The sequence below is a fragment of the Cyrtonyx montezumae genome, unplaced genomic scaffold, assembly GCF_038088225.1.
Source record: "Cyrtonyx montezumae isolate F1298 unplaced genomic scaffold, pur_monq_1.0 scaffold_2, whole genome shotgun sequence".
NCBI classification, from domain to species: Eukaryota; Metazoa; Chordata; class Aves; order Galliformes; family Odontophoridae; genus Cyrtonyx; species Cyrtonyx montezumae.
The window spans coordinates 34,622,790-34,688,361 of NW_027071936.1; the positions used below are offsets into that span (position 1 = coordinate 34,622,790).

At 37.5% G+C, this 65,572-nt stretch overlaps 1 long non-coding RNA gene across 1 annotated transcript; it reads left to right on the forward strand.

Annotated features, from left to right (window-relative positions):
* Positions 1 to 28,808: 28,808 nt before the first annotated feature.
* Positions 28,809 to 56,731, forward strand: LOC136048457 (uncharacterized). Its single transcript, XR_010622178.1, has 3 exons — positions 28,809 to 28,866; positions 42,109 to 42,178; positions 56,407 to 56,731. It is a non-coding gene; the product is annotated as an uncharacterized LOC136048457 (long non-coding RNA).
* The last annotated feature ends 8,841 nt before the right edge of the window (positions 56,732 to 65,572 follow it).

Here is a 65,572-nt window from a genome sequence, read left to right on the forward strand (position 1 = left end):
CTCTTTGCAATACTAGGCAAAGTAACTACAGATAGGCCAATAATCATATACAGAAAGAATTGAACTCACCTAACCAGTGAAAGAGATCTCTAGCTATGTAGCACTCCTCCTCAGGAAGCAGCCTAGGTCCAAGTGATACTCTCCCTTCTGTGGCTGGCCCCTATATCAGATGTGTTACATTACACTGTGGCTCCACCCTGGGTCCAATCATGGTCACCTGGGGAGCACAGGTGAAAACAATTTCTGTGCTCCCTGGGCCAGCCACACCCCCCCACCAGGTGTTCAATCAGTTAACTGCAGAAAGTTAACTGCAGAAAAAGCTGGTAAAATTGAAACATGAATAGGGGAATTATGTAAAATTGAGAAATTGCACAAGATATTAAAATCAAGAGAATGTGAAGTTCAGAAAGTGCCTATAAAAGATTATTGCTATGCAATTTAGCTGTTGGAATTGAAGTCATAGCCTTTAGATTGTTCAAACGGAAGAACAGCCAACAAATACCAAGTTGCTATCAGTTAAGAGAAAAAAAAAACTTCTCCAAGAGTTCTCAGGTAACACTAAGAACATAATTCAAGTGAAATAAGCTTGCTGAAGAAGGTACAAACAATATAATTTCAAATTTGTCACAGAATGCACATTTTAGCCTGCAGACTATTTTAAAGTAGAAATTTTTGAAGGAAAAAAAGCCTAGCTAGTGTTTGGAAACCCAGTCAGAGTTTCCAAACCAAGCAAGAGGAACAGCAAATATTCATCTTTAATATTTGAGGTTATTCCACACAGAATCATTAAGGCTGGATATGACCACTGAGATCATCTAGTCCAACACCAGTACTGCCCACTAAACCAGAAGTCACTGAAGTACATTGAAGTACAAGATTCAGAGATAGAATTGCTCTGTGCCTCACAGAAACCAGCAACAAGCTGCCACATGTATGGCTTGCCTTCTAAACTAGAAATTGACCAAGGAAAAAAGAAACACATAAAACCAAAGTAACTCTTACTTAGGATTCCCAATTTTCAGAAACACACCAAATACTCAAGCAGGAATTCATACAGTATCATACCTAAAAACCTGCCTAGTAGTGTCCAAGTCAGTTTCTACCTAACACCCCAGGAGTTGATGAGAGGCCAAATAATGTTTTCCTCCTTAAGCGTCATTATGTTTTTCTGATTCCCAAAGTTCATGTTCCAGTTTAGGGACATTCATATAGAATTTATTCTAGCTTTCTACTCATTTAAAATAAAAATTAAAAAATGATAATAATAATCAAAAAAATCCACAAGTCTCTAATGCTGAATACTACTATCATGCACAGTCCTTCCCAGGGTCTAATCTGCTCCACTTATTTTTGTGTGAAGGGATATTCCTGACCAAACAACAGTCAAATCAGTAGGAATTTAGTGACAGCTGCTCTGAGAACAGGAATCCTAGCGTAAAGCCCTACTAGCAAGGACAGAATAATCAGCCCAATAATTCCCATTACCAGGTCTTACTGGGAAGAGCAGCAAAGTAGTAATTACCAACAAGTGTTAACTCTTTTCAGGTGTCCTCCTTCCATCATCCCTGTGACAGCTTACAGAGTTCTTTCACAATACAAGATTATGTTTGTGTTTGTGGTTTTTTTTAATTGTTAGGTTTAAATCTACCTTTGAAAGCAAACAGAAGAGAATCATATAAAACAGAAAATCCTTATTTTCTACTCCTACTAACCTTCCTCTTCTTCTTTCCCCTTCAGCCTCTGTTTTTGAAAATTAAGGACATTATGGCATTCCCAATTAGTGCAGCAATGGTACAGAACAAGGATTAAGAGTATTTGTGAGTTGTCGTGAAAGATCATATCTTGATTGTCTTTAGGTCCACAGAGACATATTTAAGAGTCCCTGGAAACCAAGAAAATGGCCTTCAGACCATAGCACAGGATGATCCCTTCTTTTCCATTCTGAGAATGTAGGAGACACAGGTGTTTGTTCTCCCATTGCTATTGTGGTACTGTGAGCATGTTAGCCATGGATGTCAATGCTTTACTAGTATATTAGCTTGATGGTCACAAACACCACCATCATTACTAAAAAATGAGGAACTGTTACACTAATATTTTGCAATTCATTCTCAAAAGACAAGCACAAATTAAAAACATAAAACATTCCAAGGCAGTTAGTATTAAATATGAGATACTATGAAAGTAATTCAAAGGCGTGTGTTATTTATGTGTGTTATTTAAACACACATATATCTGTGGCATTTGTTCATTAGAGCACTGTTACTAAAACAAACCTCCTTTATTTGCTTTCACTAAAGAACCAGTGAAAATTAAAATTTACCTGTGGTTAAATATTACCTAAACTAAATCTTACTGTCTTCCTAGCTTTATCATCTCTTCCCAAAACAATCTGGATTCCTTTTAAGTGTCAGCTGCCTCCAGATTGAGTAGCATTGTATGTCTCAGCAACCAACAATTACTTTGCTTCCCTTAGCTGCAGCAAGATGCTTCTTGCTTACGTTTCAAAAGGGTGTAGTAGAAGTCTTGACAGATCAGATGTAACACAAGGGAGATTGCAGTTTTGCCCTCTCAAGACCCTCTACCACAAAGAAATCCCCATCACTCCATCTGCCACAATCCTGCCAAGTAATGGGATTAACGCTTCAGGATGACTAGAGGGGAGGCAGGGAAAGTTTGCTGATGTCAGTGTAGACTGAGGTGAGTTGCTGCAATCACGGTGTCAACCCTTCCAGGCGTGCATTTGAGATAGCACACTGAATCCCATAGGAACCAAAAATCTCTGCTATTAACTTTTACCCAGAATAAAAAACATTTCAACAAGAAGAAAGCTTATTTTGGGGAGCCCAAATAACAGATACTGCTTCAAAGTAGTTTTATCCATGCAGTGAACGGATGGATATTCAGCACAATCTGTATACATTTCAAGGACTGCAAACTACACTTCTTGAAATGAAGGAAATTGAGGATAAATACTTTCATCATCCCCCATGGCCAATTATATTAAGTGTGTTACAGCTTCAATCTTGATACAACTGGATGTTTTGCCCCTTCTGGTAAAGAAAAAGAAAAAAAAAATCTTACAACATACTTCCCACAGATATTACAATACTTGGTTTCAATAAACTGCTTGTTATTGAATTCAACTGCTTTGTTAGGTTTCTTAGTAAGCTATTCTTATTTTCTGGTTGACAGCATTTCTACATAACTATTGTGTGCTCATAAGTTGAATGAATGAAAAATCATATGTATAAAAGAAGTATAAACGATTGAAAACATTTGAATTTCAATAGTAATTCATTAAAACTATAATATATATGTATTTTCTTCTAGGTTCATTTCTGCCTCATCTTGTGACCATTTAACTTCAAGGAAAAATAACAGCCAAGAGTGGCAGTGACCAGCAATAGCACCACATCAGCCCCCAACACACTACTGCTATAGGGCAACCTGCACCAGGGGAGGAGCCTGCCCAGTGACCCTGCACAAGGGAAGAGGATGTGGGGTTCTGCCCTGTTTCAGACAGCCAATACCAACTTATAGAGATGAAAGATAACTTATGTAGATTATTTTCTAAAAGGATGTTTAATGCACTGTCTGAAAGACTCAACATTTGCTATTTCTTTTGGTGACAAAAGGATAATATCTGAAAGCGAAAAGTCCTGTTTGATTTGACATCAGATTTTGTTCAAGCAAGTGCTATCCAGTATTTTCACATCACAACTTCTCTTAGCTTAACTAGATCAAAAGGAAGTTTGGAGACAGGGGCGTAAAATCTGAACTGTACTGTCAGATTTGTAACCGTTTCTCAGAAGCAACTTATCTTGCTACCGCTGGAAGTGTCTTAATACCCTGGTCAGCTTTAAGAGTACTAAAAAGTCCAAAAATAAATGCAGAAGAGACATAGGTAAAGAGCAATCAAACCACACACATCTGGTCCTCCGCTAGGGTTTGTAAAGCAAGCTGGGAAATAACTGCCACAAAGGAAACAGTAGACTGCAGAATGTTTTCAACCTTTCCAAAAAACCAAGATAATGAAGAGACAAAGTTGTTCAATTTTTCATTACCATTTCAAACGTAGAGGGTTTTTTTAGGTTTTCTGTTTTGTTCTGTTTTTGTTTTGATAGAACGGGAAGCACAAGCCAGCATATATTTTTAGTTCATTTTTTCACCTGCTTCATTCTTTCCATGATTTGTCTTTATAGGAGGAATAAAACAATACTTAATTCCAAAAATAAACTACAGTTCTGCTTAGATTTAGTTTTTGTGCTTGCTCTGCACTTGTCTAATTTGTAAATCTGTTACTGAACAAGGTACAGATATGGATTAAAACAAACAAACAAAAAAAACCACCTGAGATCATGTGCTGATTCAGTTTTACGTTTCCTGAAAGCAGGAGCACAATATCAGAGCTCTGCCTGCACAGCAGAAGCCGATCTCCTTCACCTCCTACCACTGTTCTATGACTAATAAATACCCCAGTAGCTACAAAATTACTTGCAACAAAAATCCCTGCACATTCCAGGCCAGCAATGCTGTTTCTAAAGCACTTCAGAATCTGAGATAACATCATATTCGTGGAGAAAGAGTACACAAAATCCAGGTTTAAGCTGTAGCTCTACTTCTCTCCCACACTGCATAAATACTTTTATTCATTTACCTTTTGCTGTTATCAGTTCCTTTAAGATAATTAATAGAAGCTTTTGTTTTCCTGATAAAGAATGGGAAGAGATTTGGAAGAATGAAGTTTAAAAGAACTGATAAACTATTTTCTAGCACAGTAAAATGTGGCAGTTTTGTAAAACTTGTATTTTAACCTCGTGGAGCAATTCAGATAAACTTGTTCAATACAATTGGACTGAAATGTTTGTAAGCCTTTTTAATCACCTGTAGCACAACTCAGTGAAAAATCTTTTTCCATCAGACTAGCACTCCCTATATGATTATTCAAAGTCTTTCAACAAAATTCTTCATTTTCATGTATTTTATCTAATCGTGTCCACTTGAAGAAGCTTTTATTTTCTGATAGTTTCTGCAAGCTTTTTCTACATCTTTTTTATTTGATCCAGACGGAAATCAGGTAATACAGCTAAGAGCTTCAAGGACAAAACTGTACAGACTTCTTCTATGTCAACTTTCTGCTTTTGTCTTCATACTTCTGTCGGAGGAGAGGCAGGACACTTTTTCCACCTTGTTGAAGTGTATTGTTTATTCATTCTATTTCTTTTCACTAATTCCATATTTAATAAAAATATGAAAACAGTATTTCACCTTATTTAGAGCTTATGGTCAGATCACCCTCTTCTTCCTGGACTTACTAGTGGGTGTTAAGTAGTAGTTTCCACAAGCTACTTCTTTTCAAGGCTTTCTCCACTGTAAATGTGCATTCAAGCACTACATTTGCTTTTAAATCAGAGAAAGTACCATGGCTTTCTGAGTATCTTTTGCAGTCTGACCATGCTGTACTTAAAAATCTTTTTATGAAAATCTTTTGAAAATCTTTTTGGAAACTGAAGTTCTCAAGGATGTTCTCTGAAATACAGAGGTCCATTCACAGATATTTCAGACAAAATGAAAGTAAACTAATAAAAAGGATAGAGAAAGACAGACAAAAGCAAGGTCTTCAGGAAAAGCGATGAAGCTATAAAAGATCAGACAAGTTGTTAGGCTAGTCACTTCAAATAACCCCTCCAGATGTTTATTATATAATAATGACCTTCACTACAGCTCCATCACAATTTCTTACCTGATATGCACAAAAATACACCGAGATACACAGTATTAAGTCGTACAAAATCACACAGGTTATCTGCTTTTGTTTTGCTCTTTTTTACCAACATAGTAGCTCTGATGTGCTACTGGAGTATTCAAAATACTTATGCCATAGCTTACAAAAGAAGTGTAGTATAGCCCTATCTTCTGATTTTTTTTTCCCCATTTGAGTCTGAAGTTAATGCAGTTTGAAGACTTCTAATTTCTCCAGGCTATAAAAGTAAATTACTGTAACCACGCTGTGAGAATGATAAAAAGCTGGGCAAGGTTAAGCTCTAGGAAGATCTGAAGAGACCATATTTGAGACAAAAGTTTCAGACATTGGAAAGAAGCATCCAAGATGTGAACAAGCAGACAGTAACAGAGAAAAGTTAATTTTCTAGAACTTTCTTCTACCTACAGCATTAAGGTTTCTTTCTGAAGTCTTATGTCCTATGTGGCATAATTCTTGTTCCAAATCACATATCCCCACTCCCAACTCCAATGGCTTCTACTCATCAGATATTCCCTTTTCCACACACACACAAGCTTTTTGCAATTGTAGAGGGCAAATCTGATACCTGTAGCGTTAACAGCTTCCACAGATCACTTCCCTGTTTTCCAAAATTTTGCATTCCTGCCAAGTCCTGCACTGCAAGCTCTGTAACTGAACCTCAAGAAAAATTTCTGCAGGACTGCATAATTCCTAAAAATCACACTTAAAAAAACACACAAAAACACTTTTTTTTTGTAATGTTGTCCACAGATCCTTGCTGAACTCATTTCCCATCTAATAGTGCTTTACTCCTTGTGAATCTTTGCCGCTTTCGTACTGAAACTGTAGCGTCTTCGGTGTATAAACTGCATTTTTTTTCTCTGTATATAACACTACATTAAGAAAGGTATGCATTTTTCCTTTAAAAAAACTAAATTGTCAGTGAAGTTCCCTGATTTTTTATTATTTGTATTAGAAAATAACAACTATCAGTAACGTGAAGACGTCATCTAAAATAAATCTGAAACTTTTGTTGTAAAGATATGATGACAAAAGTGAGTTTTGTCAACCCCTTCTAACTGAAGTCAGTGAGGGATAACCTAACATTCATAAACAGGATTGAGTATTAAAAGTAGCTCGAGAGCCCCAGCAAAACTTAAGGCCCCAATGCAGCCAAGCCAGGAATAGCACATGCACATAATGCAGGGAGCTGCCAGTACCTCAGGAAAAAATAAATAAATAAATAAATTTGTCATCTTTGTCCTTATGACACCAAGACTGCTCATGAAGATTGTTACCATGACGGTTGCAGCCCCACAAAACCATCTCCTGAGCAGACAGACACAGGAGACAAGAAATGACATCAACTCAAGGCTCCCAAAGGAATTAACAAAAGCATGTGGAGCAACAGAAGCACAGGGAGCACTGATTTAGAGCTCTGTCACAATCAAAGTAAAGTTAATCGTCATGTTGTTGCCTGACAACAGTGACTTGAAATCTCAGGGGAGCATGCAGACTCTGCTGCTTTGTACAAATATCCTGATGGCTTACTGCCCATGCACTGCACCAGTATCTCAGAAATTACTCAAGCATATTTTCTATGCACCTTATATAGGTTACAATGCTGAGGTGTTGATATTTTGCTGTTGCTTGGCCTTGGGAGGAAGAGGTAGGCAACTGCATCTTTAAAAACCTACCCAACCAGATGGAGCATCACACTGTATAGGAATTCACATCATGCCATGCTGAGCATTTGCATCCAAGACACAAAGCTTTTCTCATTTAGAGAAAAAGAGCTGAGGGCAAAAGCTGAATAAAAGCTTATTGTCTGGATTACAGAAATGAAGAACCTTGACACAGCAGTTCTCATCTGCCATGTGAAAGACAAAAGTATAGTCTGCATTTCTATTCAAACATATCTAAATCAGACAAGACAAACATGTGACACCTCAGCAAGGAGACACGCACCTGCTGTCACCCAGAACAGAATCTCAAGATGCTGGCAGGCAAACAGGTACATTGGTATGCACTGTTTCACAGCCAGTGACAATTTGGAGGAGTGGCCCCAAACCCGTATAAGACTGCCTAGTAGAAATGTTTTAGTGGTGTTTTAATTTTAAGCAAGGAAATTACATATGAAGTCGGCATAATATCAGCACTAGCCTGCTGAAATCTGAGACCTGAAAACATATTTAAAGAAAATTATGTAGAGGAGGTGAAGTGTTCAAAATTCAGTTCAATTTATATGGTTATAAAACTTTAAGTACCTTGATTAAAAATAGCCTGTTGTAAATTAAATACCACTTATTTTCCTGTGTTGAAACAAAACCAGTCATTGAAGTGTCTTTTCTTTATTAAAATATTGTTGTTGCATCATTTATTACAATCATCCTATTGATTCATAGATACATTAGATTGGAAAGGACCTACAAGATCATCTAGTCCAACCATCCTTCTATCACCATCCCTACCCACTGAACTACTAAATCAAATCCCTTAGCACCTCATCTAAACGCTTCTTGAACAGCGCTAGGGATGGTGCCTCAACCACCTCCCTAGGCAGGCCATTCCAGTGCCTGACCACTCTTTCAGAAAAGAAATGCTTCCTCAAATCTAATCTAAATCTTCCCTGGCGCAACTTGTGGCCATTCCTTCTCGTCCTATCATTATTTATCAGGGAGAAGAGGCCCACCCCCTCCTCACCACAACCTCCCTTCAGGAAGTGGTAGAGTGCAATAAGGTCTCCTCTGAGCCTCCTCTTCTCCAGACTAAACAATCCCAGCTCCCTCAGCCGCTCCTCATAAGACTTCTGCTCCAGACCCCTCACCAGTTTTGTTGCCCTTCTCTGAACACGCTCCAGGGCCTCAATGTCCTTCTTGTAGTGAGGGGCCCAAAACTGAACACAGTACTCGAGGTCCGGCCGTACCAGAGCTGAGTACAGGGGGATGATCACCTCCCTGCTCCTGCTGGCTACACTATTTCTAATACAGGCCAGGATGCCGTTGGCCTTCTTGGCCACCTGGGCACACTGCTGGCTCATGTTGAGCCGAGCATCAACCAACACCCCCAGGTCCTTTTCCTCTCTACATTCTTCAAGCCATTCTGCCCCAAGCCTATAGCATTCATGGGGTTATTGTGGCCAAAGTGCAGGACCCGGCACTTGGCCTTATTGAACCTCATCCCATTGAGCTCAGCCCAGCTGTTCAGCCTATCCAAATCCCTCTGAAGGGCCTCCCTACCCTCAGGCAGTTTGACACATCCTCCCAACTTGGTGTCATCTGCAAACTTACTGAGGGTACACTCAATCCCCTCGTCTAGGTCATTCATAAAGATATTAAACAAGATGAGCCCCAATACCAACCCTTGGGGAAGTTACCACTTCAGACAGGTGTACTCCATACTAATCCAAAAAATTTGGGGTACAGAGTACTGCCCCACTCAGCAAGATTGAATCAGTATCTTGCATTAAAAAAACTGAAAAGATGGATGCATCTTCTGCAACTTAAAGAGTAATTAACTAACTCACACTGGGCCTTATGCTCTTTTTTTGTTTTGTAGAAGTCACTGATGATCATCCATTATTCATGAATGTATTAAGAATCAAATTCTACCTGCTTTAGAATATCTTCATTATTTCAGGTTTAATCTGCTCACAGAGACATTAATTTGCACAACAAAACTTGAACTGCAGTTTGGTTTTTAGAAAAGCAATAAAATATTTGATAGATATTCGTTGGAAAAGTCATGTTTCAATAAAGTCATTTCCTTTTATGTCCTGTACAAGACACTGTCATTAGTGCAGCCAACAAATTAACAAGTAAAACACAGGCAGAATGTGCTGTGTATCCAGCACCCGGATCAGTAATATTTCAAACTTACGGGAATGTAGAATAGCAACTTATCTCTGCTGGGATAGTTTCTGGGTAAAAGCCCATGCAAGATCTCAAGTATTTGAGAAGCAAATGGAACATGAACTGAACACCCAAAGTGAATTCAAATTTGAGAGCAGCTGCCGACTTAGGCTGATGAAAGTTACGTAAATAGAAGTTGCTCTTAGAATACCATTAGAGAATTATTATTATTATTCCCCCATCTACTAACATGTCAACATAAAATATCCAATTGTTTGAATTGCTTTAGCATTAAAAAACTGACAGAGAAATTCTCTGCATTTTTTATTTGTACAGCACTTTTTTTTCCCCAAGTCCTTATACATTAACATATGTAATAATGTAATAAATATAGTTCTAATGAACATCAAATAGCCAATATATCTTTTCCACAGTATAAAACACCCCATGAGATTAAATGAAGTGAAAGGCTTGATTATGAAGAGGAAATATTAGGATTACTTTTACCAGAGAAGACAAACTTGATTTGAACAGTGACTAACTTTTAAAAATGCACACTCGCTAAAGTTCTTTCTTTCTACAGAAGGAAAATATTTTCTTTTACACAATTAAGAATTATTTTTTATTTCTACATCTGTTGAGTGCAGCTAGAAGTATAATTTAAGAATTTTAAAAGAATTTCTGCATTACTATAAAAAAATTGTTGATACTAATATCTTTGATGTATTAAGATAAAATGAGAACTAGTATTGCTATAAAACCTGACTCCACAAATATGTCCTCAAAAAACATACAAAATACAAGTTTGGCTAAATGTATCCTTTGCCCATTTTGAACATTTATTCTTAACTCATCAGGTGCATTTCATCTGCTAAGGCATCTTATAATTTGAAGCTTTCATTTGATAATTATTTCCAACTCCACTATTAAATCTAATAAAGCAGACTGATTATTTTTTCAGCAGGTACTACTTATTTCATCAAGGTGATATAAGCTACAGGATAGCAAAATCAGGACATTCCTAGTCAAGGTTTGAAGAAAGTCATTCTCAAAGGCAATGTCTATGAAGAAGACGCAGTCCAAAACCTCAAAACACAGCTGGATTTCCATTTGTGCTTTTAACCATCTAGTGATAGAAGTCACAGAAACAGTTAACAACGACAAAAACCTGGCAACACCAAAATCACAGCTTTTAGCAATACAATTGACAATACAAAAACAACTTCCAGGAAAGAATAAGCAATGGAATATAGCTTCCTCCTGAAAACTGAAGAAGCATGGGAACTTCAGTAAATCACATGCTGCTAACAGCTTCACAGATTTTTATAGCAAAAACATGTTAACTGGAGTTTTAAGCATGTAAAATGGAGACTGGTAGAACAGCATATCTGAATAGCAAAGGAAAGAATATCATCATACTTCCTATAACGAGTTATGATTTCTCATTATACAAATGTGCCTTGAAGAGTCACATTACCACAGGGTTATTACACCCAATAACTACTGACCCCTGGGTCACAAATTAAAATCAACCAGATCTACAACTCTATTTAAATTATAATACACCTCTCATTTCATGGAGGAATCTCATCATGAAGATCATAATTGCAAATTGCCCACCATACACATTAGGCAGAAGTTGGATTTATTTTAAATTAAAAAGTAGCATTTCTTCTACCCCATCAGCATACCATAAGGGTGATTAAAACATTCTGGGAAGCTCTAGTTTTAGTTTGTCTTCAACTTTCCTGTTATAGAAAAATAAGTTGCTAATTTGAATTAAAATTCTTGATGCATTTTAACATTATATTCCAGGAAAAAAAAAATACAAAACAAAATGGAAGCAAAGTTATATTTATCATTGCTATCATAAAATATCAGAAAAAAATATTTAAGAGCCTACTGTTAAAAATGGATTTGAAAAATCTATAATAAAAGATTAAGATGGGTTTGTTAAAGCATGTGCTTCGGGATAAATACTATACACAAGGTAAGATGTTCCAAAGCAGCTTGCATATTTATAGCACTGTAACTTCTTATTTGATCCCTCTAGCATATGCCACACAGTGTAGGTGACAATAGCTGAGTGCAAACTTAGGTTAGGTAACCTGCTTAGATGTGCCTATTCATTTCCTCTCATAACTTTGCATGTTTTCACTGGAAAACAAAGCCAGAGCACCCACTATGTAACCAGAGCATTGGAACTCCTGCAGATAAGACAGCAAGAACTTGCTGCTTAGGTTAAAAGCAGGGATGCTGTAATGAAGCATAACAACTGTGGTTCTGACACATCCAAGTCAGATGATTCCAATGGGGAGTCCAAGAGCAAACCATATCAAGCAGATTTATGTACTGACAATTTGTTTTATTTCTGCTTTTCCTCAACTTTACCAGGAGACTCTTAATTCAAGAAAGGATTTATTCAATAAAGATTAATTTGACTATTTGTCTTTAGAGTTTGTTTTATGCAGCTTCTGTGTACCTCTATATTTAATCGTGCACAATACTCTGAACACTGCTAGCCACTAGACATAGCAATAATACAGCATCCATCTTTTTGTCCCACAGGAAATTAGAATGTTTGACTAACTTTATGTACAAAGATCACTTAAGCCACTGAAACAGTCCACAATAGCTGAAGAGTAATGGCTAGAACTTGAGACTAGGGATAAAAAATTGAAAGAATGTTGTCCTTGTTTATAACCCAGAAGATTTGCTAAAGGACAAAACTCAACTATGGATGTGCAATTCAAAAAAAAAAAAAAGCATAAAAACAAGCAGTAAAAATAAAAGATGAAATTAAAGCAGCGTAGCCTAGACTGAGTCTCAAAACATTTGAAGCAACTATCAACTTCTGTAGACTCTATGTTTTATTTTTAAAAGATCCAGGGAGAGACATTCTGCTAACAAAGAAATTCAACAGAGCAAAGCACATTTTTTTTTACATTTAAATATACAGGAAACTTTTCTCATCTATATTTAACCAATAGAGAAAAGTATTTATGAAACAGCAGTTCTAACCTTTAGTGTATTCTACTTATCTTATTTAAACCAGAATCTCAAGGAAGAATCAGATCTTTGAGTAAATACCTATGATGTAAAAATCACTAAAATATAAATAACTCCCAGATTCTGCACAAGTTATGAAATACTTGGCTAATGTTTCCTTGTTCAAGTACCTGGACAAAGTTCTGTCCTCAAACTACTGAGGTTATTCTAAATGAACGCTAACAGTGAATTATGTACTATTAAATTAATCTCCTTTTAAAAGTGTTTGTGAATTGTACAAGTACTGTCCCCAATAAACGTACAGAGTAAGATTGGGAGCAACATATTTTGATTATGGGAAGGCAGTAGATTTGACACTTAGAGCAATCAGCATTTAAAAGAAAAGGATGACAACCTACAAGAGATAAATAGAAAATCCCAGATTTCAAAGTCTTTCTACGTATCGAAAAACAGTATCTAAAATCAAACTGACATAGCACCTCAAAAGCCAACTACAGATTATAAGTTCATTACAGAAAAGTCATTACTGAAAAGCAAGACCAAATAGAACTGATCAATAGAGACAAACTAGAGCTGTACTGAAAAATGAAGTGACACTGATCATCACAATGAACAGTGGATTTGTCTTAGAATGTTTAAAGAATGAAGCTCACAGATGTTTCTGTCAATTTAGTCCTATATATTATGGGGGTAGAAAGAGGAAAAAAAAAGCAGAAGCGGTTAGCTGAAGAGATGGACCTGGACAGAATTCAAGCTATGGATAGATTGTTACACAAAACGTGCGAAGAGAAACAAGGTCCTCTCAAGGTGAAGTTAAAATATTTCATGTGGAAGAAAATTGGGAGCCTATAAGGGAATATAAAGAGAAGGTAAAAATGGTCAAAGCCAGCAGTAGTAAACAATCTGGCACTATTTTCCAGTCATACATGAATTTGTAACAAAAATAGGGACATTACATTTTGAAAGTCTGCTCAGGGAGCAATACTGCAGAGCACACATCTTAAAGACAGTTTGCAGAAAGAATATGTAATGGTTAAAGGTACCTGCACAGACTAAGTTAAAGCAATACAAGAATAGTTGACAACTAAGGTTATACACGCCTGAATGACAAACAGCTCACAAGAGGAGGAAGCTAGAGACAATATTCCTTAGAAGAAGAGAGCAGAGGCAGAGTAATTTGCTTTAGTTATTCTGAGCTTGAACTAATAGCAAAGGGATTGCTATCAGGATAGATCAAGATTTTAGTTCAGACAGAAGACAATTCTGAAAGGGAACTATATCTGATGGGTTTTTGCATGATGCCAAATATGTGCAGAACAGAAATATTGTATGTTTTTCAAGACAACATTTCTAACTACTGCTAGGATTATTTCAGAAATGTCATTAAATAAACTCATCAGTATTTGCAAGGAGTATGATCCAATCCTACCTTGAGTGGCAGCCAAAGGTCAGCAACGTGCTTTAAAGAACATATTCACAACATTTATCCGAGGATTTCCCAGAGCTGTGATTATGACTCCTTTCATAGGAAGCTACACCTGCCTATGAGACATCGTATTCAAAGAGATTTACAGAACCTTAGTATTGCATCTTCCTTCCACAGTTCTCCCAGACTTAGCCCTGGCTATGATAGAAATTAGGAAGCAAGGGTACAGACATCTCACTTCTAGGCCCTCTGCATAAAGCACTCTTCCCAAAACTACTGCATACCAAAGCATTAGATCTTTTTTTCTTGATATTCCAATTCAATAAGTGCCCAGCATTCTACAAGCTGTGGTAGGCTAGTAATTTCATCTGAAAAACAACATTTTGCTTGAGTTCTTAAAGTTCTGTTAACCTCAAGCTGTTTTTATGTGGACAAAGTAGCACAATTACTGTTCCAATGGCAAAGATTCTCAGTGCATTTACAAAAGCTCAAAAGCAACAAGATAACCCCAGTGCTAATAATGGAGATCTACTTATTTATTTATTTATTTCCTGCAATCTGAAACTCTTGCACAAACCTTGCTTGTAAACTTCAATGTGTTCAGTTTTTAACTTAGAAGACCTGTGAACACTGGACAAAACACACAGTGAACTGAATGAGTTGTTCAGGTCTACTTCCCCTTATATAAAAGACAAACATCTCATTTATGTCTTTACACTTTCGCTTAAAAATCATACAGATGCTCCCCTTAGCACAAGGCAAATCATATCATATACAAAAAAATACCATACACCACACTAATAACATCCTCCTCAAGTATCCATCAGGGTTGAAGTATAATATCTAAATAAATAAATAAATAAACCACACATCCTTAACTCTCTCTCATCAAGAACACCTATAAGTTCTTTCCCAGAAGATTAGTTCCAATTTGACATGAAGCATGTTTCCCCTTTTTCCTCCAAAAGTGCTGAACAACAGCAGGACCAGAGAAGATCCACGTCTTTACAGAAACATCAAGTAGGCTAGCGATGAAGGCATAATAAATCTTTTTTAATCTATTGCTTCAAACTCACACTTTTAGGGTAGCAATCTTAAATTTCAATAAGAATTGCCAGAATATTTAAAGTTACTTATTTACATAGTACATGAGCTTTACATGTTTAAGATAAATGTTTTAGTTGAACACAAAGACCAGATTTTCTATGCAAAAACTCAACATAAGTCCATAAATACAGGGTAAGTTACTTCTCCCTGCTAGGTATTATTCACAGTGAATAACTGAACCGTGGATAACTGAGGTACAGTTTCAAGAGCAGAAGATAAGAAACAGAGCTCTGATTTGCCACATTTTTGTTTTCTCTTTCTACCTCCAGCATATTATACCAATTAAAAACAACAAAAAAAAAGAACACTCAAACAACAACAACAACAACAACAAAAAACAACAAAACAAGGCAACTTCAGATTAAGATATTTTGCAGTTCTTACACAAGTCTGAAGAGACAAGTGGAACTTTAACAGTATTCTTGATAAAAAGTCCAGTCAGTAACAAGCAGACCAAATTCAATTTTATTTTCTCTACAGAACTTGCAGTAAGCTGTTTCATTACAAGGAAACTGTTCCATCAGCACACTGCTTAGAAGAGAAATAGGGCTATTCTATACAAAGATATGGATACTGCCTACTCTTCCTTATTAAAAAAAAGAATTCCGAGAAGTCATCTAACCTGCTGATCTTCTGAAAGTATTCAGCAGTATAGTCAAAATCTCCATATTAAACAGTTTGACAAGGTACAATATGAGTACAAGACATGCAGTTGAATCAAATTACACTGAAGAGTTTTAAAACTGATTTTTTGAAAATTAGTCATTCAATGAAAACCTAATAAAAGCTATTTTAATTTTCCTTTGAGATTTACACTAGTGATCTACTTTTACCTCACTACTGAAATGAAAAGAACATTTAAATGACCAGAATTATCTCCTGTGTTCTCTCAATCTCAAGCTATTGTGTTTTGATTGAACACTGGCTAAGTTGTTATTTCAGCTTTGAATAATATAGTGGGGAAAACATGCTCCCTTCACAACCAATTTGGTAGCTTTCTGTGCTGTCACAACCAGATGAATTGGACATTGCTTACTTTGACTTCAGCAAGGTTTTTGACCCTATTTCCTGTAACATTCTCATAGCTAATCTTAGTAAGCATGAGATAGATGAATGGGAAGTGAGATAGACTGACAACTGACTGACTGGCAGAGATTAAAATTTACGGAGAGTGGCACAGAGTCTACTTGGAGTTTTGTACTTAGCATTGTTCCCCAGGTGTCAGTACCTGGGTCCAGTCTTGTTCAACATCTTCAGCAGTGACGTGGATGAAGGGTTAGAGTCCACCCTCATCGGGTTTGCTGATGATACAATGCTGTAAAGTGAGACTGACATGCCAGAGGGACATGCTCCCCTTGCACTGGCTATAAAATTTTGCAGAGAGGAACTTCAGGAGGTTCAACAAGGACAAGTGCAGAGTCCTCTGCAGATCAGTACACATCAGGGCCTGGCCTGCTGGAAAAGAGCTTCGAGGAGAAGGATTTGGGTGTTATGGTGACAACAGGTTGGCCACGAGTAATCTGTCCCTGGTGTCAAGAAGGCCAGTGGCATCGCAGGGTTCATTAAAAAAGAGTGTGGTGAGCAGGTCAGGAGAGGTGATCCTCCCCCTCTATTCTCCCTGGTGAGGCCATATCTGGAGAATTGTGTGCAGTTCTGTGCTCTTCAGTTCCAGAAAGGGAACATCTGGGAAGTTCATTACTTAAATTCATTGGATTTAAGTAAATTCATTCATTCATTAAATTCATTCAATGGGGAATCTGGATAACCATTTCTTGATGATATTGTTAAGATTTATCCCTACTCTACACAGATTCTGTGAGTTGTAGAAAAATGGAATTGTAAATCATTTTCTCTTTGTGTAAGATTCCTGCAGTGTACATGTTTGAATTCAATGCACTGGTTGCATTCAAATACAATGGAATTGCTTCTTAAAGTGACAGGATTTCCGCCACTTTCCCCTGCTAGTCCAGTGACAGCCTACATATTTAATATTATATATAAAATTATATATATAAATATATAATCTCATCTGTAATAACCACATAGATTATCAGCAATATATCACAGCTTTAGTGAGAAGCGAAGTAATGCAGAGAAATCCTGATCACATTCAAGAGTTGAAGCCCACATACTTATTGATCCTTTTGTAAGATGCTCGGATGTTCTTAACACCTCTCCTAACTACCTACAGTACCCTCCTAGATAATTGTCTGTAAGCTAGTAATTTTAATATTCATCCTATGGTGTTACTGAACCTTCTAGATTTATAAAGGTAAGTAATATTGTCATCTTCTTCCTGGAAAGGAAATCAAACTTAAAATAGAGTGGTATGACTTCTCCAAGACCACCTAGTCAGTTGTAGACAAAAAGCAATAAAAATCATCAGATCTCCAAGTCTCCACAGGTCCAGTGGACTACTTTACTTGATTCTTGCAACCTATTTCATACACTAGATATACCTAAAGTATGTCTGTGGGTTTAGAGAACTAAAACAAGCCAGCTTTGACTCATGTAATTTTCAGATTAAATGGAGCGTATGAATTAAATGGAATACCTGAAAAATGTTTTCAACAGGTAATAAGAAGCAGTGATGTTAAAACCTTATACATAGAAAAAATACATAGAAAAAGCTGAATTTTTGCTCATTTGTGTGTAGATAGAACCAACAATATTGGATTTGTACTTCAACAAGACAACATTGTACATCATGCATTTCTTAAAAATATTTCACTTCCTTATTCCAAATATGAATCATTTTTTTTCTTTAATTACTATTTCCCTGAATATTCAGAAGTTCATACACCATTTCAGTTTCCTGTACTTATACTGACCTTCTTCAAATCTGACTGAAAATGGCACTTTAAGCAGGCCAGGTCCTTAGAGCATTCAACGTTCATTCACAGCTTGAATTTAAAACCAGCTTTTTCACTTGCAAAACTGTAATTTAATTAGCACTTTTTCTCTTGCATATAGAACTGTTAATGAATCAGCTTAGTTAAAAGGTTTTTCTGAAGTTAACAACTTGTGAATATGAGTATAAAAAATAGAATAAGATCATAATTTCTTAAACTGAAATTTGTAATTATACGAGCATTTTTCTCCCTCCAGATTCATGATTCATTTGTTTCTGGGCATGGTTTAGAATATTCCTCTCAAATTACTCCTACTTTGTTTTTAGTTTATGTCTGTATCAAAACTTCAAGAGCATGAAATTTGATCAACACAAAAGACATCTCTGCAAGAAACTGATTTTGTTGGTTACTGACCAACACTAAAGCATATGCTGATTCCAAGCCTAGATGGCACTTCAGTGCATGCAATGAAATAACAACTTTCCCTGAGAGCATCCACAGAGCAGGCATGCTCAGGTGCAGATCACATCTCAGATATGCTGATACTGAGGAACTTGATGGAATAGCCACCACATTGGAATGATCTATACAGCACTATTACATCAATCCTCTGTATGGTACCAGTACCCATATAACCTACTATCCCTATCACGAATCTCACTTTGTGGGATTTTGCTCTCCGCAGATAACTTATGCCTAGAGTGAAAAGGCAGTCTAATGTCATCTACATTTTTAATATCTTTGAATTCTCATATTGAAACAAGCCTTAAAAGTTATGCAGATTAAGTAAAGCAAATAAGATCTGGAAGCTGTTACCATCAAGAAAAACAATAAAACTGAACACTGATGTACATCAGGTTGATTGAAAAATTTCCAACAAAGCTACAAAAAAAAAACAAAAAAAAAAAAACACCTGTCACATTAGTACCAGTAAGACTGTAGAATATGCTTATTGCAACAAATAATCAAAAAAATGAAAAATTCAAGATGCAGAACTCAAATATTAAAATCAGAGTTCTGTTTCCTCACTCCAATTCCCCTTGTTTCATTTATCTTTAATACTATTGTATGCATATGAACTATTAAATAGCAATGAAAATTAACGTTTTCCAAAAATAACTTCTATTTTAGTTTTTCCTAGAAATATTTTGAGACTTTAATTCCTCAGAATACCTCAGAAAAATATTAAATTGCTTGAAATTTTTCCATTTATTTGTCCAGTTCACGAATTTTGATAGTAAGTACCCCACCTTGCTCCTTTAAGCTAAAAGAATCTAATGAACATTGCTTTATGTAATAATATAGGTAACCATCTTATAGAATGCAATGTTTTGAACTCATACAACTTAAGAGTTTATAATAGCACTATCAGTGTTTTTGAGATGAAAATTTACTTTGCTTCAGTAAAAAACAAATTGGATATAAATCCATTTTTTTTTTGTGAGAGCTGTTTAAGGATGTCAGCACTCGACCTTCTCTAAACTTTCCCTCTGAAGTAAGGATGATGTGCCAGTTTTTTCTATCACCTAAGACATGAAGAAATAGCAACAGAGATGCTAGTTTGATGGTGTGTCCTGGAACAACTTGAGACAGGAAGCTCAGGTTATGAGACAAAAATGGCCAAGCTGAGCTTTAGGAACAGCTTTATTAGTGAAATAAGAGGGAAAATGAATGGTTCACAACTAGATTCCAAAGTTACAAATAGCATTCTTAGTCTTTGTTCCTGCTACTCTCTCTTCTGTTCTGGGAAAATACATATTTGAAATAAACAAATTTAACGGTAAATATGAACACAACAGATGGAGTTTCCCTTCCTATTCAGAAAAGATTTACCAGAAAGGATTTAAAAAGGTATCTTCGTAATGAATAAGAGTCATCCTAAGTAATTATTATCTAATATACCTATCACTAAATCCTGATAATATGCAACATCCTAAAGCTGTGTGTACATATATCTACATCATAAAGGTCTTGAAAAATAACACCTAGATAATGTTAAGAAAATAGCTTATGCAGGCTTTCTTCCTTAGAACTCAAGCTCAGGTTGATCTAGGGGCACCTGAAGTTCCTGTTAAATTCCTCACTGATGAGAACTGCTGAATTAAGCTCTTCCCTTCAATTGTCGCAGGAGTGCCTTATTTCATCTCCAGCCTTTATTGCCCCCTTAATGTACATGACAGAAATATTTGCTATGCACATCAAGCAGAAAGATGAAAGAGTGTAAATCATAGATCTAGGGTGATTATACAAAAATCAGATGGCTGAGAAATGAAGCATAATATCAGTTAAAGTGTCACTAAAATTGAGTTATGAGTATAGTCAGGTAAAATACTTGATAATTGCTTATAATTTTCAGTGTTTGGAAAACAATTTCCTGGCCAGATGTTTTCATATTGTATTAGATGTTTCACTCCTTGTCAAGCATCATACATTTTCTTTAATTTATGATTCAAAGTGTTAATCATATTCAGCCTTTCAAGACGATTACCTGGTGACATTAACATACAAATGTACACTGATTATCTCTTCTTTTCAGAATTCTCTGCATTTTACACAAGGAAAAAATAATAAAAGAAATAAATCAGTTTCTTTCAACTTACATGATGCCTATTTCAAAAATGAAATTATCATGAATTCAGAGTCTATGAAAATTAAGTATTAATCAACAAAGTATGGAAAACTTCCAGCTATGCATGAAAGTAGCAGAGTCCTACAATAGGAAGTTCGTAGGCATAACTATCTTGTATACATTTCACATTCAGTCTATGGCATTTTCATATTGATAAGACTTACGGAGTACTGAGTATCTGCAACTGTTTCTGAGAGATATGAAGCAAGCTACGGTACACTACCATTTAAAAAAGGACACTACTTCAGAATAGAGAAGAAATTGCTATCGAATCTTCCACTTTATTGTGAAATAGTAACAAGAAGAAGTAGCAAAACTAGGTCAAGTCCAACACTACCTGAATCAAAAACATAAAGGATATTTACTGACTATCAAATTACTCTGTATATTGAATATATATCTCTAGTAGGAACAGAACTAACAGAAGTTCCATGAATCACAGAATTGTAGGGGCTGGAAGAGACTCTGGAGATCATCTAGTCCAACCTCCCCTGCCAGAGCAGCTCCCTAGCCCAGGTTGCACAGGTAGGCATCCAGGTGGGTCTTGAACACCTCCAGAGAAGGAGACTCCCCACCACCTGTCTGTGCAGCCTGTGCCAGTGCTCCGTCACTGCACTGTGAAGAAGCTCCCACACACATTTGTGTGAAACTTCTTATGCACCAGTTTGTGGCCATTTCCCCTTATCCCACTGCCACACGCCACTGAAAAGAGTCTGGCCTCATCTCTTTGCTTCCTGCACTTTAGATATACATAGACATGGATCAGATCCCCTCTGAGTCTTCTTTCCTCAAGGCTGAACAGAACCAGGTCACTCAGCCTTTCCTCATAAGAGTGGTGCTCCAGGCCCTTCATGATATTTGTCACCATCCACTAGATTCTTTCCAGGAGATCCCTGTCTTTTTTGCACCAGGGAGCACAAAACTGGACACAGTACTCCAGGTGAGGCCTCACCAGGGCAGCAGAGAGTGGGAGGATCACCTCACTTGACCTACTGGCCACACTCTTTTTAATGTGCCCCAGGATACCATTGGCCTTCTTGGCCACCATGGCACACTGCTGGCTCATAGCTAGCCTGTCATTGACCAGGACACCCAGGTCTCTCTCTGCAGAGCTCTTGTCCTGCAGATCATCCCCCAGCCTGTACTGGTGCATGCTGTTATTCCACTCCAGGTGAAAGACTCTACACTTGATCTTGTTCCTCTCTGCTCAACTCTCCAGCCTTCTCAGATCTCATTGAATGGCAGCATACCCTTCTGGTGTGCCAGCCATTCCTCCCTGCTTAGTATCACCAGCAAACTTGCTGAGGGCGGACGCTATCCCCTTGTCAAAGTCACTGAAGTAATTAAGTTTGTTTCTAGTGGTGCTAATACATAGTCATTTTTGTACGTCTGTGTCAATGGTTTACGGGCAGGTTCGGCCTGGTTCCGTGACGATTGGTGCAGGGGACCCACGGACCCACACCCCAGGAAAGGGGAAGGGGGAAAGGGAAAAGGGAAAAGGGCCTAGAAACAAAACAGCGGCAACAATCTGAGGAGGAAAGCTAATTTAACAAATAAGATATCAGAAAGCAAAATAACACAATATAATACAATATAATTGGCATTAAAGCTAATAAATCACATAAAATGAGCAAGAGAGAGCCTCCGATAAACCGAAGGCCTTACGCTAACGCCGAAGGCGGACGGCAGCGAGCACCCACTGCTGAGTTGATCCCAAAGGAAAAAATGACTGTCCCGTGACCACAGACAGTTTTTATCTTTCCCTCTGAGTGTAAACATGAAAAATGCAAAGCATCACGAAGTCCTCTGGGGAATGTAGTTCTTCTCTTCTGAGACAGGTATACCTGGAACTATCGATCCACGGAGCTGGAGCATTAACTCTTTAACTCCAAATGCACTACACGATGTTATGATGTGGAACATCAGTACCAATCATAAAACCATGACAGTCTGACCTAGTTATGTCCTGCTATGAAAGCAGTGGACAACACAACAGCATTGTGTATTGTTGTTGATATGGGCATATTCATGTAAAATTTACATAAAATTAGCGACTGGCATTTAGAGAGAGGTAGAGAGGTATAAGAGGCCAGAAAAACTACTGGCTCAAAGCTTTGTTCAGCAGCACCAATCCAAGACTTAACCTGTCCCCCATGCTTCTAAAGTTAATGGTTAACTACCATGAACACAGCAGTAAGAAAATAGAAACGCTGATCCTCCTGATGAACAAAACATGGGCATCCCAACAGTTACTGTCACTTTGACAAATAGGACATGATGCCCCTTATAACTGGGTTAGGCAGGAATGCTTCTAGCAACCAGCTGCTGAAGGAGAGGATAAAAATCCAAACAATTCCAAGGAAGAAAAGGTACCCCATTCACTGAACTGCAGCTGTACAGGTCAAGGAGACATTGCTGACCAACTTGCCACCTCCTGTGGATCAATAAGATGTCACTGGATCCCTGGTGATGACTATCCCTGTCTTGTAAACCATTTGCTAGGATTGCTCTCTTTACTATCGCTAAATTCCCCATCTTCCCCATATTCCTCAGTAGCACAGAATTTGTAATAAATCATTGGGCATCATTTGGTCTCATTTGCTGCTTTAATATTCTCTGGATACATATATATATATATCAAACCATCACCTCCAAAAATTGGATTGTGACAAGAGCAAAGACAAATATTTGAACACCTTCAATTTCTCCTAAAAAATTTCATCCATGTTCCTCTGTGAGACACTAAAAGCATACAAATTTCTGTTGAAGAACAGCAAATACTTACTTTTTGAGCAGGAACAGGATCACACATCTCAAAGATTGGTGAAGTATTATCAAGAAACACCATTACTAGAAAACAGAAATGATAAAAGCAGTAAATTAAGGGAAATATTTCTCCAGATTTATAAGAGAGCATGCAATGGGAAAGTTTGCATCAAGTTTATTCCGAGTTTCAGATTTTGCCCATATTTTATTAGTTAATTATTAATTCACAAGAAAAAAGAATGTCTCCTGAAATTTTGAGCTACCGAAAGAAATTCCATGAAGACAGGAAAAAGCCAAAAGAACAGATTTTGAGCTTTAGTTAACTCAGGAACAAAATGATTATCGACTTAATCAGAGCAGTCTACACATAGTAGGGATTATATTTAAGGCCTGGGTAGAATGTGTGTGTTAATAGACTATGTGATTATAGTATGACCTCTTCAATCCCATGCTTATATAACAGTTTTGCCTCATTAGTATTAATTTTACTTCCATCTACATTTATTCCATACATTTTCCTTCCTTTTACTAGCTGAATATTCAAAAATTGAAATTTGCCCTACAAAATGTTCACCAAGTATCTTGCAGTAAAGAATTCTGAATTATTACATTTAAAAAAAATCAAATATTGCTTACTAGACAGGTAATTCATGTTTTCTGAACTAAATTTCTTGTAATGTGAATGCTAATTTTCTTCCTCAATGTTTTTGACGGCATATGTAAATGTCTAAGAATGGACAAGATTGGTCTCTGAATTAATTTGTTATATTACGGCTGATATTAATATACCCTGTCAGCATCCATAATAATTTTACCTGTATTCATTCTAATAGTGGGGCATAGATGTTAGGATCCAAAATTAACAAACTTGAGAGAAATATTAAAGATCTGCAAACAATATTACTGTTCTGGAAACAGGTGTTCCACTGCCTCCATAAGATGAACATTTTCAGAATTCTTTGTGGAATACATGTATGTGGCCAAATACAGAATTCACAGCAAGGTTTGCCACACTTACTCACCAAAATCCCTCCACACATGAAAGTTGTTTATTTTTAACACTTTATTACTTTTCTTCCTCAACCCTTGGGCTATGAAGTTATATAATGGCTAGCAGTGAAGTCTACAAAACTGTAATCTTGAAAGACTGCATTTTCAAGTAAAGACATTAAACTTACACTGAATATAACAATTATAACACTTGTAAACAGAACAGGAGAAGTAAAGCTATTACTGCTACCTTTAAGATAACTTGTTTGCTGTTCCTGGGTGAGACACTTCAAGAAGTCCTTCAATCATCAATGGCAGTTTACATGAACATGATTCAAAATGAACTACAGATGTTATATTTTCCCTCATTATCTCATCTTATAAATTAAGTTTCACATTTTATTTTTTATTTTCACTCTATCATTTCAATTATTTCACTCTGATTGTAAAGGCAAACTTAAAGGTTAAATAACTTTATTTTAATAAATAAATCTTTCTATAAGAAATTTCACTGCAAATTTAATGTTTGATAATCTTTACTTACAAGTATTTTAGAAAAAGAAATGTATCTTTAAACTCTACTGACTTGGGGAAAAAACTGAAGTAGAGAGTGACTTATAGAGAAGTTAACTGTCACTCAGCACTAGCTAAGGAAAAACAAATGCAACTATTCAAAAAGTAATATATGTATATTTTAACGTAGTGCATGATTAATGAGTTGCCATAATAAATGAATGCCTTAAGACACGTTCCCATAAACTTGTTCAGATGAGCCTTAAGAGATGAATGAAGCATGTCCTGCTAGATCCGCTGTCATGATTACCTTGTGTTATCTCTGGGGGACATAAAGGATCTCTATTTTATTTTTTTTTAAACCATAGCTATCTTCTCATTAACCAGTTCAGCCTTACACTGTGCAAGTGCCATTGTGAAGAGTTAGTATCATGTGCTTAAGTGTTCACATTAAGTAGATTGTATAATGTCAAGTTCCCCACCTGAAGGGAGGTTAGTTGCTAAACAGAGATGCAGTCACCCATCCCTGAGAACTGGTCTACAGGGCACATTATGCAATAATATTCATACCACAGGCAAATCCAAGTTAGCTGGCCTAAGAACAGTAGGGAATAGAAAGTACAGAAAAGCTTTCATTAGCCCAATTAATAGTTCTCACTTATCTTTGCAAACAGGAAATCTGTCAACTCTTGATACAATGTAACACACCAATCATGCTTTCATATGATTTTTTCTCAGGGAAGAGTACCTGGAGACAGGACAACTTGATATCATTGCTCAACAATTTTCTAGTGAAAAAGAAAGGGGGGGTTATCTTGTGATATGTGTAGTTGTTCCTTTGTAAAGAGGGATTATAGAGTCATTAAGGTTGAACAGACCACTAAGATCACCTAGTCCAACCATCAACCCATGCACACAACTGCTTCAGACCACATCAATCAGTGAGACATCTACCCTTGGACAACTCCAGTGGTGGCAACACCATCACCTCCCTGGGCAGCCTGTTTCAATACCTCACAGCTCTTTCTGAGAATAATGTTTTCCTAATATCTAATATAAACCTCCCTGGTACAACTTGAGGTCATTCCTTCTCGTCCTATCACTGTTACATGGGAGAAGAGGCCAACCTCCACCTCAGGCTGTTGCACACAGTCTTCCCTGAGTCTTCTATTCTCCAGAAAAAACATTTTGAGGTGCCCTGAGTGTTCCTGGTAAGACTCATGCCCCAGACCTTTCACAGCTTTGCTGCTGTTCTTTGGACTTGCTCCAAACTCAGCACTGAATTTGTGGGGTTTTCTTCACAAGCAGTCTAACAGTACAAGAAAATATTTTTTACAAGGTGTTCTGCAGCATGCTCTAAGAACTTCAGGAAGATCTTTGCTAGATTTTAATAATAACAGAATTGACTTCAGCTCTGAATTGAGCCCCTGAGTTTACTGGCATCTCACTATATATATAGACACAAATTACTTTTGCCTCCACAGCTGGAGAACAGTTGAGATTTGTTCAGATATTCAGAGCCTGAAAAAAAAAAAAAAAAGTCAGGTAAGACTTTTGAAAACAGTGGGCACCTATTTGTTTCCTTTCTTGTCAGTACGAACTCTCAGTAAGGCAGCAAACAGCAAGCATCCTGCTCTAACAAGCAAAGTAAAAAAAAAAAAAAAAGAAAAGAAAAGGAAGAGAAAGTAATCTGTGCTAAGTGTGGCTCTGCTAAAAACAAAACTAATTGTGGCTTCCCTGACTCCTGAGCTATTACATCTGAGCCACAGAGATAGAAGACACTGCCCACTGCTCTCAGATATCTTGAATTATTTGATGAACTTCAGAAACTTGGTACATGCTGAGGTTATTTTAAGAGTTTAAGCAACTGAGGAGCAAGACACAGATAAAAGTCATACCCCACTGGTCCCTCTGTTTCTACTGAAGAAAAAAAATGTGGTAACAACACAGAAAAGAAGCTGTCCCAGCTTCTTTAATGACAACCTTGGATTATTCATCACAGCATCAAATAGCAACTAGTAAATAAGAAACAAAGTCCCGTCTCCTTCCATGCTTTTTCTCAGTGTTATCAAGAACAGAGCTTTCTACTGTCTGAACAAAAAGGATAGCTTACTTTCTAGCTGTAAAATCTCCCATAACGACCATACAGAATTATTTTTTTTTCATTTTGTATTTGTCTGACCACATTTTCCATTCCATACTCCTGTTCATTGGGTACAATTGTTTGCCCATCATTTTGTTTGCCCACAATTGTTTGTTCACAGAATCATAGTGGTTGGAAGGGACCCCAAGAGATCACTGAGTCCAAACCCCCTGCCAAAGTAGGTTCCCTACACCTTGTACCATAATATTTTGATAAATCTAAAGGGTTTTAGTTACAAACTAGATTTGCTGGTTTTCCAACTGCAAAAATTTTCTTCATATATCTTCTTTCTTTCTGGTGTTGGTATTTCTTCACTCATTTGCAAAGCATAAAACAAAGACCAACAATAAGCGAAGATAATTTTCAGTTCCCTGCAGAAGAGGAATATGAAATTGTGTTGCTTTCACCTAGTACTTAAATACACAGAGTATGTGACTAATGTGATTTCTTGTTTTATGGGTCATTTAAAGCAAAGAATATAATATTAAGGGCCCATTTGCATAATGGCTTCAGAATAGAAACAGTTACTTTAAGGTAATCCAAAGAAAATCCTGAAAAATGATCATAAGGAACTAAAGCATTAATTCATAGAAGACATAGGACCAGGGAAACTGGATACAATGATTATAAGTTCTGAAATATATGCCAGGAATAGAAAATCAGAACATACTGATTTGACAGCTATTTCTGCAATTTACCTCCATTTAATGAATCAGGTAACTTCTAGCTCCTAGTATCCATTGAACTTTTCTGAACTGACCTCTCTGCTCCTGTCTCACATGCATGAGGGCAACACTTACACCAAGCAAGATGTTTTTAGTTGTCAAACTGAGAAATCAAGGACCTCATAGAGTAAAAACAATGCCAAAAGATAAGCCTTTCCCTTACTCAGGAATTTTGAGTGAATCATTATTTACAAATTCACTCACACTAATATCACATGTACATGCAATGGAAACTTTCATTTTTTGTCAGGGGAGAAGTAATGCTTGCAGCCCAAAAAGTGAGGAGATGGACTATCACAATTTTCCCCTTTCACTGAAAGGGGATTTTCTGGCTGATCCCCTGAGAACTGTTCTAATTTATGAAATGGTGCTCCGGTCCAAAGACTTCTGAGAGGAGAATTTCGAGGACCCCTTTTAGCTGGGAGCTCCTGGAGCCCACCATGCCAAGGCAGCAGTTGCTTGCTGTTCACAAGCAGTTCAGGCTAGTTTTGCATATTTTGCTAGATAATAAAAATCTCTAAATTGTGTACCTGAGGCATTACATTGCCATAAGCATCACAGATGCATTACGATGCAGAAGTAAATACCACATCATCAAATAGATTGGGATGCATTTACTAACAGATGCCAGTGAGCCAGCATACCAGTATGCTACTGTATCCAATTGACTGGAAGGGTCATACTTGTTTTGCTTTCAGCATGATCTTATGAAGTCTAATCATAAGAAAGCAAAAGCCTTACATCACTTGAGATTATGCTTCACTCAGTTTCAGCTCTACTGCACACAAACACATGCTATCCAGAAGATATGCATGTGTGGTTTGATTTTTTTTTTTTAACTCCTGCACAACTTGAAAACAAACAAAAAAAACCCCAACAACAGAGTTACACTTATCACATGTTGAACTTTCTAAAGCTAACAACAAAAACCACTAAAACCTCAAATTTTGTTTCAGTTCCATGTGCCTGAGCACAGGAAACCCACAGTTCAGAGCCAAACAGGAAGAAGTGCTGTATAAAACACAGCGAGCTGCATAGCATCACACACCTTAGCATCTGAGACAATTAAGTAGCCGACAGTAATTGAAAATGTCCCCACTTCTTGCACAGTAAGTACCTTGCATTACTGCTTGATGTATTGTAGCTACTGACACATGACAGAATAATTTGTCTTTTATTCAACTCCAACACTGAATTATTGGAACTTGGAGTTGTCTGTGGCCTAGAGGGAGACATTGTGCCAGAGTTTCATTTGCTATTATTGAAGGCAAGAGGTTTATAAAAGTTAATGAAATACAGCTAGCTAACAGACTGCAGTCAACTTGAATCTCAAGAAAAAAAACAAACAGCTGCCTATCGTTATTACACAAGGCAGCAAAATGTGTTATAGCTTGGAAAGATGAATTCAATAGAAAATATTTAACATTTTCATTGCAACTTCTGCCTTTGAAGATGGCTGATTAACAGTACCATCTCTTTATATGGTAAGGCATGCATAGCCATCCTGCAGTATAGGCAAATGCACTGAGAGGAAGGCAACAGAACTCGTGCCTGAATAAACTATCTCAACCACAATTGATACACTCAAAATCTTCAGTTAGATTGGAGGTGTCCTCCAGGACACTGTTACTGAGGTGATACGATCTTTATCTGACTATATATAGTGCAAGTCATTTCATAGAAAAAAAATTGACACTTGGTTTTTAATCCTGTATGAGACATGGAAACTTGTCAAAGAGCTTTTCATCTTTTACTCTGATATATATAAAAAAATATTAACATTACTTTATAGCTCCGTAACAGTTGAACCATCAGTGACAGACTTACCTGTTTATAAATGCACAACCAAGCCACGCAAACTAAACTCGTTAGTACTTAGAGAAAATCATGATACTGTTTGCTTTATGGAATATAGAAAGAGACTAAAATGTCCCTAAAAACATCAAGTCTAAGATGCACTATTACTGATAATGGCTAAATAAATTCCCCTTATTACTAAGAAAAATGAATCTGTAGCAAAATATCCATGAACTTCTGTACAAATAAGTCTGATCTTTTTCTATTTTTTAACCATAACATTTTTGCATCAGTATAACTTGGGAAAAGGAGTCACAGTTTTTTTCTTTTCAATGAAACAGATGAAGAACCACTGACCTTGAAGCTTCTCTTTTAATTATAGCGGCTCCTCTAGCTTTTTTTTGCCTCCAAGGTTACTACTGTTCAGGAATCAGCTTACAGTGCACAATACAAACAATGTTATTTTGGATGCTGAACTATTTGCTGTGCTGGGTATGGGAAGATCAGATTGGTTCCACAACAGTTAATTCTTTCCTACAAAACCATGAAGCCTGTCTCTATATCATAGAAACCAACTCTTGCACAATGCACCAGTGTGAAGAGTCAGGGAAGATCCATTCCTATAGCACACAACACCAAGCTGCCTCTTCTCCTGAACTCCATTCTGTGCAGTCCTCCTCATGCTCTGCCTCTTCTACACTCAAGAACTGCTATCGGAACAACACCCAATTTGTTGCAGACAAAGCTGCCAATTTTCTGCACACAGGCAAAAAGTTACGTAACACAACTCTTGCTGTGTACCTCTGTCTTAGTGGAAGAAAGAAGCGGTTATAGAAAAAGAACATGGAAATACAGGGGCAGATGTAAATATCCTGACAGGAGGAAGAAGTGAGCAATAAGAATAATCAAATGTGTTAGAAAGGACTAAGAGAAGGAGACAGAAAGAGAAAGAACACGTCAGAGAGGGAGGTAAGGAAGTGGCTATACATCACCTCAGGTGAAGTTTTCCAGTTACTTTTGATTTCTGTTCAGTTACAAGGAAAGCTCTTCAGTTAAAAAACAAGACTCCTTAAACCCATGCAGAGTAAAAATCTCATCCACATAACTCCATTTATCCACTGGCAACCTCTTAATTCTTCTGCAGTCTGATACTACTACCACACCACCCAGTAAGAAAACAGGCAAAAAGTTAGCCAATTTGTTTCCAATTGCAGTTAAGATATTTAAATTCATTTATAGATCTATCTCTATTTTCAGCTTTTCCTCAGCATTTATAATAGCAAGATCTCAAGCACTGTGGATTTTACATAGTGTAGCATTTGGAATGAAATTAAATTAGTATAGAACTAATCTAGAGGCTACTGTTTGTCCTAGGAGGCATACTCCTACCCTTCAGACCAATCAGAGGCTGCTCTCTACCTGTAGGCTTTAAGTCATAATAAGAAAAAAAAATTCTTACAACAAATAGCTAAGGTAAAACCTTTCAATAACTTGCAAAACTTTTAACACATTAACTGCACATTAAGTTACAAATGTAATAAATATATATATGTATATGTAATTGTTACTGATAGTAATTTCATTGTTACACTGCATTGCAGATTCCCAAGGTACAAGATATCATTTCTTCTGTTAATATGTCATCTTATTCCCTCCAAGAGAAACAGATTCTCTCCAAAATAAACAGGATCAAGTGCTCATAGTCATACCCCCAAGAGTTAACAATGCATATTAAGTACAGCTGTTATAAATAGCTTTTTCAGTATCAAAGACTAAATATTATTTAGAGCAATGGAAATGACTTAGTTATTTATTTTAATACTCTCTACTTCATATTCACTATATCGAAGAACTCTATGCACAGTTACAAAAGAACAAGTGTTCTGCCTGAAGATATTACTGTTTCTGTACTGCTGGAGAAGCATGCCTAGGGAGCCAGAAAGCTCTTCTCAGACTAAAGCTTTAATTCTAGTTTGTTCTTCAACCCTTTGACGTAAACTTTCCAATAAACTATTCGCTTGTATGCTGCTTGTCTAGGTTCCCCTTTCTCATCTCTCCCACCCATACCCCACAGAAGCAGTTTATATTCATGCATTCTAAATGTAAATGACAAAAGCTCTGAAATCACATTTCTTAGGTGATTTTGTACAGACTTCTGCATGCACTGAATAATACTTCATTAAAAGTTCAGTAGGTTATAACATGCTCAAAGCTGACACGATGCTCAAGATTTGTTTTTATGCTAAGCCAAGCACAAATAAGTATTGAAAAATGCTTTCCATGTTATTTAAAAAACTCTGGTAGCATTCGATCAGCAACTCACCTCTCAAAAAACAAAAAAACATTTCCACCGCTACCACCTCCACAGCTTTAGCTTTATTTCTTCATTAGTAAATGATGAATAATATCTCAGATTGGATATTGGGAAAAACAACTTCTACAGAAGAGTGGCCAGGCACTGGCACAGGCTGCTCAGGAAGGCTGTGGTGCCATCATTTCGGGAAGTTTCCAAGAAATGCATAGGTGTGGTACTTACAGACATGACTTAGTGGGTATGGTGGTGATGCATTGGTAGTTGCACTGTATGATCTCAGTAGTCTTTTCCAACTTTACTGTCTCTGAGTCTACAAAAATCTTCCTACAGTAATCTATTGATTTTTTGGGAGTAGCAGCTGCCCTCCAAAGAATGAGTTAGAAAATCTAGGATCAGACAAGCACATCTGAATTCTGTCAATGGTTTTTGGGCTGGTTTGACCCAGTTCTGTGACTAATGGGGCAAGGGACCCACAGACCCATGCACCAGGAAAGGGAGAAAAAGGGAAAGAGTAGGGAGATGGGCACATAAACAAAACTGCAGCAACAATCTGAGGAGGAAAGCTATTTTTTCTTTTTATTTTTTTCTTTTATTTTCTGGGTGGAAAACAGGAATGTAAAGTGCTCTGGTGTATGTAATTGTTCTCTTCTGAGAAACAGGTACCCAGAAATTTGGCAGACTACTTGTAGCATTAACTCTTTAACTCCCAGTGCCTCATATGATGTTATGATGTGGAATACTGCTAACAGAAATTGTAAAATCATGACAAATTCCAACACAGACACTTAAAGTCTGGTGAGTATATATTTATAAAGCCAAAGAAAGCTAATTGCTCAACAGAAGAAAGTGCTTCAGGTGCTTCTAACAAATACACAATTGCATCTTTAGTCATGTGTTCAAAAATAAGTCACTGCAGAGACAAAACACGTTTTTTCAGTTCTTGTCATGGTTCTTCTGAAAGTTCTGTGGAAAGTCATGACATGCACATGAACTTGAATGTCATCAACCAGATACTACACACTGCATCAACAGTAGTTTCTCAGCTGTGCACAAAAGAATGTTAATCCCATTTGATTTCACACTAAATGCTACATCAGTGTGCAACAACAAAACTATAGCAAATCTTAGAAAGCAAAGCAGCAATCAGGCAACCAAATAAATGCTTTTATTTGATCATCCCTAACTTCAGTGCTGCAAATAGTTTGCCTCTTCCCATCGCTTTCTCCTCCTCTCATAGCATGCATTTATGTCCAACAGGAACGGTTCTTTTCGCATAACAACAAATGTGAGAGGGTTTTAGCTCAAGCACTTCCTCCTAACTGCAGCTAATGCTAACTGACACTTCTCAGTGCTTGATGTTGATGATAGTTTTGCAAAAGCTAAACAGGTTGGAAAGTAATAGCCCATTCCAGACAAGTGCCTCAGGCCAGTATTTCAGCCAGAAGTTCTTGCTAGAGCAGCCTGTCATTTCCAAGAAATATCAATTATATTTTCCTCCTCAGCTTCTTTCCACTTTTCACTCTCTCCAGAACAGTTTGTTTCTTCCATACAGAAACATATCTACTTTTTTGTCCAAACATAATTGGATTTCCATACACATGCACTGAAGTTTGATGGTGCGAGGTAAAGCTCACCTGACTACTGGTGAGACTAGCTTTTGTCTACAAACATCCACCTAAACTCAGAAAAGCTAATTTTTTCTTTTGTTCTTCAGAGTTTCTAATCTACTTTCATACATTTCCCAAAGCACTAAGATTCCTGAAAAATCTATCTACATAGAATACATTACATCAACATTATTTGCAATTGATCCTCTCAACAAAAAGAGAGTATAACAGATGAAAAAATTGTGTGATCAGCATCACCACGCTGAGTTGCATTTAAGTTGAACAGCTAAAATACTCGTTGATGCTCCCTCACTAGATATGGGCATCAGCATTTCAAGGTGGTCACAAAATCAGACCTACAATGCATCATCTGCATAACTGACTTCATTGGTCAGAAAGAAAATTTTAATGTTTGGAACACAATCTGAGTAATACTGCAACACAATGGATATTCACACGTTATTCCTCTTGTTTCTTCTGCTCTTTCTTTCTTTATCCTCTCCCTGTCCTCACACCTACACTCATTCCAGTCTCCCAGATTCTAGTCAAGCACAGAAAAGATGCACCTTTCAACCCTTGGTGAAGAATACTGGCTCCATACAGCATTTCAGCATCCCCTTTCATTTGTAGTAAAGTCAGGGGAAGAAGTATCTTAAAAAGTACAGAAACTCAAGAGACAGTCTCTTTGAAATCAGAACATCTTTTGCAGTATTTGACTATGTTTTTTTATGAAGTAGAATATATATCTCTAGATAAAACAAGCATTTATTTTCTTTCCTAGGCAGTTAGGCACTTCTTCTAACTTGTATTTTAGAGCTGTCTCGTGTTCAGGCAAAAAAAAAAAAAAAAAAAATCAACCACCACAACAGTCAACACAAATAACTGTTGTGATCATCAGGTTTATTCACAATCTATTTCCAGTTTCTTTAGAAATTTCCCATGCCTGCTTGTTGTAGATGGTTCTGGTCCATGCTGAAGCTCTAGAACACAGCTAGAGTAAGAATATAAAAAGCTAACTAACTGACTAACCTACTTGGAGAAAAGAAGCCAGTTTGATAAGTCAGAGATCTTGTCTATATGCTCCAAATGCCAGTCTCTGAAGGCAAACAAGATGAAACCAGATAAGAAGTCGAAGTCATTTTTCCTTCTTGGACTTGTGTGCAGCCTCTGTTGAAACACCAGCTTTTGAAAGCTTATATGCCCAATCCGTGGAGCAGGCATTTGCCTCTTAATAAAGCTTCTCTGTATTTCACTCAAATTATCTAAGAAATGAGTTTCCCATTTCCGTTAATCTTTGTAAGAGAATTTGGGTTTTGGAAAAAAAAAAAAGTTAGAAGCAGTCTCTTCTTTGCTGATTTCACAGGGTCTCTTGCCTATACTGTAGGTTTACATAGTTATCATTGATAACTCTTTCTATCATTGTACATTTGTGCCTGAAACAGCTTTCACTTATAACTCACTGGAAGCTATCTCATCCAGCTGAGAACAAACAAGATAAAAGGTTCCCCTTAAGTCTAAAGAAGACTCATATATTCATTTCATAAAGATTTGCAGAGTGGGGCTAACAGGTGACTTCACATAGGTCCAGCAACGTGAGAGTTAACTACAATCCTAACGTTGAATAAAAAACACAGATTTGGTCTTGCTCAGGATTCTAACTGCAGCTACAACAGCTAGGAACAGTTCCCCAGGGAAAATAGAGAGAGGAATCAAGGTCCAGTGACTACACTATACATATTTTAGATTGTTTAATATGCCTTCGGTCAAGTATTACCATAGACTTTATGCAGACATGTCAAGCTGATTAATCCAGTTGATATACTACAACCCAAATTTCATCAGGAACACATTTTCAGGATAATCTTTTAGCTATTCCCGCTTATTGTAAGAAGCAGCACAGATAAATCATCTGTTTAATCTGACTAACAAGTCCTCCAGAACATTCCTCCCAGCTGTCTTGAATCAGATCGTGGTTTGGAAGAAGCCTAAGATTTCCTTCTGGAAGATTTCCTATATGGGACAGTGGATTGTGAGGATTTATTCAGCACTGAGGTAGATAAATATGGGAGATGACAGAGCTGCATAATACAATCCTTCAATGTTAGCACACAGCATTAGCCCAGCATACATGAAGTTTCAACTGCTTTACCTCTTATCTAGAGCAAGGGCCTGAAATAAGGATTCACTCTAGGGACCAATAAATACATCTGAGTTTTTACATGGTATACAAGACTCAGTACTGACACTTTGAGAGCTATGTTGTACATCCCCAGTCTGAATTTCAAGTACAATATTGACATAACAGATGTCTTTATTAGTAGATCAAAGCAAAGGTATCAACACCAGCCTAACGTTATCAAACAACACACTTCAGCCTGTCACAGTATGCAACATTTTCTTTTTGTAGACATTTTACACATTTAGAAATTGTATTTGCTCTTCTTTAAGAATTTATTATATGCTGTTGTAGTAACTGTAAAAACTAAAATATCATTTAGGGAACAAATGTTAATGGAAATAATAAGCTCATAGCACATACAGTTCTTGCAGATAAAGGTGCAGGCAAGAAACTGCTTCAGATTTTGCTTCCTAAGGACTAAACAATTGAAAGCAAAAAACAAACAAACAAAAAAGAGCCACAACGCTGTTCTACAAGCATGTTTGGAAAAGAAGGTTCTAGGAGGAACTTATGCTTCTACTAGCTCCCAGTCACAGGCTTGTGAAGTAGCTCTGACATTTGCAGAGAACTCATGAAGAAAATAATCCTATTCTAAACTTCTAAACTTTCCCTTAAGTTCTATACCTCGCTTAATTGAAAGCAAGTCTTTTACACTATAATGGACATTAAATTTTCAGCTACTGCAGCTTTTAGGCTGCATGTTACAGGAGAGCACTCTCATGACAGACATCCTATACAGCATCATAGACATTTATTTTTTATATTAAGTCATTGACAAGCAGTGATGCGTGAGCTTCTACCCAAATTCACAAGCTGACAATGAAGTACAGTTCCCTGCACACAGAAAAAACTGCCATCTTTTTTGAACTGAGGTAATCAAGAGAAACCTGTAGGTTCAACCTATTTAAGATGAGAAACATTTAAAGTTGTACAACAAGCCTTTCTTCACTACTAAACAGTGGACTGGAAGAGCTGTCACAGAATCATTAAAGTTGGAAAAGACCTCCAATTTAGTCCAACCATCTATCTACTATCGACACTGCCCATTAGCCCACATTCCTTAGCACCATGTCTCCACATTTCTTGAACACCTCCAGGGACAGTGACTCCTCCACCTCCTTGGGCGGCCTGTGCCAGTGCTCCCATCACTCCTCCAGAGAAGGAATTCTTCCTAATATCCAAATAGAACCTCCTCTGATGCAATTTGAGGACATTTCCTCTTGTCCCAACAACTCCCACTAGTACACTACTTCCCTTCCTGAAAGGAGACTACTGCAGCCTGCTCAAATGCTCTTCTCTCACCAGGAGAAAGCAGAAAACTTTCTTCAAGTAGCTTTCCCATGAAGGGATTTGGAACGTTTTATCATTACCTATAAAACATTTCAGTCACTGCTTTATATTCTGTCTCTCAAAACAGTATCCCAAAGGGAGAAATATGTTTTCCTTAGATAAAGATTAATTTTGCTGTATCAAACCTGAGGCTTCATCCCAATTGCACATACATCTGAGACAGAGCACAAAGCGTAATCTGTAATGGGATCTGACCACAAGAAAACAAAGCTGTTTTGCATGAGACCCAGTAAACGTGAGAAGCTTCAAGCCTGTACAGCCTTAATATTAAGGGCTCTCCTCATTATCTTTTGAGCACATCTATAAGTCTAACTTAAAAACTCCAAGATGTGCACGAAGGAGGTAGAAAGCCTTTCCAGCATGTGAGATGGCATTGCAAAATGCTCAAATGCTTCAAGGTTCCCAGAAAGTGGTTTGTAGACATGAGAAAAAGTTTACTGGGCTGAAAAGCATTAAAAGCTCATTGAATTTCTGTATTAATTCTTTCTCTCTGTCACGCAGAAACTCTGTTTGCTGCATTTACATTGTATTTCAGTTATTGTAGCATTAGCTTTACTTAGAAAGATACATAGGTATAACACCATGGAAAAAAAAAATAACAGCTCTTCCTTGCTACCAAAACCAAAGCCTATTTTTATCTGTGTTTACAAAGATTAGTTTTCATTTCCTTCCCCTCTCCTTATAGTTGTTACGGTATCTGACCTAATTCTCATCACATTGACTTGAGGCAACATAAAAAAAGATAAGTATTCCTAAGCAGACATTTATACAGCACTTCACAGAAAACACACAACTACCTGTAAATAATTTATAAATATTAACCTTGAAGACAGATGTGAACCTAATAGTACAGGACAGGCAGAAGCTAGATAGGAGGGTAGTCAGATGCAGCTTGATGTTCACATGCAGGTGTGCGGCAATAGAAGACACAGTAACACCTATCAGGATAGAAGCATTCTTGTAAAAGCATTAGTCACTATGTTTAGTTTAGAAAGTTATAAAGGAAAAACAGCTCACCACTTCAGAAGGTCAGAGGGAGTCTCAATACTAGTGTGTTCTCCAAATAGAGATACTATTCCCCCAGCTGCTAACCCTTAAATGGGGGTGAGGAGAAAGGCCCCTAGGTCCAAGCCTTCCAGTCACTCAGGTGCACTGCTTGAACCTGTACTCCCTTGTGCTACTCACATCTCACCTGGTTCTGGTCATGATGTAGCAATTTCTATACAGCACGTTAAAACATAGGCAGGCAGAAAATAAGCAAAAATCTGACCAGGATAATATTGTCCTTAATTATTTCAGATATTCCCTAAAATAAACACACACACACAAAAAAAAAAGCGTAGTTACCTTTCTCAGGCATACTAAATATGTGTTAGTTATATACTTCAGGAACATACTTTGGAAAAGGAAGAATGCTGTTTGCTCCATTACCAAAGTGATATGAGAAGACTGTACAAGAAGACAGACAGAGGGAGAACCAACTAGACTGCGCAAACATGCAGATTAATATCTCCCTATCCATAAATTCAGTATCTCATTCTTCAATAGCTGCATTTCTGACGTAGCCAAGTACTTTGAAAAGAAACATCAGAGCAAGAAAGGAGGAACCCATGACTTCAGCACAATACCAGAAATCCCACTTTGTCTTACAGAGAGCTCACATAGAGATGAGACTATACCAGTACAGCCATCTCCACAAGATGCTGCCTAGCTGTGCCCCATGCCCAGCCTGCTGGCTGGCTCTGAAAGCCCCTCAGCTGCAGTACCACGGCACATTCAATCCAAGGTGCTCCAGCACCTGCAGCAGAGAGAAATCATCACACCCCCATAGCAGGCCATGACACTTCTTTCATGGAAGATGTTAAAATACTTCAATTACTAGGCCAATAAAGTACATGCACCTTCAGTATCACAAAAAAAGGGTACTTCACCCTTAGTTTCTCCCCTAATCTTCTCTCACCACATTATCTCTAAGAGAGCTACATCATCTAACCTCAAGCTTTTTGTAACACGCTCCTGATCATCTGACTTTCTACAAGTGGGCAGGTAATGAGCTCTCAGTGCTGGGGCAGGCAGCAAGGCCCCTCAACTCTCACTTGGTTTCCTCCTCTTCCAAATTTATGGAACAGTCAACAGTCTGTGAGAATGCAGGTGAAACCTCAATCTTTGCAATATATTTTATGTTGACAAACGCTGTTCCATGCCTGTCTTGAATGACTATTTTTCAGGGAGTAACGTCTCCTGTGCTGAATGCTGATGGTTGTACAAGGATTGCCAGTGCTGGGTTCAGCTGGTCTTTGCAAATCAATGCACCATCTTTGACAGGGTTTGTGTGGACCAGTGAGCTCAGCTTTCAGCCTGACTTATTGTACGACTCAGACTATGTGAATCTGTGCAGGAAAACACGAGTTGCACTAGCAGAAGACTGATAAAATAACAAGCATAAAATAAACAATTCCTCACACTATCCTCTATTTGAGGACTTGCATCTAAATGTCTGATGTCATGAGGGGATATTTTTCTAAGTGTGTATAACTCTTGTAATACTAAATGAGAATATGCTTCATGGTCGCTCCGTGGTGTCACACTAATGTGTTCACTGACTATCCATCAGCGCAAAAAGGGACTGACTCAAAAGACCAAGCCAGAATGCAAATGTAAGAATTTTCTAACTGTTAGGGAAGAATAAACACCACAGAGAGAATCCCTTTGCCACCCTCTGTCCCTCTGTGAGAACACCCTCAGGAAGTAATGTGAAGTCACATAGCTTCAAGATTTTGTAGAGATTTGCCATAATTACATGTGCTAAAAATTCAGAGGCTTGTTATAGATTAAAATAGGAAAGAAAGATAAGGCCACATGAGTATTCAGATGACTGTCACTAAAAAAGGGCTAGCAACATGTAAAAACTTTTATGGGTCTCTGAAGTTAAAAAGCCAATAAACATGAGTTACACTACGGGCTTAAGGGCAGACAAAAACTTCGGAGTCTAACAAGAGAAAGTTGCAAATATTATTGGTAAAGATACAGTGATGTGGCTGAATTTATAAAAGTCTTACAAAACTGAAAAGGACAATGATATACTAAGAGAAGCAACATAGTGTCAGGGCAAAAATTAGCGAGAGATATTTCAGAAAGGAGAGTGATAATCAAAAAACAAACTCAGGCAAAGATAGGAACATTGATTAACTTGGGGAACTGTTTATCTGATCACCCCCTTTCTGATACCTGATGACCTATATACGTTAGCCCGGACACATTTTTATTCTTTACGAGTTACAAATATAGTTGGCTATTCACACATTTGTCCTTATACACTCTGTACTCTGAGAAACAGCATCAAAATGTATACTTCCTGATCTCAAAAATGACTTCGATCACCTTCTAGTTTCTCCATGAAATGTTTAGATTTGCTTATTTTATGAAGATTATATACACAAAGCATGCCTTCTCCCCCAATAGGAGAGAGAGAGAGATGTTTTGTCTAACTTTCCCACTGATACTTCTCACTGAAATGTCTGGTGCTAGAAATATAATTATCCAGGTATACAGATTTTTTTTTTATTCACTCCTCAAATTTTGTTGTAGATTCTCACAATACTGAGCTTCCAGAAATTAGGCTTTTTTTACACAGCCTTTGTTGGTCATGCCCAAATTCAATCCTGAATTTACTATAGAATAGTACCTACCTGGGTACCAGATTTTATTCAGTCAGTTGTGTCTCACACACCACAAGCATTCTTATGGAATTGTGCAAGACACAGATCCAAGCAGAACTGAGAGCCAGGCACATTTTGACAAAACCCAAACATGGCCCATCTGTCCACACCCAGCATCTCAACCTGTGGGAAGAGGTTTGTCAGAAAAATGTCTCATGCCAGCCCCAGGTTCTCTTTATTAATGGCAAAGTCTGTCTTTTTCTGTGACTTCCCATGTACCCAGACTCCTTAAGAACTATTCTATTTCAAAACCAAACCAGCTTTCAAGCACTGTCTTTTTAAATTATCTGCAATAGTGAGCACAGTGACACTGGCTGAGTCTTTAGAGAATTTCATTTTCTATCTTAGGAAAGATCATCTTTCAAACTGTTTCAGAGTGATTAAGTAGAAGCCAGCTGTAGATTTAAAATCAAATCAAATTTTATAGGTCTTTATATCATAATGCCACTAGTAATAGGAATATTTTGAATTTCCATTCTTATAACCATATCTATATAACCCTGAAATAACAATCATCTCTAATAATTGTATGCTAACTGGTGACTGATTGCAAACAGATTGATAATTCACTCTAAGAAAAACTAAAAGTCTTTATGCAGCAAAAAGCCTCACAGCTTTAATAAGAGAGAGATTCGTAGGATTGGCACCCTGTAATACTCGGCATGTTTTATACTCTGTGTTTTGCAGTGCTTTGCAAATTGAGGAAAAACAAAATTATTGCTTCCTTCTGTAAGTTCTACCTTGGAAATCTATAATAGAAAGAGCTGAAGGGATTAAATAAACCAAAATAAACCTGAGAGAACCATGTTATAAAGGTGAGAAAAATTAGATCCAGTTTTGCAGGAAAAAATTACCAAACTTTCAATCATTTTCACAGCAATTACTGGCACAACTGTTACAAACTTTTTTAAACTTAGTTTTCGTCAGAAGTGTCATAACATTTCCTTAGAGATAAAGCTGATGGGATTAAGAATAAATTCACTACTTTGAATGATATTTCATACAATGAATTATATCAGCTAAGTCTAGCTAACCTCTGTTAGAGGTAAATTTAGCACAGCAAATACTGACTACCCACTTTGCATTGAGTTCAGTTACATTATGTTTAATGTCTTGCAGCAGAAAACTTCCGACTTGGCTTTTGCAGCAACACATGAAAAGAAGACTGCACATAATGGATGTTTCACATAAGTCAGTTCTAGCACTGAGAACTGAGTTTTCGATTGTATGATGTACAAGAGTGAGATTTTAGCCTGCACTGCATTGTGTATTCATGTATGCAAGGAAACCCTCCATTAGTCAGCTCCCAGTAGGCCTTTTGTTTATTCCTGTGTTATAGCATTTTTAACACAAATTTCTAAGTACAGTTTTCTCTTGGCCTTCAGAACATCATAATTTGCAAGTAAAACAGGAGTTTGGGGAATAACAATAATTGGTGGAAAACACACATTGAAGGTAAGTCTACATTTATCATATGTTGGTGCTGAGACTTTATTTAGGTGCCTCATTTATCAGATGTGACTAATTTTAGCATCTTATTAGTTCACTTACATTATTACTCCTATATCAGAAATTGTAAAATTATTTTTTTTTACTATGTAGCTTAATCTATTTTGACTCAAATTATTTACAGTTTTAATAGATGGCGAAATGCAGCTCCTCTCATCTGAACTATAAGAAAGGATCTAGCATAAATGAAAGTGATTTTGTAAAATTCATAGAAGCCTGTAAGTCTCAGGAATGGGTTTAAAATTTTCTTTATCTAATTTTATATTACTTCTTCCCATTTTATTGTATTACTGTGCTCAAGGGGCAACAGACCAATGAAAAGTGGTTCTGCATTGCTCATATCATTTCATGTGGAGAGCAAAATGCAGTGATACTATAGAGGATTTTGTAGTGTAAATAGAGGATTCTGTCCTTGTTCCTTGGCTCAAAGCTTAACTCATAAATAAGAGTCAGAAAAAAAGAAGACTGAACTCTTGCCTTATTTAATTCCCACAGGGGCAATTCTACTGTTCAATTAATTTTTTGTAATTGATGAATCCTGGGAAATGACTTGAATTTAGGCCATTTTACTGGAGTTTCTGCTTTTAAGTTTAGACCACTGGCTTGTTAAACACATCCTTTAGTTATATGGCCATGAACCAAATGGTTATTAATCTATTTGACATGATAATTATGCCTGCCATTGAGTTCACAGTTTGTACTTTGAACAGATCACATCAGAATGCTACCTATTCAGAAACCTTTCTGCTAACCAAGTAAATAGTTCTGAAGGTCCACGATATTACTGATATATGAGCAGTGATTCAGTACAGCCAGTATACAAGCTGGGGGCCACTTACTTGTCTTTAGCAGTGGCAGCAGAAGTACGCCAGGTGGTAAGTCTGTGGCACTATGTAGCTACAAATGATCTCATGGAATCACAGAACCATAGAATGGCTTTTATCAGAAAGGATCTTAAAGACCATTCACTGCCAATGCTGTTGGCTGGTTGCCATCCTCTAGATCAGGTTGCCCAGGGCCACATCCAGCCTGGAGTTGAGCACCTCCAGGAATGGGGCATCCATAGCTGTGTGAGCAACCTGTGTCAGTGCCTCACCGCATTCTGAGTAAAGAATTTCTTCCCAATATCTAAATCTCCACTCTTTCGGTTTAAAGCTATTTCACCTTTTCCAATCACTACATACTCTTGTATAAAAACTCCTCTTCAGCTTTACTATAGGCCCTCTTTAAATATCAAAGGCTTCAATGAGATCTCTCCAGAGCCTTCTCCTCTCCAGGCTGAACAAACCCAGCTCCCTCCATCTATCTTTCCAGGAAAGGTGACTCAGTCCTCTGATTATCCTTGTAGTCCTTCTCTGGATCCACTCCAAAATATCTACAGCATTCATATGCTGAGGCATCCAGGGTGCTTAGTGTCACCAGCAAAGGTGCTTGATCAGGTTGGTTCCTTCTTCAGATTTATTTCAATAAAATAACATCTTACGTACTAGGTTGCTTTCAGTGCACGCACATTGTAACAATACCCATTTACCTTCATTTTCAGCAAGTTTATGAAAAACAGCATGGAAGTGGTCAGTGGTTTAATTCTGTGTCAGTGTTGATCAATGCAGATAATGCAGCCACATTTGCTGTTGAACTCCAAGATGGAGTTTTCACCCTTAACACTAATAAAATGTATCATGGCGGTAAACAGGATGCAACACATAAATCGACTCCCTCCTACACATATAGGAATGTAGGGGCACACTGCATAGTGGATGCTCATAAATATTAGAGGAAGACTCCATTAGGGTATCAAACTAAGTGGTATTTCTGCTGCTGAAGAGATAGAGTTTTGACTTTTTTATTGATGTTTTGCATGGGACTCTGTGTCTCTTGTCCTTTGCCATTCACCAATACTTTGGAGTTAGAAGTAACTACAAGAAGCTTTAGGATATAAATCACACAGGTGTCCCTCTCTTCTACCTTGCTACTTTTCAAAGGATCACATTTGGACCCTTGCATCCAGGAAGACACGAGAAATTTAAAGTGATTTCAAGCTAGCAGCTGTAAAATCTTCTAATTATTAGTTATTTAATAATTTACAGCAATTAATACCATTTAAAATAAGATAAATGAGGGAAGGAAAGGAAAATATACATGACAATCTTATTTCTTGGACAGATTGAGTAATAAGTATCTATTTTTCCTGAAGGTAAAAATAATATCATAAGAAACAGACCTACTAAAAGTTTTCTCTTAGAATTATAAGGTGGAAATTTCAGTTTCAGTGTTTTAATGAAAAAAAAAAAATTTAAGAACCATCATTCTATGTCTAAGAGCAATACATACTAGTGCCAGCCTCTGAAAAATTTAATACTAACATGGGGTAGTAAGTCTGAACTTGAGCTGTAGAGGTAGCAGAAATGGTTTCCACAACACCCACTGCAGCAATTCTTCTCCATGAGTATTACCTTAGACAACATGGAAAAGGTAACATTGAAAAGTTCAAAACAACTCTCTTGACAAAAGAAGTAGTTTAACTGTGAAAGCAATTCAACATATTTTCAACACTGGATCCTGGTCTCGTAACAGCAAAAACACGAGCAATGTATTCATAGGCTAAAGAACAGATTACTTTATAAAATGTAAACTCCAGTCTGTACCTGGGCTGCCTAGCATAAAATCATATTAACAGGCTGTAATGCAAGGTGACTTCATCTTCATGAAAACAGTTAATATTTAATTTAGGCATGGTGAGCAAATATGTAAGTGTATTAATCCATTGCAATCTTCTGATATATACTGCAGCCATGTGATTTGATTTGAATTGATTTTGCAACTGACTTTGGTGACCTCCAATAAAAAAATGGTTGTGCTCACCACAAAGTGATTTACGATGGCAGTACTCTCTATTACATAAATACTTTCCAATGCATTAGTCAGAAATCAACTATCTTACTTCATTAAACCAACATAAATAATCAATTCTTATCTGATTTAACAGGGTTTTATGCAAGAAAAAAAAAATTCTAACTTTATGCCAAACTGAGTTAAAATGTTGATCATGTAATAGGGAATATCTCTACCTCAGTGTGTAAGTGCCACTAATCAAAATCATACACTGCGTTCAAGATTTTAGCTCTGATCAAATTCCAGGTTGCACATTACAAGAATTAAATATGGTACTTGAGCACTTACAGCTAAACATGCATATGCATATTTTGATAATAAATAGTGCTGAGCATTAACACTGTGCCATTTCGAAGTTAAATAGCCACCTAGTTTAATCACAATGAAAAACTAAAGACATTGCTTAAATATGAGCATTTTACAAATGCCATTAGGAGACAAAGTCATTACCAGTGATACATTAGTAACATATATTTTATTCTAAAACATCCTAAAGCACTTTACTATCTGTACGCATATGCTTGTGAATGCTAATATGTGCGCACTGATATACACAGGAATCACTCGAATCACTATAGAAACAGATATAAAATTTGCTCCCTATACACATAGAGGCAAAGAATAATACATCTGCAAAAGCAATACACTTTCTTTTTAATTTAAAAGGATAGATTCACTACTCAATCTATGGCTGCTTATTATAATACAGTGACATTAAAAGGAGTTTTCAACCATCTACCACATGATCATCAGTTCTTCTGCCAGAATGCAGTTTACCACAGGCTTTTTTACCTTCTCAGCCTAATTAGAGAAGGCAGGAAGAGTAGGACATGATATTAGTTCATCCTCTCAATGCTAAAGGTTTATAAAACTTCAAGTGGGAACATGACATTGACAATCAAAACTGCAATTCACCTCACTTATTTGTTGTTTAAGCCAGAAGAAGGGTAAGCTCTTCCTTCATACCTCCACAATGCTAAAATATCCAAGGTCATATCTCTGGGCAATCCCCACAGTTACTTCGGTCATGACAAGACTGAGCAGCTCACTGTCTAAATCAGAACTAATCCAGAAATAAAGCTCTTGTCCATATTTCAATGTGAACCTGATTGAGCATGCAACCAGAATTTCAATTTGCTGACAAGAATTTTGATGAGTTGTTATTTAATACATAATATCATCATTTAATCCATAACATACAATGTACAGTCCCCGGTGCAAGGGCAAGAAACTGATTTTCCTCTTCCAGATATCCATTCCAGTCACTGAACAACAGACACCTTTAATTTGCCCGTAGTCTCCCTCTGAGCCATTTGCTCAGATAGTAATTTTGGAGTAAAACTTAGAAAGATTGTTTGGTCATCTTTTATGATGATATGGAGATATGACTTCCACATTCACCCCCTAGCCCCTTAAGTTTAAAGCATGGGGAAAAATAATGGTGTGAAAAACCTCAAGCAGAAAATAAAAATGATTCTGTATTTTCTGTACCTCACTGATTTACTCATTATAAAAACAGAAAGAGGTGAGTTACTTATTGAAATTCTGCAAAGAAGTGATCAGGAGGGGGACATTTCCCTAACATCTCCTCTTCCCTTGGAACCTGTGCTTTACAAAGAAAGGAACTTGTCAACCCAGTCCTTTAGGTTCATGAACACACTTTCATGGCATTTTCTTGAGGAGTGCCTCAGGGAACATGGTATAACTCAGCATCTCCTGTACTGAGAGTTTTGGAGAGCTCTCAGCAGCTATGCAATGGCCATTTTTGTTTCAGGGGACATTTCCTCAGCATGTCAGCTGTGCTGAATCCCCTTAGACAGTCAGCCAAACATGGGCAGGGCTGAGCTCACGTTCTCATCTCCCTGAGATACAAAGCACAGGCATAACCTTGCACAGCCTAGGAAGCTTAGACAACTTGTACAGTCTCTGCATGCTAATGCAAGGGCCCACAACCTAAACACAAGGCTTTGTAGAGTCCAAACTCTTTTTAAGATTCAGTGCAAAGACGAATGATTAATAGCAAATCCAAGTCATGCTCAAGATTCTGCTGATGCATGTACGACCCTTATCTTCCCTTACTGAGATGTAGTAAAGGGTCTTGCCTGCTGCTGTGAGGGATCTGAATTTCTGTAATACTGTCTGCATATTTACAGAGTATAGCTGGTAAAAATGTGCCTAAGCCTAGTATAGGGAGCTGCTGCTGACTGTATGCATACCTGTACCAGGCTCAGCAGGAATCACCTACCTTTCTGCAATAAATAATGCTCAGCTACCAACACCTGAGCTAAAGGACTAGTTCACTTAGCTATCAGCTTCTGGCATTCCTGTTCTTTGTTGGCACAGGTTAGACATCAGTGGGAGACTATTCATTAGCAGCATACAACGCAAGCAGTATATAACTTGCCAGACAAGTTAGGACAGGCAACTTTGAGCTCCATGGCATTTTTATTCTGTAATGAACTGCAGGACCCCCTACAGATACCTGAACTACCATGGGACAGACACAGGAATGAACCTGTCTTTCAGCCCCTTGAGCCACATCAACAATTTCACTAGCTGACAGGAAATAACAAGCCCCTTTCTCTCTTTGAAGCAAAACATCTGATGTTGATCACTAAGTCTACATCTCACACTACTAACAGAAAATTCAGGAAATATTTGATATTTGGAAAGGAAAAAAAAAAAAGCAACAGACACACGCACATGAAAATCACATTAAAAAAAAAAAAAAAAAAACAAAAAACCTACAGAACTCTATGGCACATAAGGATTTTGCCATCAGTTTCTCTTCTCCTTGTCTGTGATCCAGCAACATGAGGAAAAGGATAAAAATATTTGTATTTGAATGATTTTTCCTTTCAGAAATGGAATATTATTGCTCTTACTAAAGGAATTGAGAACATTTTCAAACACTAGAGATTTAAAGCATTTGTACATCTACCATACCTATAGACTTTTTCCAGTAGCTATATTTTTATCAACCGGTAAAATGCTGTTATATCTTCCAAGAGCTTCTACTTCACTGAAGTTTCTGGAATCAAAGTTTCTGTTACGCATAGAAGGTTTCTTGCTGATCTTTCCTAATCCCAAGGCACCTAAAGAATTTCACTGCAACATACTATGAAACTATCTTCATGCAGATACAGTTACAAAAGACAACAAATGAATACAGACTTAAACAGAAAATAAAACAAAGTTAAATGAGTAACAACCCCACAGAGGCACAGACAAAGCCAGAGTCAGTTATAAGGAGGAATTTCCCCTAGGCAAAGAGATTATTTAGCATGATGCACTGACAGAAAATTTTCCTGTATGACTAGTTCATTATTTTTATGTTAACTACATGTAGAACAAAAAGTATAATACATAGTTCAACATCCTTCATTTCATCTCAAGTTCTTAAGTGTGCCTCTTCAACTCAGACTGAGCCATGGCACAATAGCATATGCATTTTGCAGTGTCATACAGTAGGGATGCTGCAATGGGACAATAATACTGTCTTGATTACAAGGCACTTGAGGAGTGGATCAGGTAAAACTGCAGTTTGCAAGGGCTAACATCTGCAGAGATATCAAGTCAAGACAGGAAATCACTTCTAATTTGGCATCTCCAAATTTGCAATTTAGTCCTATTGCAGAATGCTTAAAAAGAAGAGCAATGACGCAAATAGTCCCCAGGACTCTTTAGGCTGAGGCTGACCAGCTGTTTCAAGCATAGCTGCTCAAGGACCATTAAGAGGATAAAGAAAAAGGAAAATTGTAACTCCTGCAAATGGTTTGATTGTTGTTCATCTGGCTTTATTTTTCACTGATGATAATCTGCACTCAGGAGTAACAAGTCCTCCATGAGCCGAGTACATTACACTTGTCTGCCTCTCAAATGGCAGTGGTGAGTGGGAACCAGATAGAACTGGGTTACACAAACTCTGACTTAATGGAGTTCATTTTTTAATGCGTGAGACTTAAAAATAATAATAATAAGTAAAATAAAAAACGGAACTATGAGGGTAACTTACATTATACACATAGTTTCATTACAAAGAAAGAACCGATGTTTTGAAATTGTGACTCATGTGCCTTTTTCAGAACAGTCAGGTATAAAGGAAATGTCTTGATGAATAATGAAACTCATATTAGCACAGTGTGCCCTGTGTTTAGATGTTTGCCTCAAAAGATGAAACAACCACCTTTTTTGATGGAGTTTTTCCAGCACAGAGCTAAAACAAACAAACAAACAAACAAAAAGGCATAGAAGTAACAACCTGATGGTCTGATATTGAATTGTAGGTGAACCTCGTTAAAATGATATTTTGCTATGTGAACTGTATGTTTCTAGGTACTGCCTGCTTGCAGATGTTACTTTCAAATGTCTTTTCTCCATCTTTTCTATTTTCTACAAATTATTTTAGTCTCGGAATGAAGTGAGCCCATTTATCTATTAGTTTCAGGTTTATCACATCAAATTAAACATGAGAATACTCAGTAATTACAAATCACTTCGCCCTGGAAAATGGGATAATGACAGAGTCCTTGAAATCAATGAAGGTTAAAGCTGCATGTTTATAACAACGTTTCTATAAACCGCAGATATGATGCTGATTAGGATATTATATCAGCTACATAACAATTAAAAGTTATATTTAAATCTGAAGGAACAGGTTTATTTTGAGCACTGCAAGACCTCACAAATGTATCCAGCAAATAAACCACCTAAGGTGATGCCAAAGATAACAAATCAGGAACTTCATTCAAACTTGTCTCATGCCCACACTCTTCTCACTGCTAATCATTCAGGGACATTAACTACATGTGAGGTGTTACTGAAAATAACAGTCTGCAGAAAACTGATGGGCTCTGAGTTTGTTCCAATAGGAATGAATAGAAGAACATTATGTCAGCTAAAACACAGACAAAAGTTCCCAATATAATAGCAGCAGATTGTATCTAGGTCAGTTATGGGACTGTTCATTATTAAAATAAATAGATCTGTTCTCTCTCCCCTTGTCCAAACCAACAGAGATGCTAACACCTTTTTACCAAAAGACAAACAAAAAAAAGCTGTGTGCTTTATGGTTAGCATATTGAAAGACTCTTGCTCATTTCTCAAAGTCAAATGTCACAAGTCTTTCTCAGGCCATATCTAAGGACATGTCTGGAGACTTTCCCAAATACACAGAAGAATATTATCTTTCTCCAACATTTTATAGACAATTAGTAAGATATAGGAGAACAGTAGCAGCTTTTTTGAAACTGTAGTGTCTGAGCTTTGTAAAGCTATATTTTTTCTGTCATCACGTTAAATTAATTCACCCCTTATAGACAGCTTAACTTTAGCTTCAGCAGCTAGTACAGGTATATTCTAAATGCAAGATGCAATGACCTGGGAGTTTTCATGAAGCTCCAGAATCTTCAAACCAAGAGAAACTTCATCAGTGACCTGCCAGATCATCTAATTCCTTCACCTTCACAGTGTTGAACACATCAGACTTGCCATATGCTTAAATTAAAGCACATGCTTTTCTGAACCAAAAGCTCACTTGAATTATGCCTGGCCTTTTTACTTTTGTTTTAAAACAATCTATTTTCCTAAGAGGCTTACTGAGGCAGCAAATTGTCCATATGGAAAATGCTGCTGCTAGAAATCACAAATTATTTCTCTTTTTCTTGCTTTAAACAGCAGTAAAGACAACCTCTATTTGAAATGCCTCTAATTTTTTCCTCTTGATGGCAGATCCAAGGAGGTAACAGTTTAGTTAGGAAAATCAGTCATCCTTTCTAATTATAGCAACATCAATTCTACATTTTCCTGAACAACAGAATGTTAGGCATTTTCTACATCTGGAGTCAACCTATGTAGATAAGCAAAACAAAAAACACGTTTTACTAAGTGTTCTCCACAAGAGTGTTATATCATTTTCGTGCCCTTCATCTGTTCTTTTCAATCAGCTTTCCCCTCTTTGTGTTTCCTTTAAGTATTAAGGACACAATTTCTACACAAAGATTGTGAAGTTAATCTGCAGTGGTGGCAGCTCTTTGTTACTATGTGGATATGATTCCACTGCTACACAGAGGTCACCTCTGAGTCTCCTGCAAAGCTATCCTTCTAAATAACACACCAGATCTTTTTTGTCATTGGCATTAAAAAGGACCCAAGTTGAACAAAGCATACATGGATAAGCAGAAACTAGTTTTGACCTTTACCTCATGAAGTCCTATTATTAATAATCATGGCATTTGAAAAGATAATGCTTTAAGTTCCACTTTAAACAAAAGTTTTATATAGCTTTAATGATTTTCATTTCATGTAGAAAGTCTGGATCATAGCCTTCTCTGTTTTGATCTCTCAAATAATAAATAATCTTCTCCAAAATGATATACACAACTTCCAATTTTCCACTGAGCAACAATGTTCACACAAGCAATACCTAATGTACTGTAAACCTAAACTCTAATTTCTTTGTTAGAGTTCCTGCAATTAAATCTTAACTGTGCTTTTCAAGTGTTCAGAAGTATCACATTTGTTTAAATGTGATGACTCCACCACCTCTAATGGGAAGCCTGTTCCAGTGCCAGCCACTCTTCCTGAGAAGCTCTTCCTAATATCCAATGAAAACTTCCCCTGGCACAACTTGAGTTTTCTCCTTCTCATCCTATTTCTAGTTACATGAGAGAAGAGGCTAACTTCCACATCATCACAACCTCCTTTCCTGCAGCTGTAGAGATTGATAACGTCTCCCCTAAGCTTCCTCTTCTCCAGAGTTCCTTCAGCTGCTCCCCACAAGGCCTGTGCTCCAGATCCCTTACAGCTTCACTGCCCTTCTTTGAATGAACTCCAGGGCCTTGATGTCTTTCTTGTAGCCAGGAATCCAAAACTGACCATGGTATTTGAGGTGCAACCTCATCAGAGCTGAGTACAAAGGGACAACCACTTCCCTGCTCCTCCTCCTGGCTGCACTATTTCTGACATAAGCCAGGGTGCTGTTGGCCTTCTCTTCCATGTGGGCTCATTGCTGGCTCACGTTCAGTTGAGCACTGATCAACATCCCCAGATCCTTTTTCTCAACACAGAAATTTCTAGCCGTCCTGCCCCACAAATAGCCAGGACAAACACATCCTAAAAACTAGGGAAAAGTTCAAGATCTGAACAATTAGTTTATTAATTTGCTGAACAAGCTGACAGGAAGACATCTTTCCAAAGAACGTCCAATTGAGCAGAAAGTAAAGAGCATGCAGTCTGAAGTTGTAAGGTATTCCCAACATTTTTATGGGTTTACAAAATCAGCTGGCATACATATACACATTTCCTGACAATTAAACATATGGTAATTTTACAAATCAAGATTGATTCAGATTCAAATATATGAATAAATAAGCAAAGAGACAGACAAAGAAAAAATACTTCAGAAATAAAGACTTTCAAACTGAAGAGCTGAATTTCAGGCTGAAATATATGCCTTAGGGAAAGCAAAAGATAGCTCCTGAAAGTCAAGCTGGTGGGGCAGTAGTCCTGGCAACGAGGTTACTGTTCTGTTTGTTACAGGAATGAAAAAGACCTTTGGGATGATTTAAGAGGTATTTCAACTGCTATTGAGCTCACCTAGGAATTCCAAGCAATTTTCACAGATAAACTAAACTGGCTTTAAACCTATAAAAGATCATACTAGACATTATTTCTTCGTTCTGATTAAAAAAAAAAAAAAGTTTTCTGGTTACTTTTGCACATCAGATTATGTTTGCAAATAAAACAATGTAGCAAATCACTTTTATGTAAACATGGTGCAACTTTTAACTCTGAGGGCAAGCAAGCGTGGCAGTGACCATGAAAAGGGCTGAGTCAGCAACTTCAAACAGTACAGATCTACAAATTATCAAAGCTGTTAGATGCACTACAGACTAATATTTATAAAAAATGCTACACAATCATCCATCTCAGTGTAACTCTGTTATCACGCTTACTTATGATTTTTATCGAGGGCTCATCTGTGCTTCTAAAGGTAGTGCAGCTCAGCACTTACAGACAGACACAGAGAAACTTTCTACATTGTGCATATTTCTACAGCAATGACTAACATTTTATTTCTCAAACATATTGTGTGGAAGGTTATGTTGTTTAAACAACAGCTTTAGACCTAGACGGATAAAACCAAAATAAAACACAATTGTTATTTTTTCTCTTAGCCTTACTATCTGAGTAATAAAAAGATTCATTTTCTCAAGTGAGTCAAAGCTTGTTCTGTGATTTTTTTCTGTTTTTGCTGGGTGGTATGTTGGCAGCATTAATTGTATTAGTGTTTCTAGCAGCACCCACAACAAATATGTTTCTTTATGGAAGTAGGCAAATTCCAGCCTACTCTGGAATACTAAATATACATCTTTCATCACATCCAGATTGAAATGCAGCTACCACCTGGATTCATGTATGTTTTACCTAGTGAAATGCTCATAAAATTTCTGTTTTAAATATCATATGAAAAATTAACTGCAGGCAGTAAACCACAGACACTTTCTGCTTTTGCTTCTGTCTTTCTGCTTTTTTGTAGCATTGGAGCTAATTTTTCTAAATCTAATTAGAATGTGGCATATCACATGCTCTTTTGATATGGCTTTCAGTTGAATTTACTTTCCCTTGTTTTACACATTTAGAATGCCCTAGTGGTACTTCACATTTCTGTGCTACTTTTGATGTCCTGCAATACTTAGAAATGGATTAATGAATTTCAACAGGATCAGAATAGGATCTCCACGTCTATAGGGCTATCGATATCCAGAGAGCTGGGAACTGAGAGAAGCGACACTGCTTCAAGCCAGAAGTTTCTCCAGCCTCTGTGGATGCTCCTGAGTATTACCAGTCCAGCAGATCAGAAACCAAACCTCAGCACAGCTACCAAAAAAGGTTTAGACGTTGCCCTGCGATCTGCGCAGAAAAGTGCTCAAATATTTCATACCTGGTGAGAGTTAGACGGCGTTTTTCCCTCAGAAAACTTCCAGCACTAAGGTACGACTAAACTTTCTGCCAAGATGTCTGCAGGGGTCGTTGTCCACACAGAGCTGCTGAGGCAGAGCCTAGCACGTGGCAGAGTGAGTCTACCTCGTATTTTGTTCTGCAGAACTTTCTGATCAAGCGGGTAGAAACGACGCTAGCTAAGGCAGACAGGCAGGGAAGGAAGAGTCCAGTATAAGCTGTCCAACAACGGGTGGGTAATAAACCTTATATGAAAGCGTACCTTAACAATCGCGTCGTACAGGTTGCGCTGCGGAAAGGGTTTGTAACGGTACGGATGGCGCTGATTGAGCGCCAATTTTCTCCCTTGCCACGAGGGGGCGCGCGCGCCCGCCCTCGCAGGACGTACAAGAGTTTGCTGCCTCACCGAACATCTTTGCCTGACGGGAAATTATTGAGTGTTTCTCACAGCTTGCGTAAGAAAATAATAGGGTTCCCTTCCTCCAGAAATCTAGACCGCAACATTCCTAACCAAGAAGTTTTCAGGACTGTTTTTTTCTTGGTGGGGAGGAAACAGAAGCACTTATCCATTACCAGTGCCTTTTCTTACACGTGTGAGTAATGGCAGTATCCACACTTCCAGAAATACAGGTTTTTCTCATTTTAAGTTATTCATGTGCTCCAGAATGAGTCTCATTTCTAATTTTACTCAGAAGATCTGGCTGTTCTCACTTTTCTTACCTTTCCTTATTACAACCAGAACATAAACACCGCAAAACTAATCCAAGCAGCATTTGGGGAAGAAAGAAAAAAAAGAAACTTTTTTTCTTTTACTTCTGGCAACTAATGTAGCTCTTCTAGGTTATTTCTGTCAAAACAGAATGACGCTGCAACAGTGACATCTAATCACTTTGAAAAATACCACTTATCTTCTTTTAGAGTACAGTCATAGGCCTATGGATCTTCAAGAAACAGGAACCATTATTACAAAATTGTATTAACTCCTGTAAACATATTAATTTGGCACTGAGATCAATAGCTTCTGCAAAGTGCACCTTTGCAAATACGATCTGATTCAGGCACTAAGTAATGGGGAAGTTACTTCATCTATCTGACAGTGAGTCAAAATAAAGTTTGGAGTCTTAAAAATATATTACGGTACTTTGCATTTGGATTCTGAGAACTCCATATTCTAGCCACAGTACCATACATACCAGTACAAACTTCTGAGATTTGTTTTTTGCCTTTTGCAATAAGCTGGAACTGATTTTTATTCTTCTGTACTCAAGAGCTCTATTTCATTGAATGCCATTCATTCTTCAACTTGAGTATAGTTGAAACAAAGTACACCACCTTTATTTGTTAAAACCACAATTACCCACAGTTATGTAAAAACTCCCAAACAACTCCCAAAGTGAACTATTGATCCAAATAATTTTTTTTGCAGTTTTTGTTTGTTTCTTTGTTTTTACTTTTTTTTTTATCAGATTACACTATGAAAATTCTGATTCTGGCAAGGCAAAACAACTTTAGAATTGAAACCAAGGCATACATTTAATTCTCATGAAACTACAACGCTATTAAACATCTAGTTGAAAGACAAAATTAAGCACATGCTTAACTTAAATGTTTAAATATACTTGTTTTGTTGAGCTGAGGTCTAAAGCTCCCTAGATATAATGGACAACATTATTTAAACTCAGAGACACTGTAAATGAACTAATGCAGAAATAAATGGTAAAGTCTAATAGAAAGCAAGAACATTTGAAGCTTCATTTTTTCTTTTGTTTCCTTTGACTATAATTATGCCCTTTTAGTACTGTTTTTCCTCAGTCCTCCACACCTACTATATCATATTTATAAACTCATATTTTAGAACACTAATTAAGAACATATTCACAGCAAGAATAGTGGATGGGCGGACAGAGGGAAAGCATTCAAGCACCAGAGAGCAAATTAGTACCCATAAAAAAGAAATGAAAAGGAAGGAGGAAAAGAGAGGGAAAAAAAGGAGGTTGCTATGTGCTGGTCAATAAAGGCAAACAGAAAATTATACTCTCAGATGTGTATCTATAGACTTTTCTGTCAATATTGCAGCGACTTTAATGTCACACAGTTGAACTTTACATATAAATGTATTCCCTGATGTTTTGAAAATTTTATATATGCAACTAGGAAAAAAATAAACAAGTACTCAGCTTAGTCTATTAAAATGCTATAGCATCAGCTTTTTGCAGAATAATAGAGTGTTAATGTATCCCTGTTTACCTGCAAAATGTATGTACACAGTCCTAAGCATAGATACAAATCCTTCAGGAACAGCTTTTCATGTGTCACTGTAGGTGACGTTTGATAACAACACAGTGTGGCTGGGCAGAACCCCAGTTGCATGCAGAAGACTGACAAGACAGAGGAGACTGACTACAATCCTCCTACTGTAAGCTCAGAAACTGAACTGATAAGTGAAAAAAGTGAATATAAATTGCCAATGGATATTAATTATTGCAAACAACACAGCTACGTTAGTTAACTTTCTTGAAAAAGGTAGGCTATCAGTTATCTTGAAGCTTTTCCTGCTCTGAAGCTTTACTTCTGTGACAGATTTTAGTATTCAGGTGAATTGATTTACTAATATGGGATCAGGCTACTGGAATTTGTGCTTATAAATGTTTGGCAAATAAAATACTTATGAGAAAGAAACATGCTATCAATTTCTCATGAAATAAAGAATAAACTCATTTGTTAATTTTTGACTTCAAGTCTTTTCTTAGCTTATTAAAAAATACAACATACAGTATTTTAGATATGCATGTAATCCAGGGGATTTCAGCTCAGTTTTTGTTTCATATAGCATAAAGAGGTGGTAAGATTTTTCTTAAAATTTAAGTGCCTGGAAAAATACCTAAAAGCAAACAATCACATATAACACAGAAAAAGTGAGTGCCTGCTCATCCTCAAAAAAGGAAAGTGACAGGCTCTGCAAAGACATTAATTGTACATTAAATGTGTTTGAAGTCTCCAAAGCAATTTTGTGGTGGCTGTCATAGATGTATTAACCATGAAAAAATGAAATGGAAGGCCGATATTTTGTATATTATATTTGAGGCCAGAGGAGATAATCAATATCACCAGGGTAATTTTTATCCATTTTTAGAGATCTTTATATGAGAGTAATTATGGAAGCAGAAAACACACACGCAAAGGAGACTTCCTGTAAAAAGTGTTAAAATGTGCCCTGAAAAAGCTCTGAGTCCCAGAAAGTTTGATTCCTAATTTATTAGTTATTGTAGAGGCCTTTCAAAAGTGCATAGTGTTCATTTAATCAAAAACAATTTCTTTGAAAAAGCTTAAAGTTGAGGAGACAAAACTGTAAGTGTTTTGAAACTTGAGATATCTGTATGTTTCTTAATTTCTAATGGCAGATAGAGTTCTTGCAATCTTTACCAACATAGATATTTTTTCACAGATACATTGGGAGTCATTTATTTTATATGCTATGTCTACCTGTGGGAGAAAGAAACTAGCAAAACAAACAAAAATATGATTTACTCCACATGTAAGCTGTCCCAAGCACAGTGGCAAGTTATATGACAGTTAAAACACAGTATGGCTCTTGGGATCTCCAGGCTGTTTGCAGGAAATACTAGGGATCTCTATTTGAAGTCAGATATTTGGTGTTCAGACTTATTTCTGGATGAAATGTCAATTCATTAGATCTCAAGTTATTCATGAGCAACCAATGTTCAACATGCGGAACATTTTGACTGAACATTTGGTGCTCTCAATATGGATTGCTTCCTGATTGTGTGCAAGTATCTTAGAAAATCAGAGTGCTGATGCTTACGTTCACAATCCCAAATTTAATTGCTGTAACTGTTCTGCAATTGTTGCTTAAAATGGTCTGTTTTGACTAATGTTCATTGCTGAGCTTGTACTCCCACAGGATGAATGAACTCAGTTGGCCCAAATATGAAACAAATCAGTGATGGAGGGCAAGGGAGATGAAATATCCTCCATCAATTTAGATGACAGGTTTATACAGTAAAAGTCCAAGGGTCATATTTGCCAGGACTGGCACAGGAAATCACATCTGACAACTCCAAGGACAGATCCATCCCAGAGAGGCGATTCACTTGTAACTGTAATCTTCCCTTCTCCCTGTTACCCCCACTTCCCACTTGTCAGCACGTACGGTGCTCAGACAAAGGAAAGTACCAAACTGATGTGTCCTCTGGCACCTTCCAATGTGACTGCTTCCTCTCACATCTGGGACAGCAGCAGCTTCCTAGATAAATGCTTTTCAGTGTTGTTTCTACCTTTTTCTTTCTGCCTTTCCAGCTACTCTGGGTAGCTGACTGAAAACCAAAATATCCCTTTAAATAACATTGTGGTAGTAAATCTCTATTCTCCATAATTCATCAAATATGCAAGAAGAAGAATTTGGAATCAGGATTCTTTCTTTTCCTTTCATTTTCTCCTCTCGCTCCAATGTATTTTATTGATAGGTGAAAGGCTAATTTAGTCTCAAGTGTTCTGTGTCCATCCCAGATACTCAATTTCAATAAATAACCTTGCTGTGAATACATTCTAATTAGTGATTTCATACACGGAATTGAACAGTTATAATACAGTAGGCAAGAAGATCTATTGAAACATTATAAAAGAAAAAAAGGCATAATTATTTTCAAAAGCTCTGTTGGAATAATGCAGGTAAAAAATTCCCCTGCTGGTGTCTGTTTTCTGTGTCCAATGGATCATTAGCACTTCACACTCACTCTGTGTTTATAAAAGGTTAGATGCTTGGGCTTCAGCTTGTACAGGATGCCCCACAGTCCTGGAGACTTTTTCATTTCTTATTTGCTGCTCTCTGCTGAGATTACTGTAATGAAGAAAAGACTTTGAGTTCATTCAAAATTAGACTAAATTTATAGTGAGGAAAAATAGGAATAATACCATGAGATTCAGAAGCATTTTAACAATTCCATGGGTCTGGCCTGGGCATATTCAATGTAGAGTGGAGTAATGTAAAATAAGCCTAGGAACAACATCAAATCCTTGTCATGTGTGCTACCGTTGAAGGAAAACTGAAAGAGGAACAGGTTCTAAAGTGTGGTTGAAGAAAAATCTGCAAGGAGTGTAAACTCATTTCAGCACTGAGTCGGAATGAGATGCTGTGCTTCAGCCTAGAGGGATGTAATACAGAATTAAAGGAGGAACAATGTATAAAGCAATTAAATCAGGCATTAGTTACACTTACTGGGACTGCAGCACCATAAATCTGGCCAGTGCTCTCAGGACACGCATCATGGCACAGAACAAAAAAGATGATAAAGGCCAAATGGATTTTTGAACATTGCATTAGGCTGCATTTGATGTGCAAGTTCCCTTGAAGGGCCTTTTTTATGCAAAATTATCATGTTTGAGAAAACTGCCAGAAATTCACTGGCACGTCAATGAAAACAAGAAAGTGTTCTTAAAATGTAGGCAATTTACACCTACTTGCAGAGACTGCAGTTAAGGAACACGTAGATGGAAACTGTCATATCTGCCTCCTTCAACTCCCTCGTAATGTCTATGTGGACATTTTGGCAAGTTTCCTGACCTGCACAAAGCCTGAATGAGTAGGCTGCGTTCAGCTGTCATACACACCTCAGCCAGGCTTTCAGCCCAGGGAAGAATGACCTGTAAGCAGGCAGAGCAGCAGACTGCACACTAGTCCTCAGGCTCTGCTCCGCAATAAGCTTTGAGTGACAGCTGCCACTTTATGTAGCACTGTAGTACTGTGGACAATGCAGTTGACTGGAGTGATGTTTTAGCCAGTAGTACGGTTGTTTTGTCACAGAGATGCTGTATTGATAGCTTTAGCGAGGTACCTAATTATAGTCAATGGAGAGAGAAAACAGGATGCCTGGAGAACCTGTGGATACCCATTCCTAGAGGTGTTCGAGGCCAGGCTGGATGTAGCTCTGGGCAGCTTGATCTGGTGGTGGGGGGGAACTGTGCCCATGTCAGGGGTTTGGAACTGGGTGGCCTCTAGGGTCCCCTCCATCCTAAGCCATTCTATGATTCTATGATTAGCTTACTGTCTCAGAAAAATGGTGAAATGGGAGGGTTGATATTCTATTTAAAATGTTACTGGTTCAGAAAACAAAACTTTTAAAATGCCTTTAAATGCATATCACACCAAAAAAGACTTGGCAATGCCTCTGCTTACACACACTGTTGTGGTGCAGACCTGGCGACTGTTGTATTCATCCCTCATTTGTATTCCATATCTCTATGGTTTACCATTTCTTAAATTTCTTATATCTTAAACACCAGTATCTCCACAGGAGAGGAGCCTGGCTTCCAGGGAGAGGAGTTTAGTTGTGTGTAGCCTCCTCAGACCAGCACAGCAGCATTGCTCCCTCTGGCAACATTTTGCTGCTAAATAATTACCCATAAGTTGCTCTAAGCAGGAAGGCATTTTCTTCAAGAGCACAAAACAAGTAGTAGTTTTGTTTCCAGAGAAACCTCATGGTATAACTATATAGAGCAAGTGTCATGAGATCACCTGTCTGAATTCACTAATACTAAGGGTTTGAGGAGAGGGGGAATGTGTGGGAACAAAAAGTTCAGAAAACAACCGAGTCACCTGAAAAGCTGTAACTCCACAACCTAGGGTCAAGTACAGGGAAAAGGCAAAAGTGAGAAAGGAGTCTCAAGCATGAATGTGTGGCCAGTTACGGAACAAATTAACTCTGAGACCTATTTCTCCGGGCTTTTCCACGGGATGCTTGGGAAGAAATCTGAGAAACCAGAATAAACTTGAAAGGAATGTATAATAAAGTAATAAGCCAGCAGAGAGTTTAAAGAGTAGAAAGAAGTGAGTGAAGAGATAAGATGTAAAGGTCAGTATGTAAGGACCCCACAGATTTTGTAGTATACGCATTTTTAAAAGAGGAGATAAATATATTTGTGTTTCAAAGTGGAACGGACGTCTGGTATGCTTTGTGCAGATAAAGCTTACAAAACACTGTGTATCACTGAGGAAAACAAAACACAAAAAAAGGTCTTCTGGGAAAAATAAAGACTGAAATCAAGAAATAAACAAAAAATAACAATGTCTATCCACACCTGCTGCCTTACAGTTGCAGGAAATTAAACATCTTAGATGTATCTATCTGCACCGGACACATAACTGGTGTTTAATGTTCTCAGAGTAAGTCTGGAAAACACAAAAGAGAACAAAATCTTCAGGGCATGCCCTCCCTTTTCATGCCCCATACTCAATAAAGCAGTGACCACATAGATTCTCCCCCAGTATAAACCTATGCTTTTCACAGAAACTAGTGTTGTAATAGAAGAGGAAGAAAATTATCTATCCCATTTATTCCATTTATACTGCTGAAACCTGAATTAGAACACATTCTTCATAAACTTCAAGAAAATGGTTTCTCTTAGTGTCTTGTTAAAAGATTCACCCTGGGGAAGAATGTGTAATCTACAAGGCTGTGCAAGAAAGGCAGAGGGACACACTGCCTTTCTGCCACCTCCCACTGCTTTCCCCATTTGGCTCACTGTGCATATTGGGAATAACAGAGATAGGCCAGGTTTTATTCCTGTCTGACTTTTTCAAAGTTTTCCAGAGATGAGCAAACACCAAAGGCTGCACACCAATCTCAGTTCGAAGCACACTCTGGTCCCGTATAAAAATGACTCCTCTCCTACTTGTGTTTTATGAATGGAATAGGTAGATGATGGTCCTATGTGACTGAATACAAGAAAAGCAGAGAGGTGAGGCACCCTCCATACTGGCAGAGCTATACTTTTCAGGTCTCCAGATTAGGATGCAGAAAATGAATGCAGTCTCTGTCTTAGTGAAATGCAAAGGAAACTTTTTTTGAATATTTTTGATATGTGATCTTATCAGCAGACAACTTTTTCTTTCCAGTACAGTAAATCCTTGTAATTCCACAGTAGAGAAATCTGCCAGTGCAGAAGTAAGCTTTATGATTGCTAAAAGTCTTTGCACAGCATATATTGCAGCTTACCATAATTATTTATTACTGATATAACCATTACTGAGTGTTTAATGCACTCATGGCCAGTGGGCAGAAAATAAGCCATACCAAGTGACAACAGCAAGAATGCACTTCTTCAAATGGGAAGTAACATTTTAAAGTTCTTGTCATGCTGTAGTATTTTTCCTCTCCATGCAAGAGTACAAAAATAAAAACTTTGGATATATATAAATTGGAGTAGGGTGAACTCAATTCTGTGCCAAGAGGAAGCTGAATGAATCCTATAGATGTTAAAGCTGAAAGGGCTGCCTAGATCATCTTGTTCTGCCTCTTTTCCATTGCTGCTAACAACTGCTAATGTCACAAGAGCAGACTCCTAAATAGAAAGTATGGAAAAGAAATACTGGGCTCTCCCTTCTGGCTGCTCATCAGTGCATTACTATTTTCTACAGAATGCTTACTACAGCTTTATTTTTCCATATCCTACTATTTCCTCATGTACCATATCTAATATTCACCTCACCACCTCTGCAGTGATGGTACTGCAACAAGTTTCTCTAGATAAATTATTCCATTGTAGGATTGACCTTACCTTTTTTTCCTAATGCATTGTATTAATTTTATTTTTTCTTGTTACAGTCCATTACATCTTTTAGGTACTCAATAATTCCTTGACATCTTTACTGTTAGTGGACTTACATATTTATAGAAAAATACATCCCTTACATATTGCTTCAGTGTGGGGCATGGAAGTGACAGCTATATGATAAATGGCATATACACTTGATGAACTGAAAAATCACATGGGAGAAGACATTCAAAGGCAAAAAGAGGAATTAATAATCCCAAGTACAAGTAAGTGTGTATGCACACAGTTGTGTTAAAGAAAAAAATACAACATAACAACAACAACAACAACAAAAAACAGGAAAAAGAGAAAGAATTTTCAGCATGACAATTTCCCCCTGAGGAATGATTTTTTAAAGGTAGATAGGAATGAAATGCATCTATCAGTACACAGTATTCTTTATTTTCTCTTCACAGAACCAATCAATGAATGATGAAATCAGGAATATGAAATACAGCTTACGAGGCCCACTTCTTTGCTACCTGGTACTGCATTATAATGCTTCACACCTTACATATTATACAATAGGATTTGCTCTGCTTCCCTTTGCTCTGTTTTGAGCCTGTGGTTAAATCCCAGCACACTATGAGAGCAGGTAGAAGTGAGCTGGCAGTGTGCCACCAGCAGTAGGGCTTCACCGTGCTTCCTGACCTGGCTGAGCAAGGACCAGATGTGCCCATGCTCGTTGTGAGCTTCATCCCCTTGCGCCGAGTTCTCCTCAGCACTCAAGCCTTTTTCTAACCGTACCCCTCATGCGCAATTTGCTGTCTCACAAGCAGCTCTCCCTCCTTCTCTTTTTGTATTGAACCATATAATGGCTAAGGTTGGAGGGAACCTTAAAGATCATCCAGTTCCAACCCCCTGCCATGGGCAGGGCTGCCAACCACCAGCTCAGGCTGCTGAGGGCCCCATCCAACCTGGCCTTGAGCGCCTCCAGGGATGGGGCAGCCACAACCTCTCTGGACAGCCTGTGCCTTTACCTCACCACTCTCTCAGTAAAGAATTTCTTCCTAACATCTAAACTAATTTTCTTCTCCTTTAGTTAAAACCATTCCCTATCACCCTATCACTACTGGACCATATAAAAAGTTGCCCCTCCTCCTGCCTGTAAGTTCCTTTAAATATTAGAAGGCAGCAATGAGGTCTCCTCAGAACTAACTCTTCTCCAAGCTGAACAAGCCCAGCTCCCTCAACCTCTCTTCATAGGAGAGATGCTGCAGCCCTCTGATCATCTGTGTGTTCCTCATCTGCACCCGCTCCAGCAGCTCCACATCCTCCCTGTACAGAGTACCCAGACCTGGATGCACTACTCCAGATGGGACCTCATGAGAGCAGAGCAGAGGGGACAATCCTGTCCCTTCCCTGCTGCCATCCCTCTGCTGAAGCAGCCCAGGATACTGTTGGCCTTCTGGGATGTAAGAGGACATTGCTGGCTTGTGTCCACCTTTTCATCCAGAAGGAACCCCAAGTTCTTCTCCTCAGGGCTGATTGCTTTTAAGTTCCCTAAATGAGTTATTGGAAACATGTCCTTGAAAGGAATCTATCATTACAATTTCATGGTTGTAGCTGACTGTATTTCCTGGTTGTCTAAAGGGTGCGCTTTTCTTTCCCATATTTCTTATCTCACCAACATGCTTATTAAAGCCTTTGAGTATCTTTAGCCCATTTTCCTAGTATTGACTTTCTGCTTTCTGAATGCTGCAGTACTTGCCTAGTGCTCTTGTGGTATATCATCTGAATGCAGGCTATTTTTTCCTATTATGCAAATTTTATTTTTACTGAGTTGGCTCTGTTTTCATGTACATTAAAATATTTGATGGCTATTATTGTTATCAGTAGCTGCAACTTGCTTATACCCTGAAACAAGCATTGCTAATGATGGTGGTATAAGCTTAGTAAAAGACGTAATACTTAAAAAGCATTGGAAAAATAGAAATGGTCCTGAGGGCTGGCAAGCAAATGGTGAGATGATTCCTCAGACTGACCAATTTAAATATTGCTGAATCTCACGTTTTACAAGCTATAAAAACTTTACAGGATGGTCTCACATTTGTTTTCAATTTAGGCTTGTTTTTTTTTTTTTCCAAAAAATGTCTTTTTTTCTTGCTATAGCTCAAAGTGCTATAAAGTAAGTGCAAAGATGGTAGCATAGCAACCACAAAAAAAAAAAAAAAGTTTAAACACTGAGAAAATGAGCTTTTTGCTTTCTAATAGCAGAGCTTTCATGCTCATATCTTCTTGCTGGCTTTGAAACACCTGTTTCTATTTCAGCTGACTGTTTGCTTCATCCTCTCAGCACAGGAAGCTCTGTGGAGCTTCTGAATTACAATTAAGTAAGGCTGTTTTCTGTAGGTATTCTGTGGTCACCTGCAAAGTGTTGGCAATATTTTGAATGATGAGGAATTCATTTAGCTTTTCAATGAAAATAGCATTTCCTTGAAATTGAAGTGGATTTTGATGCAGTGGTGAATTGATTCGTACAATAGGCATGAAAATAAACTCACTTTTGGCTGCTGACTCAGGAAAATTTTAGTGATCTCACCAAAGAACTCCAGCATGAACTTCTGTGATTTTTACTTATATCCCTTTTGGGGATGTTTATGAATTCTGGACAGCAGAGGGACTGAGAGTTGGGTGTCTTGGCATGTCACTGGTTTTGCCTGATTGTAAGGCTTTTGTCTGAGTGTAAGGCTGTGACTCACCTCAGATCTGCATCTTTGCTTTACAAGTCCTTGATGTCTGGAAAAGTAGATGTGAAACGCAGATTTTTAATAGAATACCTTCTAGTAACATATATTCAGTGCATGGCTACAAAGTCACGTAATAAGAAAAGCAATAGAGAACAATCAAGAAAATTTTTTGTTTCTTTAATCCTTC